Source organism: Odontesthes bonariensis, chromosome 23, assembly GCF_027942865.1.
Source record: "Odontesthes bonariensis isolate fOdoBon6 chromosome 23, fOdoBon6.hap1, whole genome shotgun sequence".
NCBI lineage: Eukaryota > Metazoa > Chordata > Actinopteri > Atheriniformes > Atherinopsidae > Odontesthes > Odontesthes bonariensis.
This window is the reverse complement of record NC_134528.1, coordinates 5,968,794-6,022,343: the sequence shown is the minus strand read 5'-3', so window position 1 is coordinate 6,022,343 and position 53,550 is coordinate 5,968,794. Positions and strand designations below refer to the sequence as shown.

At 42.3% G+C, this 53,550-nt stretch overlaps 1 protein-coding gene across 12 annotated transcripts; it reads right to left on the bottom strand.

Moving 5' to 3' along the window:
* Nucleotides 1-5,129: 5,129 nt before the first annotated feature.
* Nucleotides 5,130-47,086, bottom strand: LOC142373687 (calcium/calmodulin-dependent protein kinase type II subunit gamma). 12 transcript variants are annotated; one of them, XM_075457050.1, is made up of 23 exons: nucleotides 46,870-47,085; nucleotides 44,500-44,594; nucleotides 34,346-34,405; nucleotides 28,471-28,525; nucleotides 28,268-28,333; nucleotides 26,021-26,093; nucleotides 24,696-24,798; nucleotides 24,171-24,254; nucleotides 23,651-23,745; nucleotides 23,019-23,141; nucleotides 22,248-22,331; nucleotides 20,845-20,887; nucleotides 20,012-20,074; nucleotides 17,364-17,404; nucleotides 16,640-16,723; nucleotides 15,360-15,404; nucleotides 15,186-15,240; nucleotides 14,890-14,970; nucleotides 13,028-13,168; nucleotides 10,259-10,334; nucleotides 10,054-10,148; nucleotides 8,931-9,167; nucleotides 5,130-7,800 (listed from the first exon to the last, which is right to left on the bottom strand). In XM_075457050.1, exons 1-22 carry the CDS (start codon nucleotides 46,932-46,934, stop codon nucleotides 8,935-8,937), a joined length of 1,860 nt encoding a protein of 619 aa, XP_075313165.1. In that variant the 5' UTR covers nucleotides 46,935-47,085; the 3' UTR covers nucleotides 5,130-7,800; nucleotides 8,931-8,934. The 12 variants fall into 12 exon arrangements, with proteins under 12 accessions (XP_075313165.1, XP_075313166.1, XP_075313168.1 ...); XM_075457051.1 differs by having other exon boundaries at nucleotides 15,195-15,240; XM_075457053.1 differs by lacking the exon at nucleotides 16,640-16,723 and having other exon boundaries at nucleotides 46,870-47,086.
* Between the last annotated feature and the right edge of the window lie 6,464 nt (nucleotides 47,087-53,550).

Genomic DNA, 53,550 nt, shown 5'->3' with positions numbered 1-53,550 from the left:
CAGAGATGGTTATAAAGCCAACGCCTTCATCCGTCTTCCTCCACACGTGCAAACCGTGGGCCAGGATGCTTGTGGACTATGAGGAAGGAGAGGTTTAGTTTGATGATGCAGAGTGCGAGGCTCGCGTCTGCTCATTCATTACCTCCATCTTAACCCTAAACCCCTACCTGTACTTACACTGCTGCATCGACAAGAGCGCTCCGTCGATCCTCACACCTGCACACCCCGCAGGCCAAGATATGCAGGTGTCACCGAATCTCATTAAGAGTGCACCAGACTTTCTAAATCTGGCTTTAACTCTCAGTCTCAAGCTGATTAGTTGAAGTCGGTATTATTAAAGGCAGGAGTCTTTAAAAACACATCAAGCTGCTGGTACTTGTACTTCCATCGTTATTTCATTTATAAATATACATATTACTGTGGTCACCACTATGATTGAATGCATTGTGCATCGTTTCTGTCAAAAATATCGTCCTCGTCTCCTTGTTTCAAGCCGTTTTGTGTGAGCTACAATTGGCCTGTGTGGCAAACGACTGGCTTTTCCGGTTTTCCTCATGAATATCCGCGACGTGACAATAAGGCACCTCTGATTGGTTTCTAAAAAAAAAAAAAAACGTCACGGGGCACACCCCCTGGACCTCCAGCTGAGCTGTGCCACTGCCAGCCTGCAGCGCGCTATGTTTGAACTGTGCCCGGAAAGTTGGCAGATAAAATCATGTCTTCGGAGATACAACCCTACATTTACGACCCTGAATCGGACGAAGACGAAGAAGACGACGAGCAACACCAACAACAGCAGTCTCCTCGTTTGTCAATGACCGTATCCCAATGGTAATTAATTGATCTCTCCCCTAAACTCTCCATCATTATCGTGCATGAAATTGCAATTAACGTTGACAACGATATTAGCAATGATCCTATCTTCATGCTGTCAGTCACTGTAGTCTGGCAGATTGCTGTCAGATTGCTGAATTAGCATTATAATGCGAATTCATAGGGTTAACATTCAGCTAAATATGTGTCCACCAACAGTGCTTAGGCTACTAATCTCATTCTCATCAGTCAGATAACGTTAATTTATCTTTCACACACCGCGCTCTTCCTTATTGTTGGTGCGTCTCTGAAGTAATCAAACAAGTAGGGAATGGATCGCACTCAAGTTTCTTCTCTCTTTTCTTTTTTATTCACTCATTGCAGAGTCAGACAGACGTTTCAGCTGTAGCCGGAACGTCCGTCTGACCCTGTGAGTGAATAAAAAGATAACGTTAACTTACCATCATTACCATCCGTCACAGTATGAGGCTGGTTGTGACCCAAAGATAAATCCCAGCAATTTCTTCTTCAGGTCTTCATCCTTGGGCAAGTGGTACATCGAAGATGTTTTACCTCCACAAATAAAACACGAGCGTGCTTGTTCTGCCATGGTTTCTTCTTCGCTAAGTTGTTAGCCTCTGGTAGCTAGAAATCTCTCAGCTGGCTTTCTCAAGTTCTTGTTGGCCGTTGTGGGCGGGTACGAGCCAGTGGGCGGAGATTAGCTGGGGCCATGCCATACAAGGCTGTGGGCGAGGCTTACGAACGAGTGACGAATCAAAGTTTCGCCTTCTCTCACGCGCTCATTTGTCTGTGTCTCTAAGTGGGTTGACCCTTCAATGACCAGTGCAGCCCAAGCAGATCGAATTACACTTTGGCGCGGCGCATACTCATATGACTTGTTGTGACCTACCACATTTTAAAATGAGTGACACAAAAGTGGTTTCCAGCGAAAGTTGGCCTTTAAGCGGAGAAACAGGTCTCACATTTTAGCTAGGATGTTTTTAGCATCACAAAGATGCACGTTACTTTTCCTAAGATATCCTTCGCAGCTTTGCCCTCACGTGTCACTCAAACTTTCAGATAATTTGTCTGTAATTACACAAAACATCAGAAAAAGTGCAGCCAGTGAGAATTCAACTGTGGCAAACATGCTCTGATAAACGGTTATTTAGATCTGGGTGCAAACCGGCCTGTTTTCTCACACTGTGAAACCCTCAGACTTTAGAGTTGAGTGCTGCTAATAAATGGATTATATGCAGACTCATGGGCTTCTGTCTCAACACTGACCGAGGACACAACCACATCAATTAACCACATGGTGGAACAAAAGTTATTCCTCACAACACTAATTTTTATGCCTTATTCAAACTTGCTGCTGAAGCTGTGGTCAGCTCCATAACAGGTTGAACTAATACAGATAATAATGTTTGTTCTTATGCAACTCCTTTGCAAATACCTGCCTAATTAGGTACTTTATGGTAATTTATCATGCCATGCAAAAAACTAAACTTTCTTGTTAAAAATATACTTAAACAATTTCTCTCAATACACTTTTTTCAGGACGATGCTCTGCACTGTTATTGTTTAATTTTGGATTTGCTTCAGTTAATTATCCAGTGTTTCGAAACAGTAACATTTAAAGCAATATTTGAATTTGTGAAAGCCGCGTTCCTCAAGGCTCAACCCTGGGGCCCCCTTTTCTTTCTTTTATATGGATATTTTTTGTTCTGTAACTGGGATTTGCGTTTATCTTTATGCTGATGAAACTATTTTATATGGCAGCGCAGAGGATATTTGTACACCTGTTGCATCGCTGCATTAAAAACAGACACGACCTGTCATGGAAATCATTGTCAAGCGTCCATCCTGCTAGTCATCAGTTCTTTGCTCAAAATCCCTGCGGTGCATTAGTGTATATGGGGCTGGCAACGTGCACATCTGAAAAGGCACGGCTGAAAGGTATGACTTTAAAGCAACATGTTCTCTAGACTCCAAGTAGATGATGTCTTTTTCAGGAAAGGCCTTGCATACTTCTACGAGACAATGTTAAAACATACTGCATCTATTCCAACAGTCCAGGTGCTGGACTGACCTGCCCGCAGTCCAGACCTTTCACTCTCTGCAAACATCGTGACACTTGGTCAGCTAGAATCCTGAATCAGGCAAGAATGGGACATCATTCCTCTCCCGAAGGTCCAGCAGCTGGTTTCCTCAGTTCCCAGATGTTTACAAACAGATGTCAAAGGAAGAAGGGATGCTGCACAGTGGTAAACATGGATTTGTCCCAACTTTACTAAGACTAGTTGCTACCATCAAATTTATGGTGAGACATTCTTTATCAAATAGCAAATATGTCCAACTTTTAACTTTTGATTTGTTTGTTTTATGCTTTACTGTGAATAAAATATTGGTTTATGATATTCACAAATCTTTGCTGTCTGTTTTAATCTACATTTTTTGGATTTGGGGTTGTACATGCATATAGACTTGTCGCTGAAGGAAAAGCATATGTGGCTTCATCCCTCTTAGGAGAGGTTAATTAATGGCTCGAGTGGATGAATTTCAAAAGCAGAATAATTGGAAACACAACAGCACGTCAAGAGCCTTTATTTTGAGAAACCATGCACAGCTACTCAGTGGCTGCAAAATGAGGACAGTTTGTTGGACAAGCCAATCCATTCTGTTCCTGCTGTTGCAGCCGAAAGATGTGAAATGATCAGATAAAAGACTACTGTGAGCTTTTCTAAAATAGAACAGAATTACGGTAAATTTGATGAGGAAGTGAACTTTGCATCACTGCAGACGTTTGGATGAGCTCTGAGACGACAGACGGGGAAGTTTCTTTAAAAAAAAAAAAAAAAAACCTCAGCAAAGTCAAAAGTAATTTAAATTCAGGAGGCTCGTTCCGGCTTTTCTCCTAATTTCTTTGACACTAAAGAGTCAGAGGTCAGAGAGAGCTAACAAGACACATTCCCCTGCGAGTTTCTCTCTTCCATGTCTTTGATAAAGTAAGTGCGAGTGTCAAAGTTAACCAACGACTGAGCTCTCCCCATTACTCAGAGAAAGCAGAGGAACCAGGGGGAGCTGCCCTACATCCAAGACACACACACACACACCCTTAAAATAACTAGGACCATCATAAATAACGGCACAAAACCTTTTCAAACAAGCCCGAAACATTACTCAACACTTCACTGTGCTCAGTGCAGCTAAAACGGGAGCACTGGAGGACAAAGGAGGAGACAGGACGATGCGCAAACTGTCCAAACAGACAGCACTGATGGTTTCCTCCTGTATGTTAATGTCCCGAAGGCTACGCATGTTATTCAGGGCTTAATTTGACTTTGTTACGTGATGACAGACGAGTATGGAGGGCAAATATTGTGCCAGCTGTTGGTGTTTCGAGCATCAAGCTTACCACAGGCACACAATCGAGAGCTGTTTTGTTCAAGTAGAGTGCCCTCTTGCTGAAAGTCACATGAAACAAACTTACAAAAAAAATAAAGAATCGGGAAGCAGATATTCAGCATGACTAATCAATGTGGCGGAGTTACACGATCTGTTAAAGGTGTGCCATGTGGTAAAAATGATTAAAACATCCAAAGTTCACCATCTATCAACCAAATTTGACAAAATAAAAACAAACATCAAGCTACGATGTTAAATTCATTCATTGGAACTCCTCTTTGTACCATTTCTGCACTAATCATATACGTTCTTTAGATTTTTATCAGTTGTTAAAATGCATTTCAAAGTTCTGGTTCTGGCTTTGATTCACTCCTTCAAACAAATATCAAATCAGATTCATACCGCACGCAAGTATTGTTACGTTTGTGGTTCCTCTGAGAGTGTTCAGGTTGATGACGGGGTCCAAACACTCCGGCAATGAATTCAATTTTCATGATCGTTTAGAATAAAGACAAACTTTTCTACATTACATCAGGAAGTAACAGAGAAATCAATCTTGAACAGGAGTGGAAAAATTCCTCTCATTTGGGAAATCGATTTGGAACGACCAAAGCTAAAAAAAAAAAAATCCACCTTTAAGTTGGTTTCCTCTGTCTGTTCGGTCCTTCTTGGGTGATTTCACGTTGAGTTTGCTTGTGCAAAATGCTCGATTCTAGGCAAAACAAACAAAAGAACTGCAGGAAAAAGGCTCATTTGTGGAGAATCACTGAAGAAACATTGCATCAGAAAGTACCAGAACAGCCGTTTCAGCAGGTCCGGAGAGCAATGACACGCCTCTTATCATGAAATGTGTGATGTGAAGAAGGGATGACAAACCTGAAGCAATGAACGACTCCGGAGAGACAAACCAGTGCTGAAATAGTATTTTTATTAAATACTTTCAAGATCCAAGTTTGAGGAATAACAAAGCTATGATGAAGACCAACTAACACTCAGACAAACACTTGATAGTTGTCAATTCATGGTTGTATTTCATTGTACATCATGATCATGCAAAAAAAATCCAGCATCCACGTGAAGGCTGGGGGAGAAAGCGCAGCCCAATAGTATATCATTACAACGCAGGGAAAACGCGAACATCGAGGGCCTCATACCAAGCTACGGCTCCTGAATCCTTTTTTTTTTTTGTTGCTTTTTTCAATTTTCTTTTTTTTAAATATATTTTCATGTCACCTATTCAACATTCTGGACGGAGAAAAAAATTCATATTTCAAAAGATGCAAATATCATATATTAACACTAGCTCCATCCTTAATCAGGTAGGTACATGGTAGAAATGTGTAACTGAAACATGCATATAACTAGGTGTCCCGCTCCGGTTCACAACAGCGTGGGTCACACAAACCTGCACGCACTCACGTCAACTCTTACTCTCGGGCTCTCAACTGAGCAGGCACAATTTAAAACCACCAAGGGTAGATTACATTGATAAATAATTTAGTCCTGATCAATATCTTTAATTTCGTGTTGTCTTTACTTCCTCCCTCTTTTCCCTTTTTTTCCTCTTGTCTTTCCTTCTTCTCCTTCCTGTCTGCGAGGGAGAGTGCAGAACTCCAGCTTGGCAGATCGGCAAATTACCAAACGACAAAAGTTAACAGCAACAGCGACGACAACAAAGAAACTCAAAACCAGTAACACGGGAACAACAGATAGGTACAAATAAACATCTCAAGTGCAGGGGCGCGATCGAACACGAGGGGGTGGGGCGGAGATACTGGAGGGAGGGGGTCTGAGGATGCGACTGTCTGCCGATGGAGACGATTAAGCAGCACAAGGAGGGTGGCGCCGGTCACACAGCAGCGATGCAGATATGTTACAAAGCCTAAACACACTGCCAGGAGTGTGTGGGTGCATATGATATGAAAAGGCGGCTCACAGCATTGTGGGATCAGGAGTTAAGGACACTATTATGAAGGTACTTATGTTTAATAACACATCTGTTGGGCTGTGGGGGGGTGAAACTACTTGCATCATGTTTGTTTTCTTCCCCATCTTCAGAAACAGTCGTACGGCCATGGGACTAGAGATGGTCGCCTACAGAAGTGTGTATTCACGTCAGCCATGAATGATTAAGAGCTACCGATATCTTAAGGAAGTGTTTTAAGGTGGAGAATTGAAATATTGAGGAAACTGTTTCTCTTAAACTAGAGTGGGAGTCACAGAGGCCATGGGGTGGTTTCCCCCAAATGCACAGAATGAGTGTCTCTTAGATACATGTACATATATTACACTTTTCTACATATATCTATACATACACTGTATTTACACAGTGATTATAAACAAACCAGGCTCTTGCAGAAAGCAGAGAAACAGAGTGAGAGGAAAGGTTAAAAGAGAAAATGCTAAAAGAGAGGGTGGGGAAGGGGGGGATTAATGAGGGAGAGGCAGTGGGCAAACATGCAAAACGCAGACACCCTTCCCGGCCCACCCTCTCCCTCCACTGCATATACACAAAACAACAGGACGAGTTAGCTTTAAATTTGCACGATAAAATCCCTCTTTTTTTAAAAACTGAGCTGCTTTAAAAAGGAGCCTTGATTATAGACCTAGTCAGAGCAAAAAATAAAATAAAATAAAAAAAAGTGTTTGTTTTTTAAAAAAAAAGACAAAAAAAAAAAAAACCCGACAAAGAAACAAACAACAACCCGCCTAAAAAAAAAACCTATCAAGGCTCCGTTTTTTTTTTGTTTTTTGTTTTTCACAGGAACGCAAACAGATCAGGTCACTAAAAACACAACAAAACATGTAACCTCAAGTCAGACGCGTCCCGCCCACCGGCCCGATCCCACCAAAACATAACTTCCGTTCTGTTGGAAAACAAGCACACAAACAAAAACACGAACACATAAAAAGCCTAAAGTTCTACACTTTGGTGCTTCATGTTTTTGATATCAAGTTTCTCTCATCATCAAGTTCTCTGACTGAGCAAACTTGACTGTTTTTCCCTCTTAAATTCAGTTGAGGAAAATCTCCCTTCATCTTAACATCCAGGTAGCGAGCGCAACACTTCCTACCCGGTAATCCCTAAATGTGTCCGAAATCTCAGCTGCTAACTCCACTCTCCTCTCAGCTCCTCCCTTATTAAATAGTGATAAATGCTTGGTTGGGTTTTGGTGGTTTCTGGTACATCTAGTCATAATTTACACAGTATATTCATAACTCATACTCATAAACTGTCACAAGTTCAACTGTAAATCCTCTCCTCCCCCAGGACGTCTCATCTCGCGCGGGCAGAAAAAAGATGGCTGCCAGGGGAGGGACAGAGGGCAAAGATGCGCCCTCCAATCAGGCGCCAGATGCATGCATCATCCTATGGGGGCGGGTTCTTGTGTTCAGCCGGCCCCCAGCAGGTCAAAGGAGGGACAGGATTGGTTGGTAACGTGGAGAGGGATGCGATCTCGCCCGGCCGGGCTCCTGGCACTAGCCAATCCACGCAGAGGACGCACCTCTTAAACACGCTCGCTGAAAAAAGACTGCCCCCCAAAACACACACTCCAGTAGACTGGAGGCTCAGGACCACTGAGGGAGGAGAGGAGGAGCAACACATTAAAGTTTTGCTGGTGCAATGCCTGAAACTTTCTCAATAATGAAAACAGTTGTACAAATAACCTGAACTGGACCAAATGTAATACTTTTGACCATTGTTACATGTCTGTACGCAATTCTTAAAGCGGAATTTGGCAATTTGAGTAAGAAAAACTTTGTCATTCTTCTTCCATGACAGCCACCTCTACAGGGAGGGGTGTGGGGAGGCAGAGCTGAAGCACAGCAGAGAGGGAATCTGCACACAGTTATCGTTTACAGTTTCAAAATCAAGTCCTCTTTTGTCTGGAGGCTGCCAAGTTCTGCTTTAAGACGTGCGTTTACTGCCATCGGATGGGGCAGAAACATGAGCAGTCAGATGATCAGGGGCATTTAGGGGTCTCATTTGGGGGGATTTCAGACTTGGGGAGCAGAGAATTGGCAGGAAGTGAGGAAATAAAAAAAAAGGGGGGGGGATAATAGCAAAACAACTCCCCAGCTGGATGTAACCTCTTTGAACTGCATGACCAACAAGCTGACTTCGAGTTCATCAAATTTATTCAGGGGAGTAATTTTGAGGACGAACAATGAAGTTCCCCAAACTGTCCAAGGTGCTCAGCTGTCACGTTTACAGAGTTATTTTAACACAAAACCCGTCTGATCATCTCAGGGCTCATTTTTCTCTCATCACAAGTGACAGAACAAAAGGCCAGAGCTATAAAAATGAGACTAACGTTGGGATAAATTGCTGTTTTTCTCCACAACTGTAAGCTGCAATGGACCCTCCCCATGTATTAGGATTTAAATCTATATATTCATGTGCACTTAACTACAAATATGAGATTTTATTATTAAATTTGTTCTCAAACTTCAAATCTAAAACTTCCACAAATGTGATCAAAAATGACAGAATCAATGTTTAAACAGTCAAATGGGATGTGCTTTGATGAAGGTCACCGTATCTGAAGCTGATGCAACAGATAACGGTGCCCGCTTTAATCCGAAGCCAGCCAATTATTCAGATAAACCAAGGTGTGTTCAGCTCAGATTGGTGTCTGATGCAAAGTCTTCAGGGAGCAAAGTCTGGACTAGTAGAGGCCCATTTTCCACGTGTATGAAATGAATACCTGATCACTGAAGTGGTGCAGCAGGCGCGCCGGAGCAGTGGAAGTGAACATTAAGCCACTTTCCATCGCGACGATGCCAAACCCTGGTCTCCTCTGATTGGCTGGAGCGAGGGCGGCCCGTGGAATCCACAAACTGCGTGAGCCGGATGTAGGCGATGCACGCGGCGTCCTCGCCGATCAGGTGCACGTGGGGGTTGAGCAGGGTGGTGTGCACGGGCTTGCTGTTCTTGCTCAGCACTGGATGTCAAATTAAATGTGTTCAAAGTTACTGTTTTATAACAAAGAGACGGAAGGCTTTTCAAACGTCCGTTTAAATTAAACCGAGGAAACACTTCATCACAAGAGCCGTTGTTTCCGCGTGACATTTTGACAACTTTAAGCAACGAACAGAAAGTGCTGCAGCATCGCCGTTTTATAGCTGAGGCGCAGCGTTTTTACAGATGAATAATTCAGCAATGTTAAACCTTGCCAGTTTAGTTCACAGACATTGTTCAAACTCATCAGTTTCTGGTAAATCTCTGTGTCTGTGGGAATATTCCTGAGCCGGCGCATCGGTTGCGATGCGTTTCAGGCCTTCCAGAGTTTATGAAAGACGGAACGGGGGGATAAAGAAGAAATAGACCACAGCAACAGGGATGATTTATGGCAAAGAAAGAGAAAAAAAAGATGTTTTGATGCCCAGTGTAAAGATATATATTAAAAAAAAAAGCATTTCATGGTGGGTTTGTGGTCTATAAAAATCAAACTGATGAATACAAGGTTACATGTGTTGTACACACTAACCAACAATGGTTTTTGTTTCTTTAATGCAGCTTTACAAAATAAAACAATGAAGGTATCAATTGAAAGTTTTAAAAGAATCTGGCAAAAAGTTTATGCTCACAGTCTTTCTAAAAGTATGTGTTGGTAGTAAGCTAAACATATCATTGATGTTTGGCAGAATGATCGATAATGTAAGTCGGCAGGTGCAGCCAAACGTAAAGTGTGACTCTGGAGTTTACTCCTAAAGAAAAATATTCTTGGTGTCAATCTGCTCTTTGTGTCATATACCACACTGTAGATGGTTCAGCAGTTATAGCAAATAGTACCGCAGCATATTCTGCGTCTACAGGAGGAGACTCACAGTTTTCAAAGTAGAACTTGTGGAAGTCCATGCCCTCCACCAGATTTCCCAGGGCCTCCGGTTCAAAAGAGGTGAGTCCAGGATCACAAATCCTCCTGAAGAACAGCGAAGAAGAAAAGGAGAAAACAAAAAAGTGAACTTCAAAGACAACTAACAGACCTCGTTTGAATATCACCAATAGTTCACGTCCTGCAGGTGGACTCACGTGTAGGCTTCGAAATCTCCATTGTTGATTGCTTCGATCAGCTGCTCCGTTATCTTAATAATCTCCTGTTTACGAGCTGCAGAAACAACGTGAGAAAGAAAGAAAGAAAAAAAAAAAGAGAAGTTGAGAAGTGAGAAGCCAGAGGAGACAACTGTTAACTGACATTTTCTCTCATCGCTGCAGCTCCTGCCTTCCTTCACACTCTCCGACTCAACACTGTTGTTTAACCTCATCGCTCAGTCAAAAGCAGCTTCGGCGCTGCAGCTCGACTTCATCTTCTCACCTTCTGTGTGACAACAACTGACACTACTCTCTGCTGTGAACCACCAAACCACAAACACTTCTGCCTGTAGATACCACAGGCAAAAAAAAAAAGGCCAACTTAACAGCTTTCTTCCAACAGCAACTGAAAAAAAGCGACGAATGAGAAGGACATGATGATAACAGATTTTGATCATGTAGCCACATCTACCCACTGTGGAAGACCACAGGGTCAGACTGAAAGCCCTGTTGACCCTGAGATAAGATCAATTCATAATTTTGCATCCATTTCAGGTAACTAATTTTCTTCAAGTCCCTTTAAAGTTTAAAAGGCATATTTATATCGTGTTAACTTCTTCTTTTTTTTTTTTTTTTTTACCTCCCACCAGGCTTACTAATACCTCAAAATAACTAGCAGCATTTTAAATAACGTGCAACTGTACCGTTTTAAGCCTGTGCTTTAAACGTGCTGTGTCAGTATTAGTCATCTTCTGATGAATGAGATATTCAGGTAACCTTTCCACGTTTTCCAGCATCAATAAAAACTAATAATGAGAAGTTTCAGCGCCATTTATCTGTCCCTTCCACAAAAAGCCAGCCGAAGGCCGATTTAGGCATCCGACGTGTAACATTAATCAATCTGAAGGTGAGAACATCCTGCCAGTGAGGGCGTCATGCCTCACAGCTTCATTCAGACACCTCTTCCCAGTGTTTAAGCTCATCCACCAGGTTGAGGAATAAAGCTCAGATCTCCTCCTCTCAAAGGTTTTATCAAATAAATAAAATATCACACATGTTGATTTCACTTGGGTTTCACCACCATATCCTTCTGTGTGCAAGGAAGTAACGGCGGCTTTTTCAAGTTAGTTTGTCTGATGCTGTGGGGGTAAAAAAAAAAAAAAAAAAAAAAAAAAAAAAAAAAAAAAAGGAAATGCTTAGATGCTGGACCTAATAACCTTAAGAGAAAAGAGATAAGATAGTTTGGACAATACTTCTTTACTGAAGGGACTTTACTTATACTGCATTGAAAGAGGTAAATGTCTTAGCACTGTTATGGAAAAGTGACCAGGCTGCTCATTCAGACATGAAGTTCAATTTAGGAGCCCATTAGCTATATCATGACTGTGCCTCTTGGGGACAATATTTTCAGGCTTCTAGTGTATACAGATAAAAGGTAAGTGATATCCAGGCTCTTACTTCCTGTTCTGTGGGTCGGTCAGTGTTTGAATTCTGATCAATTTGAAAATAAAAAGCTCTATTGTCACAATATGATAGCTGATGGCTTTGAGATCCTATTTCAGCCAATGCCTTTGCTTTCAAATGTGCATTCAACCAAAGCCTGGAAAACACAACCGCAGAGCTGAAGTCCAGATCCCATTTATCTTGAGAACTGGTTGATTCTCCACTGCAGAGATATGTCATTACATCACTTCCTCGAACATCCCTCTGATGTATTCTGAAATTCTGTAGCGGACCACAGAGCACAGAGATAGTTTGTCTACTCCATGGATCACAGTGTCCTTCTCATTTTCCTTGCAAATTGACGTCTTCACTAGTTTCTCCAAAAAAAATTACTGGCATTTCTGAACCCCATTTATGTTTACGAGGGTCATTTCAAATGTTCCTCAGCACCAGTGTTGAAAATGAGGACTGTGAATGTCGCTCCATGCATCATATCAGGCAGTATTTACAAACACCGAATGGCAGTAAAAACCTTAAACGGAAAGAAAAAGAAGAACGATGACCATGTGGGCTCACACTCCTGCTTTGATTTGATATCTGTGCTGGTGTAAAGTTTTAAACTGAGATTCCTTGGATTAGGCGGACTAGATGCTCTTCACAAAGTTGGACTGTGTATAGTTGGTCACTATGACATTGCCCCCAGACCTCCTTTTGCTCCAGACCAGCAAAGAATTAGTGAAATAGTGTCAGCATCCGTTATCCTGACTGTTGAAACACAAAGAACTGGTAAGTACTGGCTCCGACTTGCCTTGGTTGAAAAAGCTATCTTGGAAGGCAGCTGGACTCTCACAAGATCAGAAGCCAGAATTTGTGTCAATACACACAAGAACTGATCCATTTGTGTCAAAGTGTGGCAGATGGCAGCTTCTATTCATTGACTGGATCCACTTCTTTGTTCTAATTGGCTTAGGTCTGCGCTCACCAGCCTGCGACAGACCGATGCTTCACCCAGTCACATGACAGCATTTTCCTAAAGCGCATGCCCTTTTTCAAACTGTCTGCGGAGGGCTTCACAAACTTCTGCTGAATCAGGTCAGAATTCGTAAACAATGAACACCATATACCAAACCCCAGTATCCTCCGTGAAGTCTTTTCTCTCACCTATAACTGTGTAAAGACACAGCTGTAAAACATTCGACTCAAGAATGTCATGATCCAACGTATAGAAATACCACTTAAGAGATGAAAGGTTGTGCTGATCAACAGCTGCAGTGAGTAGAAGGCAGGGAAAGCAGAGTTAGGCGGTTAGTGCAGATGTGCTCTTACTCGGCTTAGTGTTGCTTTTAGCAGCGACAGTGTTGCTCCCTAGTGGAGCGGCAGGAATGGAGGACTGTGAGTGGTCAGAGTCGGGGCAGGAGCTGTTGCCTGTGCTGTTCCATGCCATGCGCTTTACGTCATGCGGTGGAACTGAAACACACAACGGATGGTCAACAAACATATGGATGGACAGCAGGAAAGACGACAGATGAGCCACACGCAACATGCACACAGTTCATGCGGTAAAACAAAGCTGATGTGGGTTAGTGTTCAGGAGGAATTAGTAGGAAATAAATCCCACAGATGATGTTGGCTCATGGCACACATGCAGATGGGTAAGATGAGGGCATGACGATAGCTGAAAGCAGGATCCGTGCAGGGCTGATCGCGATGATGTAAAACTCATCTCCCTGTCTGTTCTGCTCATATCTCCCCCACTATTAATGCTTTTCATAGATTAAAAAAAAAAGCTTTCTATGATGAACTGCAGCATCAAGCACAAAAAAAAAAGAAAGAAAAAAGAAATCGAAGCCACTGCTTGTAATGAGCTCATGTTATGCCTGTGGGGAATCTTTGCGTGTTCGGGAAGGAAGGTAGGAGTGGAAAACAGGAAAGGAGTGAAGAGGAGGAGAATTTACTGTCCTTTGGTGCAGGTGTGTCTGTCAACAGCAGGAAGATGACGATTAAGGAGAGATTTAGAGTACAGAGGAGGGAACGGTTGTGAGGGGAGGGAACAATGGTCTACCATAAAGAATAAGAGATTAGAAAGAAGATTAAGGAAAGTCAAGAAAATAACAGAACAAGGCTTTGGAGGAGGAAGGAAGAGAAATGTGAGGACAAGGAGAAACGCAATGTTTCTATGGTGTGCAGGGTTCCAGGAAAGTCAAGATGAGCAGCAGGGCCTGCCAGACCGGAAGGCCGGTTTAGGACACTCGGCTGCAAGGTAAGCAAGGCTTCCTCCAGCTGGAGCCTTCACATCAGGAGGACAAGGGGATATATGCAGTGGTCACAGGAAAAAAAAAAACAACACCCACACACACGCACGCGAATGCACACGGATTTCAGAGTTCCCACAGTGGCCCTGAGGAAAAAATGCTACAACGTTTTTTTTTTTACTTTCCTGAATTAGGTCTGTGCCCTGAAAAATCCCTGAAGCTGATGTCTGGTGCTACTCTCAACTAGTAGGGGACTACATGATGCATAACATAACAGATAAGTACATACAGTACACATGTAGCAAGTGATCCTCTTGAGTTAACATGCTAAATTAAAAACAAGATACCAAAGAGCATCCAATTTATTACAGGTTTAGTTTGTGCTTATTAGTTATAACACAAAACAACTGCTTCGATCTAGAAAAAAGGTGTCTAAGCTACAGTCAAGTCCAACGAGACTACAAAACTAACTAAATGAAGAAAATGCTGACTCAGTTACCCGAGCACAAAACAAAAAAACAACAAAAAAAAGACCCTCGAGTATTACTGCCTCTCCTAACCTGTTTTATAGAGCGGAGTAAATGCGATCTAAGCTGTGACAAACTCAAATCATTCTTAAAAATTGATCGGGATCAAATTCTATGATGTTTCCTGAGTTTCGGGATTTTCCTCAATCAGGAACAGAAAGTGAAAAACTAAAACATAAGAGATAAATCAATATTCCATAAATTTGAAACCAGTGGGAACCCTCAAAAAAAAAAAAAAAAAAAAAAAAAAAGGCTTGGTGGATCAGAGTGAAAGGGGAGCTCAAAGATGTAAAAATTCATTGGCAGTGACTACAAGAAGCCAGGGTGGGAGTGGGAAGTGGGTGGGTGGGGGTGTTAGGTCCTTGCCAGGGGCGACCTTATAGCTTCCGGTTGCCATGGATAAACTTACTGGCAGGTGAGCTTTGAGGTGAGGGCAGAAGTGGGGGCATCTCCTCGGCGGCGCTGCTCTGACTCAGCGCCGAACTGTCCGCTAGAACACACACACAAAATGCAGCCAGACACACAATAAATACAAAACGCACAAACACACACGCGACAGGCACACAGTCAAGAGTGTGAGAGACACAGGTCGCATCTCAGCCCACCTGCCAATCACTACAGTCAAATACACTCACTTCACTAGATGGGAGACAGAAAGAAGAGTGCGGATAAGAGCAGGAAAATGGGAATAAAACACTTGAATACCTTTCCTACCTTTCATTTCTTCCTCATCGTTGGTGGCGTTGCTCTCTGTTGATCCCTAAGGTGTAGAGGGAAGAACAGATATATACTGAAACAAACAGGACAGGATTCGGGATCAAGTCCATCAGTGTGATGTTCTGCGTCAGACTTTCAGACCAAACCAAACGCGAATCTCACCTTGACTCCATCTGGAGGGTTGTGCACCACTGTGCTCTGAGATTCCTGCAATGCAGAACAGGACGGTTAGTCTGAGGTATCTTAGCTCTGAAACTGTGCTTCTCAACTGGCCCATTTATTTTACCTCAGCTAAAACATGACATGAAATGGTCTTAGCTGCAGTTGTGTCCCCTTGAGAGCGGCTCGGTTGGGGCAGAGAGATTAATCAATGTTTTGATTTATGGCTGTGACTAATTCTTATTTTCATTATCCAATAACGTCCTGTGTATTTCCCTGATTAGTAGATTTTTAGTCTACTCTATTAAGTTAAGAAATTAGTTCAATGCTCATCCTAATTTCTCCAAAGCGAAGGTTACATTTTAAAATGCTTATTTAGACTTTTTTTTTGTCTTTTTCCACTGACCAACAGCCCCAATACCCAAAGATCCATTTTTTCCACATGAAAGGGGGACACAGTCGGTTTTGGTATTCCACATATAGTCATACACAAAGCCTAATTTGGGGGACCTACATCACCAGTTGAGAAGCACTCCAAAGCAAATCCAACCACAGCACAACAAAATGTAATTCAATGCATGCTAGAAAGCACCGTAAAACCAAAACATGCTAAATAGGATGAAAGGGCATGATTAAGTTTGGCAGTATGGTCAGGATGTCAGTGGGGATGTTAATGAAGATAAACAGGTTAGCGCGAGAGAGAAAAAAAAATGCTGGATGGGCTAAAAACTTCAGATGACAACGAAAGATGTTAGGATGGATGGTTGCAAGATGGTAAAAGGATAAAAGCAGAGCTGGTTAGGTATATGGCGTGAAGGATTATATGCAGATATAAAAACAGGGGTCATTACAGTATAAGACCGAATGCTGCTTGATACCAACAATTTTAGTTCTCTGAAGAACTTTACAGCTGCCTGTGCCAGACATATAATCCTAACTGGCAGGATCATGCTCCTTAAATATCTACGCAGGTGCACATGTACAGCCTGAGATTCAAAGTAATGACAATGAATTTGAATAATGTGAAAAAGTATCCGAAGTACTGAATGAATAACCAACTCAGGAACACATGTGCACCTTGGGAGGGGTAAAATGTCGAGAGGATGGGACTGCCGGTAAGGGGAATGGCAGTGCAACACCTCCTTGATGGTAGATGAATGATGAAAAGCAGCTATGATGATGGAGAATGAGGCACATCGGGCTACTATGCAATAACTTGGAGGGGAGGGGAGGGGGGGGGGGGGTTAAGAGGCAGGAACTGACACTGCGGCGGCCTACTGTACCATCTGGGCGTTGGTTGCCATGTTGGTGTCTTTCAGGGCATTGATGGCGCTCACTATACTGTTCTTACTGTTGTTGGTAGAAGGCTGGGACGAGAACGCAAACACTCAAAGTGAACACAAAAGCGACACAAACATACACACAGATGCATTCGAATTACACGCCTTTTTCGGGAATGGGGCTAATGTTGGTCGAGGCTCCCGGGGTGTTGAGAGCTAACAGGATAAATGGGAGGGTGAGTGCCACAGAATGGCCTCAAGATCATCCTTTTTACTGCCTCACTAACTCTCTATGCCTGTGCCACTTAACTGCACAGAGAGACCCCTGGGGCAGAGAAGACAGACAGGGAGGCGGGGGGGGGGGGGGGGAGGAGAGAGCAGAGGCTGATGGGATACTGCTCGGAAAGTGAGCAGCAGATGTCTGACTGACACGGATGTAAGTCCAAAGAACAGAAACCACTGCAGATGAACTGACCGGAATTGGAAAAAAAGTTTGTTAAAACAGGAGTTTCTCCATTTTGTGGAGGGATTACAAGAACTCTGGAATCTAAAAACAAGCCGCAGATAGTTGAGAAACCTTGAGGTTAGGCACAGAGGTAAACAGGGAACCGGACATAATTAAGAATGAAAAAAATATTACTTGAAATAAAAGGAAGAGAAAGTGAGCTAAACAGAGCTGATGAGAGATAGAGTGGTAGAAAAAAAAAAGGTGACAGGATAACCTTACCTTAGCAGAATCCGACTTCTTGTTGAGTAAACTTTTGCATGCTGTGAAAATACAGGGGATAGAAGGACAGAAACGGGTACAAAACTGAGTTTTACTGTTGACAACAGCCTCCATACCATCCTACCCAGCTCTTAGCTTCTATTGAAACCTGGATCTACAATTTATTATATCTATGAAACCCCATTAACTCTGCCTTAAATAAGCAGAGATGTTTCCAGAGAAGAACATGCATTTAATGGATTTCTTGTGCAATTTTCCCTTGACTGAACAGGTTGCTACACTCTGCAAAACCCATTCACATTTTAATCCGTTCAATGCCTTCTGGGGATAAAAGAGAAACCTGAGAGCAAAGTAAACTTCCTCAATCCATTTCCTGTCTGGAAGACCCCAGCAGATCTAGAAAGAGCGTGATGGTCAGACTCAAACTGCCGCCAGGATTGGCGGTGATGAGCTAGGTTAATGTAAATCATTGATTTCCTTTAAGGGCTCCAGTCAGTTTCCTCGAAGTCTAAAGCTCTCAACTCTCTCTTGCTTCCTTTACTCGTTTTCTACTGACACACACACAGGTTCCAAAAATCTTATCTTGTGTTTCTTACCTTTCAAAATGAAATGGGAGAGGGGAAGAGGGGGTAGAGGGGGAGGGTTGTAAGAGAGGCCTTAGAATTTCACTACAAGAGGGTAGAGATAAGGGGCACAGCATTTACAGAAGCAAACAATACACAAGTGACAACTCATGCTCCTAAATCTTGGCTGATATGCAGCTTCTATCTTAGCCTGGCCATGCAGCATCCAAAGAGAGAAATATACATGATAAAAAGAAAAGTTTTCATTCCATAACCCGGGAAAGTAGAGCTGATTGGTCACAGAGCAAACATCCGCTTTTGATTTGCCTACATCTTCTACTATACAGCCATCAGGATCTGTGACATTCTCGTTCGTATGCTCTCTAAATAAGGCCTCCCAATGGTTGAAGTCAAAATGTACGACTGTAGGAAGGCTGCACCACGCAAGCAACATACCAGCGTGGTGATGAACAGGGGAGATTGTAATTAGAGAGCATCTGAAGGCGCATCTACTGAGAACATTTCGTAGGATTTAAACCACACAGGACACCCACATGCGAAAGGCAGCAAGGCAAACGACTCTAGAAACAAAACAAACGCACACACCTGTCGGAGTGTAACAGAAACAAGTCATTCAAGGAAACATCATGAGCAAACTGCCAAACCTCGACTCGGCCATACTTTACAAAGAAATGCAAGGAAGCAGTCATAGTAAAAGAGAGCTTGGATTTTGCGGTGATGAGTAACATCATCAAAGGGCCAAAAGAGGGCAAATTAAAAAAATAATAAAAAAGATCTAGGTGATTTAAAAGAAGGAGAGATGAGGAGTCCAATCTGGAGTGATGATGTCACACATTATTTGAACAGAAACTTACAAACCGGCAACTTGGTCCAGTCTCAGTGAGGAAGCCCGCTTTCGGTGGGCTTTAGCTGACAATCAAAGCACCACAAACATCCCAAATCTCAGCACACCAATCACACACACTAAGGATAACGCCTGACTCCCTGCAGGTTTCTTCATGTTAACAGTTGACCTTTCTTCTGCCTACACACTGATCCTATGGAGAAACATATGCACACTGTAGAGCAGAGGAGATTCTCTCGTCTGAAAGTGTGAGAGAATCCAGTCTGCTCTACACTGTCTTCTTCTAATGTATTCAATCCATGGAGCCACCATTGGAATCGCCAACCTTCACCATCCGTCTCCACCCAGCAGGATGAGAGAAGAGCCTGATTTTAGTACTTTCAAGACTGAGGACATCAAGCTGGCTTGCCGCATCCCTTGTCTCCAGTAGAAACTTTTGTGAAAGTACTAAAACAGGCTCCAAGAGGGGGAGATGAGACATGGGATGCCTTTATTTTCAAGAGATTAATGAGCGAGGCTGTGTAACAGTGATTGTTTCAACAATTGGCTTGCGTAGCATCACTGACAAACAGCTTTCTCATCCTCTGTCTCTGCCTCTGTGCAAACCTCTCCCCCCTCCTCAACATCTGCCTCCATTCTCTTCCCCACCAGACCCAGGTCTGACGATGGCAGCACGCCAACCCAGCTCTTGCCAGCCCCCTGCAGTGTCAGTTCCCGCCCCCAGGAAACATTCCCCTCCTCATCCCCTGCCCCAGCCTGCCCTGCGCCCAGCCTTGCAACTGGCTGGGAGTGAGCACAGGGGCTTAGGGGGTCAGCTGGAATTCAGGATGGAGCTCGCTCGAAGTGACAACTTAACTAGTTTGGAGGATGTGATGGGGGTTATGAGGTGACGGCTGAGTGGTGGTGAGGTGTGAATGTAAGAAGCACTTTGGAGTGCAAGCTGAACTAAATTAATTAACATTTAGTAATGCTGATATTCATGACAGCACTCGGAACATCTGATGTCTTTGCAAAACAGCAAAAACACATCCATGTTACCCTGAATAAGCAAAACCTGTGTGAGTATGCATGCATATATGTGTGTGAATGTTGATGAGGATGCTGGCAAAGGTTGCATGCAGGAGTTGAGGGATGGTGATGAGGGCCCACCCTGCACTATGGACCAAAGATGTAGCTGTGTGTGAAGAGAGGAAGTGGATGGGCGTGTCTCTGGGACGTACCTTCCTGAGCCAGTGAGGCCGTGGAGGAGGCGGCAGCAGCAGAGTTGGTATGCTGCCGGCCCACTATTGGACAGAAATGCTACAGTTGGGAGGGGCTATACAAAATAGGCAGGTCTATCTCGTGACGTTCAGTCGTGGGCCTAGAAAGCTACTGGTTGTGCTGGCTACAGCCCACATACACCCAACACTTTTCTCGAAATGGGCTAAAGCAAAGATGTGCACCCCTGTCGGTTTCTAGGACCAGGACTGAAGTCATTAGCTATCGGCTGACCAATTACTTTGAGGCTGAGAATAAGGCTTCAGCGAAATCAAGTCACTCTCAGCAGACTGAGAGAAAAAGACTTAGTTGGCACCTGTTTATCATACCACACTTGCCCAAAAACATAAAAAATCTAATAAAAGCCTAGGCTTCCTTCTCTCAAACATGCAAACGCTCCGTGGGCAGCAGAAAAGAAGGACACATATGCACACACAGACACACACACAGACACAAGGAGAGATACATTAGCATTGACAAGGACGTAACTGGCACTCACATGTAAGAATAAAACATTGTGGCCTGCTAACATACATCAGGATGCAGTGCACTTGTAATGATTCATAAATACATTATTTGTACTGTAACACAAATAAACTTTAAGTTTCAATTCTGTTCAATGTAAGCAAGCAATCTCCTGTGCACGCACAAAAATATATTGTTATTTTGAGGACGAGTGGGTGAGTGTGCATGTAGTGGGGGGGTTAAAAGAGGTGCAGAGGACTCTATCCACTCTCCTTCCTCCTCTCCCTCAGCATGTGCTGCGTGGGAGGCTGAGGGCGAAGGGCACACCCACCTGAGAAGTTTCTGGACACCAGCATGGTGGTGAGAATGGCTCCCTAGGGTAGGAGAGAAAGGAGGAAAGAGATGTGAAGGCGGAAGAAGAAGTTTTGTCTTATTTAACAGGATTTCAGTTTTTCTTGTGAACCATTTGGTGTTAATCTCAAACAGAACAACAGCATCTTTATCTTTCTGCATTTTCATCAGCCGAAAAGGCTTTTCCAAACAGTTAAATTCCAATGAGATTGAATGTTTCTCTTCTGTCAAACACAAATCATGTTGCAAATCATTAGAAACAAAGTTGAACGCAACTGTATTACATCTCCAAGTCCTGTTACATATTCCTCAATGCAAATTCATTTAAATGATGTGAAGAAACAGAACGGTTGCTACTAGATAGTAACATTAGTTTGCATGTACAGCAGTGAATGCAAACTACAGCTGATTGTCATATTAAATGTTTTAATACTACTCCCCACAGAGGAAGAAATTGAGCTTCTCCCCCTATAACTCCCTGTTATTTTAGGCTAAAATAGGTAGAATTTGAATCTAAATCAGGAGACAAAAGACCAGATGCCAGCTTCTCTTTGCAGAACTTGTTTTTCTATTCTTTTCTTTAAAAGTTTTCCACTGAATTCATGTCAGATGGCATCATTTGCCATCTCATGGTTAATTCTTCTTATCAAACTATGCGTCGTGGATTGTTATCATTCTGGAATATTCCAGATCTCTGACTCTGTCAGTCTTCTGCAGACAGGGAGTCATCTTGCCAGTCGTTATTACGGTTTATCCATCGCCACTCGTCTACAAATGTCATCTCCCTGACAACTTTTGCCGTCACTCTTTTGCATCATCGCACTCGTGCACATCATGTCTATGGACTCATCATGGACTATGCTTTCATTGTGGTCAAGAGAATTCACGCCAAACGTGATGGACCCTAACTGAGCAGCACAAAACTAGTATGTACTCATCAGTGCAAAGTACGTGCTCACAACATTCCAAAGATAAAAAGGTTTTGATGAGGCAAAATAAAGGAAATAGAGGTTGATATTATGTAATTTACTTCACACTGAACTGTCACTGATTCAGCTCATGTATTCACACTTCTTGCATTGAGTTTCTGGAACATGGCCTCCATTTTTAATACAGAAGATAAGCATTTCTTCGATTTTTCATTCTAAGAAACACTCTGTTAGTCTAAGAAATAATGCAGTCATTCAGAGGTAAAACATCTTTTAAATCATATGACATTTAAGTGGTAAGGCACGGGGAAGCACTCAACTCTGCTGTATAGTGTAAAAAGGCAAAATCATCCCTGAGATTTACCAAATACAAATACTTTGGATGTGAGTGAAAAGTGAAGCCTCACATAAACAAGGAAGATTTTCAAGACAAATCAAAATGTAGGATGGCTACCTTGAGTTTTCGGCGAGCGTTGAACTTGCGGAGGCATTCGACAGTTTCCTGTCTGTGCATCATGGATGCCACTGTAGAACGGTGCTGTAGGAAGAGAGAACCACAACCCGTTAATAAACATCACGACACAATACAAATATGTATTCAACCTTCAACAAGTAGACCCTGCAAACTTTTTATCTTAAAGCGGCGCTATGCAACTTTCAGTAATACGGGGTTTGTTTACCATGCAATACACACCCCAAAGCTGTAGGGGGAGCTCCGTAGAAAATAAGGCGACAGTCTAGCCAGACTAAACCCACCAGAGGCAATTTACGGTTTATTTTTCAAGACACTGGCAGAGAGTTGGAGAGCCGTCGACAGCCAATGGAGAGGGGGCGTGTCTTATCAGGCTACCTGGCTCGGCTCAGAGCCCTTTACGACCTGCCGTGAAGCAGTAGTTCTCGGCTCTCGTGTGTCGCGAGACTTCCAGAGGTAAACAAAGCACGCGGCGCCACAGGCAAAGTTGCAAGCGCTGTTTCGGGCTAGGGCCACCAGATGGAGATGGAAATGTCACCGTTTTCATCAGAACGGGTCAGCCAAGCAATCTGATGATTGCCAAGCAATTTTATGACCATGAAAAAGTTGCATTGTGCCGCTTTAACAAATATTCTAAGGTCATAATCTGGTCATTTAGAGGTTGAGCTGTGAGAGAAATATTTTGTGTTCAGATGCATTTCACCATAATGTTAGATGCCAGGTGTTCTCTGAGCTGAGAGGGTGAATACTTACGCAGACCCATGGGTGTTTGAGGGCTTGTTCAGCAGTGATTCTCTTGGCTGGGTTGATGGTCAACATCTGGTTGATCAGGTTCTTTGCTTCTGGAGTCACTGTGTCCCACTCCGGGGATGGGAACTGAGGTGAATGAAGTAACAAGAAGGCAGGGATGGAGGGAAAGGATTAGGGCAAATCCTTCTAAAACAAAGGACATGGGAGTCTGTACTTGTGGGTTTCTACCCAGTCCTCGTCATCTGGGCACCAGGTCTTGAGTTAACTTTGTCAACGTTGGGTTGATATTTATTTTAGATTTAACAAGAACAAATGTAAAATATATTTTACAATATAATCTACAGAGCACATGTTTATGTTACAGGTGCAGAAGAAATTAAAATTCCCACAAACAGGCTGCTATGTGACTTGATTAAGAAGCGACTGCGAGAGGAGCGTACACCTTCTCATTCTCTCTCCATCTCACACACACCCCTCTGCAATGCGTCAGAAAGGCCCTGATAGGATCAATAGCTTTGGAACAGATCTCAATTGGACACTATTAAACATTCAAAAACTGCTTAGCAAACCCCTGCACTGCACCCGTCACAAATATATACCACACATGCACACACACACACAAAAAGCGCACTTACATCGTATGCCCCAGCTTTGATCTGCTGATAGAGTTTGTGTTGATCCTCATCCCAGAAAGGAGGATATCCAACTAACAAGATATAGAGAATAACACCTGGCAGAAAACAAAGTGGGAAGAGAGGGATCGTGTTACAAACCTGTCTCATGTGCTTTACAATGTAGAGCATTCAGCAACAAGTGATATGAGCCAAAGCCAAACATCATACAAATGAAACAATAAGAACTATGTGAGCTTAGTTAGTCCAACACTTTTAGCAAGATGCTGTTTGTTTTAGGCAGAAGTCAGCTCTTTAAAATTGGCTGCAAGGTTTTCAAAATCATCCCAATTACATCACTATTTGGCAGAAAATAATTGATACTTGTTGTTTTAGGCTGTAAAATGGGTTCAAATGAGCACAAACAAACAGTGACAGTGTCTGGTGTTTGTCCCCCAAGGTTAGATGATATAAATAATGCAATAAATAGATAAACCAGCTGGTTGCAACAGGTTAACTGCCCAGATGTGAAGCGCCAACTCACCACAAGCCCATATGTCCACAGGCTTGCCATAGGGATCCTTCCTCAAGACCTCAGGAGAGAGATAACCAGGAGTGCCCGCAAACCCTGCCCAAGAAATAATTCAGAGGTGGTGGGTTTTATAAAAATCCAGATAAAAGCTTCTTTTGTGCAGTTACATGAATGCTTCAAATGATAGTGACCTGTTGGAGTATTATGCAAGACCAGATTATGATAGTGCAGAGCCACAAGCAACTGTCCATAAATCCTCTCATCTCTGTTGGAGAGTCAGCCAAATACTGGCAGCTCAGCTCTTAGCCGAGACAAAAATGAGCTAAGCATGAACCAGAAAGTGGCGGTGAGTCTTTTAAGCAAGACCCTCCACAAATATTCTTTTGGCTTCTATGTGGCAGCAGGTGTGTTTCTTTGCAGACTTGTTGTGTGAGAGAAGTGTATTCCAGTGCATGGCCCAACACTCAGATAGAATGTCAGATCCGGTAATTGTCCCACACATTTGATATGAGTGTGTCACTGCATGTGTTTTCTTACCAAACCAAGCCTGCTGGTCTCCTTGCACCTCAATAGCGAGACCAAAGTCTGCCAGCTTCACTGCGGCTCCCTTCATCTTACTGGCCAACAACAGGTTCTCAGGCTGACACACACACACACACAAACACACAAATTGTGACGCAGAATGTAGGACAAGAGATCAAGACAGTGAGAGACAGATAATTACGACCCTCTTCAGTAACGCTCTTTCTTAGAAACATTTATTTTTGATGTCTTTGACACAGCTTGTGTGGGGGTGGGGTAAAGGTGTGAGAAAGCAATGGAAGAGAGAGAGGAGGTAGGTAGAGGATGGTTAGTTGAGAATCTCCACAACACCTTATATGGACATGGGTTTGTAACCATAGAAACCACTCGGGAGTCATTTAGGCAGTGCTGTAGACTGCATGCTAAATGGAAACTGTACTTAGTGAGAGGCGGGGTGTGTGGTTGTGTTCTAAATGGCAGTTGTTTGGGCAGCGGGACATAAAGGGACGCAGTAAAAAGCCCACTCAGGATAAAAGGCCAACAAATCAGACGGGCAGTGCTCGGGGTAATAGCGTTATTCTGCAACACAGAGCACGCAGACACATACAAGAGCCGCCCACACGTCTCAGACATCCCTTGAGATTGTCCTCACACAGTGCAGTTTCTACATGAAATTGTATAATTTAGTACACATTATCATTATTGTCCCTCCTTCCAGGATGACGATCATCACCTTTAACTTGGTTAAGTAGAAAACTGGGTGTCGCACTGATACTCTCTTCCTGTACTCTTTGCATCTGAGCCAATCAGCAATTCAGGACAAGTAAAGCCCCTCCCATGTAGCTTGACGGGTGGTGTGATGTCACATGGGTTGTCCTGGCAACTCCTGTGGCTATACCATCACAAAAGCCCCCCCCTCACATTTGTACAATGTGTGTGTGTGTGTGTGTGTGTGTTAATGTATGTTTGTGTTGTGCGAGTCCTTGTCTTTTCCTTGCCATAGGTGAGAGACAAACGCCCTTCCACGTGATCATGACTCAACATCTCTTTGCTCATGAACACACATGAATGCGTGTGCATGTGCATATACACAGAGGTGCCGCACACAGAGTTCTGGTCAAGGACAGACAGGATGACAGATGTGACAACAGATAGAGGAACACAGGGGGGAGTAAACGATAGAGGGATGCCGAGGAGAAAAAAAAGAAAAGAAATGGAAGCAAAACTGCAGAGAGGAAGAGAAACTGAGACGAGGCAACTGAGAGCCATCTGTGTGTTGCCATGGCCACGAGCAGAGGTGTGCGAGAGTGTGGTTGTTACGGTAACGGGCAGCCACTCACCTTGAGGTCTCTGTGCACAATATCATGCTGGTGGATATGATTGACACTCTCCAAGATCTGACTAATGCAGTGACTGCAGAGAGGAAAAGAGGACAAACCGAGAGATGTGTCAGCCACTGACCTTCACTGCAAAAACATCACATACTCTGCACATGATTTGTCTGTCATGTGTTTCATAAAGCCTGTGGGATTATGGGGTGAATACAAAACTGATGCATTTCATTACAACACTGTTTAGAAACCAAAGAGAAAAAACAAAAACCTGATATCAGTTGTGATCGCCATAAAGTTAAAACTACAGCACTTCTACATGTGAGAGTTAGTTAGTTAGTTAAAGGTTTCATATTTTTGAGACACTGAAGTAAGATGTTTAGATGATTTGTGTTTGGGGGAGGTCTCTGAAGTTAGGAATGTAAAGATTAAGCATTCAGCGAATTGAAAGCACTATTCTGGTAGCTGTCATACTTTAAATGTTTTCCTGTTAAATGTGCAAATTTTGCCCAGCGTGCAATTTAAATGTTGGGTTTTTTGTATGCAAAGCCAGTGGGTGTTTAAGTTAAAAAAAATGACAGTGTACTATCTATGTACTGTAGCAGGGTTTCTGATGCCAAGCACAAGAAGAATTTAATGGAGCACCTCAACCAAATGAACACAAAAAGGGAAAAATTTATCATTTAATTTTATAGTTCTCCATTACTTTTAAGAGAGCATGGGCCCGAATAACAGGGGAGCGGACTACCCACCCGTATCTTAAAATATTGGTTATGAATCATGAGTCTTTAAACGTTCAGCAGCAGAAACAGTGTTTAACACAGCCCACATTTAACCTGAAGGAGTGCTCCCGCTCTGCGTTTTGTTGTCAAAGAGGACATATTCATGATGAGGATGTAAAAAAATGGGCTTTTCCCAGATGATGAGCTCAGACAAAAAAAACTCTATGAGAAAAACCCGATGGAAACCCTTCACTTGCAGCTCTATAGTCCTTCACAAACCTAAGGACAGTTCTGTGTAGGGCTGTTGCAGGAAAGGAATTTACTCAGCTTGTGTAACACACCCCGCTCAGTCGCAGACAAAAGCTTGCTGTGTTGAATGCAGTAGACGAAAAAGAGAGAAAGGAGGCGGTTGACACATGCGTACTTTCAGAGACACTGCACTGAACCGATGGGAGACCTACAGAGTGTGGACTGGAGTCTTGGGAGAGATCATTACCGGCGTTTCTTAAGTACAGCCCAGCAAGCTACCTTTGCCACTGATTTTCAATCTCAAAACTAAATCATACTGTTTTTATTGAGCATGATCAAGCATTCATTGCAAGCAAAATGAAACGGGTAACTCTGGTTTTGAGACTGTGTTTTGTATGCAGTTTGCCAATCAAGAACAGTGCTGTGAAACCGAGTTCGCACCTACAGAGCAGACTTCCTTTAAGGCTAAAGTTACTGAACAATAGCCAACTGGTGCTGGCTAAACAGTTTGATGAGAGTCATTTCCTGTGTACAGACAGCTAAACTTTAAAAATCGTACAGTGCATAGACACTTAATGACTCAGTTCAGCCTTAATTTTACATTCATAGATCAGATATATGCTGCTCTCATGCTCAATGTAGCGAGTTTCACTGACTATTTAGAAAGCATAATAAGGCCTCTGCAAGAGCAGTCAGTCCAAATAAAATACATATTCAACACGGCATGAGTGACGATCAAATTACATCTAATCTTTATCATGAACACAAATCCCCACACAGTTGGGAAACACGAGCTGTACCTACTGCGAGCAACCACAAAGGTAGCTTGTAACAATAAATGCTTTAAACCAATTTTTTTTACTCTGAATAGAAAAAAAATTGAAGTAATTCTGTTTGTTTCTTTTGTTTTTTCTCAAAGTGAAACTTTAATGGCATGCCACTTTGGTGGCTACTAACATCATTAGCCAGTATTTTATACATTTTTCAGACTAGTCTAATAAACAGGCTGGCTCATTTTTTAGACTTTTTGTAATAACAACAGGCAGGAGAACAGAGCGTGCTAAATAGGAGCTGAGAGACAAGTATATCACTGCACTTGTTGACAGGAGGATGCATTTCCTGACAAGAATACAAACAGATCAATTATGAGTGTGAGCACATAAGGACTCGGTAGTCCAAATAGGATGAGTGTGAGTATACACATATTCGATGGGATTAGACTGCATGTTTGCAACAATGTGTGCGCGCATGTTTTTGATGGAGCAGATCCACAGGAGACGCTTACCTGGCATCGGCCTCACTGTAGTACTCCCTGGCTACAATGTCCTCAAAAAGCTCTCCGCCTGTCACACTGGGAGGGGGAGAGAGGAAGGGGCAAGAAAGAGATGGGGGAGGCAAAAAGAGAGAAGTTGTTAGCATACACAAACAAACAGCAGTCACATGCATGGATAAAATGTCACCATGTGTGCGTGTATAGAATATACTCACAGGTCAAAGACTAGGTAATGAAAGCCTTCCTCTGAAATGCTGTCATGCAGTCGCACTGCAAGAGAGGGGGTGGGAAGTGAGGCCAAGGCATAAAGACAGCAGCTGGATAAAAGCAGTACGTTTTTCAGCATTGTTTGACAGTTAAATCTTTTATTATTATTAAAATTATGAAAAAAAAACAAGAAGAGGAAAAATAAATATCAACTACAATTGTGTAGTTTTTCCTTTCTTTACAATCGCAGAGATAGGGGAGCATGCGACGGCTGAGCATTTAGCCATTTAATTCAGCAACACACTCCTTACAACAACTGAAACTCACATTTTGGCTTCATCGTGCATGAAATGGGTGTATTTTTTTACACACTCCACCAGCAGCACACATAAAGCACAGGGTTGAGTGAGGTCAAACGAAACGGGAAACCTTCGTTTTAAGATTGTGTTTTTTATGCAGTTTCTGTATCAAGAACAGTGCTGTGAAACCGAGTTCGCACCTAGCGCAGACTTCCTTAAGGCTAAAGTTACTGAACAATCGCCAACTGGTACTGGCAAAACAGTTTGATGAGAGTCATTTCCTCTTTACAGGCAGCTAAACTTAAAAAAAAAAAAAAGAAGAAATCCTACAGTGCACAGACACTTAATGACTCAGTTCTGTGTAAAGGCACTGTACACCTTGAAAATATAAATAGCAGACTGGCCTATTTTTACATTCAAAGAACAGATACATTCTGCTCTCATGCTCATTGTAGCGAGTTTTACAGTCTATTGTGGAAGCATAATAAAGCTGCTGCGATAGCAGTCCACATACAATACATATTCAACACGGCGTGAGTGACATTCAAATTACATGTAATCTTTATAATTAACACAAATCTTCACACGGTTGGGATACATGAGCCGTACCTACTGCGAGCAACCACAAAGGTAGCTTGTGACAACGCGTGTTTTAAACCTATGTGACGTTTGGCGGTTTGATGTCATCCAAATGATCACATTCACACCTTCATTACAATTAAGTTGGAAGGCTTCTTCCTTCTTCACAGTAAATGGTTTGTGCCTTTTTTAACCTTTTCTAGGTTCTACGAAGCGCTTTACACAGCATTTCATAACATATATATGCACTCTATATACAGAATGCAGCACTTTTTCCTCTACAATCACACAAAGACATGAACCCATCAGAGACAATGTGGGGTTCAGTGTCTTGCCTGAGGACACTCCAACACGTGGATATACTGGGCATCGAAACGCAGACGTTCTGGTTGGAGGACAGCCACCCTGCCAGCAGAGCCCCGACTGCACCAGTCATCCTAACAATATTTCAAGTATACGTGGTAGTGATGCTCCGATCGATCGGCTGCCGATCATGATCGGCCGATAATGCCCAAAATAGCCTGATTGGCGATCGGAAAAATATGCCGATCAAAAAACCGATCACGTGACGTAAATTACTAGCTTTTTTTTTTTTTTTTTGACGTAAATTACTAGCGACCACTTTCTAATGTGGTACGCGACGTGTGTACAGAACCGAACAGGCAAAACCTCTACAGTGCATCTCGACAACATGACCTCTCTTGTCTGGAATTTCTCCAAAGTGTGTCAGAAAGATGTGAAACTTACTGCGGTCACGCCATCTGCGCTTCGGAGCGGCACGGTCACGCTAGCTACACTTGAAAATCGAGTGCCCGTTCACATCGCGTCGTACGGTAAAGCGTGTGAACGGATTTATGGTGCATTCAAGTGCACCCCGTAAACTCAGAAATCTATATCGAAGTTATATTTTTCATTTGTTGGAATACATACACCTGTCATTACTTGGTTGTTTTTTTTACTACATTCTTTTTAATGATTAAAACAAAATGATAGAACAAAATTATTGAAGCATATTCAGAATCAAACTCATTTCTGCATAGTCAGATTTGAAAACTTAATTTAGAACCAAATCAAAATGTTCTCTGCCGACTCCACCAGATTCTTGTTCTACATGTCCCCAGCTACCTCTGTGGTGATTTTCAAGTCATTTCACTGCATCATTGTTTAATAATATGATGTTGAAATCATACCCAATGAATGGTGTATATGGGCAGATTAAAATATTAATAGAAAATAAAAAAAAACAATTGTTTTCTGCAAACTTCACGAGATTCATGTTCTACATGTCCCCAGCTACCTCTGGTGGTTTAATTTCTATAAATGGTGCACTCTCTGCTAGATGAAAAGCATGGAAATGTCAGATTCCTTCCGTGATCGGCAGTGATCGGCAATCGGGCAGATCATGATTTTGGTGATCGGTGATCGGTCCAAAAAATGCTGATCGGAGCATCACTAATACGTGGAGATAAAATTGACTCAAGTCACCTTTTGATTTCGATTTGATAGTCGACTTTAGACAGGAATCATACTAAGGGAGGGAGAATGGTCTGACATGCAACAAAAAGGTTTACAGCAATTGGAGAATAAGGATATGCGTTTACATGATTTGTGCCACATCCACATGTTGGAATTTTGCCTTAACCAGACAGTGGTTGGCATCGTTTTATTTAGAAGCAGACACATCACTACATGTATGAGACTTGGAAAAAAAACAAGTATATGTTTCCCGAATTAGTGATATGGAGGTAAGTGAGAGCTTGGTAAAGAGGAGAGCTGGTGAATACAGTAATGAGCTCATACTGCCATGATACTGCGGTAACCACCCCAACCCTCCTGTCAACTTAACTAAACAGCAGCAGAATGACAAAGCAAGATGCAGGCAGCAGCAGCCAGGCGTCGGGTATGGGTCTGAGATACAGTTCAGGTCTAGTGACAGCAGAGAAACAGTTATCGTTATGTAAAGTGAATATCAGTTGTATAATAAGATGGAGTAGGATGCCCCTGCAGCAAGAAACAAGAGCGACTGCTCTTTCCTCCTACTCCCATCTTTTCGCTCTCTCTCCATCTGTCTTCTACTCCTCCTGCTTTCGTCTCTCCATCTGTCCCTTTTTGTGCCCTTTTTTGTCCAAAGTTTGAATTCAGACGATGCCAAGATATGGCAAAAAGAGCAGAAAGGACAAGACAGGGAGGAAAATCTATAAAGAAACTGGAAGATAACAGGAAGATCGGGCAAGGGGGCGAATGTGTGCCTGAGGTGCTGCAAGAAAACTAGGACATGAGGAAAAAAAGAAATGAAGAGAGCGGTGGGAAACTGGCTTTGTCATTTCACCCTCTCTGGACACCTTTATTAAAGCTCCATATTGCATTTAAGTTTCTATCTTTGCAGTTTTATTAAAAAGCTAAAGAAAAATTTAAAAAAAAGCAGACGCCTTAAGAAGCAGAAAAGAGATGTGCTGTCGACACAGACACAAAGAAGAGGTCTTAAGATGCGTTTTAACAGAAAACTGTCAGCACGGCAAACAGACTCAGCAGATTCAAACAAGCCTGTATCATTATTATTAGTAATAATAATTACAATAAATACACCAAAAGAACAACAAATCACTCTCTTGCTCACTTACTACCCTATACCATAATCAAAATCTGTTTCATTACCGTCGGGTGCGGAGTTGCTCTAGCGTAATTTTCACATCGACCCATTGCATTGTGGGAATGCAATCAGGAAGCACAACGCATGGCATGGATAAAGCCTTTTCTGAGAGCGTGTGGAGATGAATGCATTTCCACTTTCCTCTTGAAACACGGTAAGTAAAAATTTGTAAAAAAATGTAGTATAAAGCAAATTGTTATTTCAGACAAAGCCAACGACTAACAAAATTCACAAGGTCTCAGTTACAGCAAATTATCACAAAATGAAGGCTTACAACCAACCGATGCCAGTCCATGGTGTCCAACAAACACCACAACATTTCTTTGCCCTTTGGGGTAACAGCAGTAACTATAAACAACCTGCTTGTTGAACATATTATTGGAAAATGAAGCCACCATTTTAATAGAGTTTGGACATGTGCAAAGGTACTGCAGCACATGTGGACTGTCTATAAATCAGTGGACTTACTCTGCTAACCACAATTCATTTTGCACTCAGTGTTTCATACATTGCCTCATAAAGCCAGTCTATCATATTAAAACCATAATCAATTGTTGGTACAACTCCATATTAATTGAAAGAACCTTCCAAGTAGGACTCTTAAGACAGAGTGTTCACAAAGGATTTTCTTTCTCCAATGAGGAGAGATCGTGTGTGGCTGCCTGAAGAAAAATAATGTGCTCCTAGTATGTTTTTTTGTGTTACCTGTCTGAACATTTCTAGCAGAAAAATATGAGAACTTTTATAAGAAGGTGCTGGTGTTTGCTCTGTCACTCCTTTTCAGACAATTATGCAAAATGGCCACCCTGTTAATCAAGACCACACATTTGGTTTTTCTGATCTGTAGTCTTATGATACATTAGGACAGAAATGATTCCAACAGGGATAGAAAAACCAGGACGCTGAGTTTTCTATCTGTTATTCATCTTTGTCAACTCCGATTTGACTGTGGAAATGCAATTTGATGAGGCACTGTGATAAAGTGGCCAAAGTAGCCAACTTTGTGGATATTAAATCTTTCTAAATGAATTGAAAACCAAACATTGTTGCTGGACTGCCACAGCTAGTCGTGGGATTGATTCTGATAATCAGATTGTCTCGTATCTAATACAGACTTCCTTTATGTTAAAATGCTTGTAGCTGAATAGGAAAGTCAGCAGTAGATAACCTGCCAGGTGATGTCAGAGCCAGATATGTTGTACAGGCCTCCTTTTTTAATCCCCATTTACGATTAAAATTCAGGTTCTTGGCATCCTCGTGAGTCTCTTAATAATATCTGCACTGATAGTTCCAATCTCTGTGTCTACATGCTCCATTTTACTGTTAGAAATAAGAGATACATCCTAATAGGCAGCAGCATGTAGAACATCAAAATCATCCGTTATAATGAGGTCAAATTTTCTGAATTAACCACAAGGTCACACAAGTTTAAGCTGCTGCTGGAAGGGAACATTTGGAGGGGCTGTCAGGAACATTTGGAGCTCTCGTCTCTTCAGTGTGTAACACACCATCTTCACTGTCAGACCCAATCATTCTTACATTATTCTCAGTATATTCAGCATGTTGAATCAGCGTCTGGTCCATCAGTAAGAAACATAATTCTGACGGCTGTTCAGCTCAGATGGAGAAGCCATGATTTCACCTACTTAGAGCAGGTACTCCTTCATTTTTGTCACTGCTATTTTCTATCTGCTTCCACAGCTGATATGGTATAGATGATACACCCTGTGTGTTCAAGTGCAGTTGTTTTCCTCAGACACTGGTGAAGTAAGGACATCCAGCTGGACGCCATTTTGTTGCTGCTGGTTCTTAACATCAGTTTGGCGTTCAAGAGCCCGAAGGCCGCGTACACGCGTTCTGTTTCCAGAAGCTGAGTGGGACTCGACACACCTGCATATGCTTCTATTCAGATCCATCTTTTGGGTAATCTGTGCCAGTGCTTCCAGTGCATTGGCTAACAGACGCGTATCAGTCAAGAGTAGAGGTGTGAATAAGAGCTAACCATGCTCCTAATAGTTTTTTTTTACATTTGCCCCACCCCTAAGTAGATATTGATCCAGGCTCATACTTAGCTGGCACACACGATGCAAAGTGAAATATATTTGGGCTGCATGCGGCTGGTAACAGAAGGAACTGGTAGACCCTTTCAGACTGGTCCAGCGGATGAAGTGTTTGTCACAATCGGACAACAGAACCATGAACTGCCATGAAGAATCAGGAACTGGGGTTTCTTTTTAAGCATCCTAATCCAATAGCATATTAGCAGTTTCAGGATGAATTCTCTGTCGAACACACTCAGTAAAAGAATGAGCAAAATCACACGACACACAACTGGTCAGGAGCACAGAAACTCACCGATATTGGGATGCTTCAGGAGACGGCAGATTCGGGCCTCTCTCTCAAGCTTCTGATGGTCTGAGCAGAAAACACAAAGAGAAATCACAGTTTAGATGAGTTGCATATTAATGTGGCTTAACTGATAATAATAATATTATACTACGGAATTAAGTGGATGTAGGTGATGATAACCTTTCTATTTTTCATTTGAGGTAGTTTGTAAATATGTTAATGTACAGGAAAAAAGAAAAGAGAAACACTTAATAACTCAGCATTACTGTAGGATAGGTATACATAAGAAGTTAAGCACTAAAATTGGTGATGTACACCAATCTCACAGTTTGATGAGTGACAACAGGAACAGGAAACAGGAAAGTACAGTCTAGTTTCTCACAAAGTGTGCACCAAAACATATTTTTCTGTCAGAGAAGAAGGGTCACCTGTCACTAAACAACACCTTTACGGAGCCTTCAGTGCGGTATGATGTGTCCCATCAGCCAATTATTGGCAATTAGTGTGACAGGGCACATATTTGAAACCAACAGATACATTTACAGGAAAAAAAAAAAACTTAAATGTCTATTTTAAAAGAAAAAAAAAAAAAAAAACACTTCTTATGGCTACCTGAATTCTTTTTTAGAAATAAATGTGCTCGTTTTTTTGCACAGTAGACCATTACCTGTGATGTGTAACCAGTGAGACAAAGCTTTGGGTGATACAGATCAAAGTGCCACAACCACAGAGTGGTAATTAGATGGAAGCCATTTTAACACATAAACACCAGATAATGTTTGGACTTTGTCTGCAGTTGCCCTTTCACACGTACGTCGCACAGCAGGAGCTTCACTGCGCTGGATGTGTTTTCACAACTCCTAGGTGGCGCCTACCAAAGCACGGAGGAGGCAGGATATGATGCATACATCTGTGGGAATCGCAGTGTTTTGTTTAAAGAACATTGTGGACGGTAGACGAGGCTTCTTACTTATCCCTAACGAGGATAGTTTTTGCGTTAATGTTGATACAAAATGAATGGGTATTCACATTATCAATGGAAACGCACTTTTTTTTTTTTTATGAAGCAGTACCCACGATCAGCATTCAACTCATTCGATCTGAACTCTCTGGGATTTACCCGTCCTATTCACGCAGAGATTTTTCTGGTGTTAATTCTGTTTATGCTCGGTTTGAAGTAAACCAAATAGGAGAGAAGCAGTCACAGAAAGCACATCTAGAATAAGGCTGGATTAAAAAAAAAAAAACAGTTTCATTCTTGGACCTAGATTTGATTGTTATCAATCACTTCAAGAGTGCTGCATTTGCCTCTAAACTGTAACCTGAGTAGAGTTTCCTTAAGCATTCATGTAATGATGTGCTAAAGTGTACTGAGTACTCATAGGTTGGAACGTCAACATGCATCATGTTTGCGAGCACAGTTGAAGTAAAGTTCGACCGGCCCATTCAACTGAACCACCGTACTTGTGCCAGTATGCATGCACGGGGGGTGTAATCGAGTTACTGGCTTAAATATGGCCAAACACCACAAGCTGTGGACAATGTGAAAAAAACGTTCAAGACATTCTGCTGCTTATAACTTTCTCTGTGGGAGATCATCATACATGTAAGTATAGCTGCACAGATGCCATCTTTACATTACTTGACCAACTTAATTCGTTGCAAAAATCAGGATTTTATTAGAGCAGAGCGACACCCTGGAAACGCTTTAGGTGACAGCGAGTTGACACAAAGTCAAAATGGGTGGAGAATGTGCGGGTACGCCTTGGCCCATTTAAGTTGAGTGTGTAAATACTACTTGTATTTAAGTTGAGTGTGTAAATACTACTTGTATTTAAGTTGAGTGTGTAAATACTACTTGTATTTAAGTGGAGTGTGTTAATACTACTTGTATTTACACACTCAACTTAAATTTGATCCTTGATTGCATATGCGAGTGCGTTAATACAAGTTTGAGACCCTCAATTTCATCCGATTTTGGTTGGAGTATAATTTTTTTTTTGCTATTTTCTAGTGTCATATAAAGACATGTTCATAAAGACTAGCATCTTGGCTGGTGGGATCTCATTACAAGATGGTCTGTTGTGGAAACTATTGATTCTGTGTGTAGTAATAGGTGCAAGCATTTGCACACGGATGCATGTATGTGCTTGCAAAGAAGTTTGTGTGAAGCCGGGTAACAAAACACTGCAGTGTTTACACTGCAGACTAGGAGGAGATGCTCACAGGAACACAAAACCGCCACACAGCCAAACCAACATCCTTATTTGAGGATTCTACCGAATCCTGTTGTGACACTGACTCTGTGTGCTTGTCAGAGATGTGGGCGCATAAGCCACCTAACATTTTTAAATGATCTGATCAGTGCGTGATGCAGTAGCCACAAAAATATCCCGCAGTCATGCATGCAGCTATGTGGCGTAACCGTAAAAAAAAGCTCCAGCATGACTCAGTCTGTGTACATGTGTACATGTGTCTGTGTTGTTAATGCCACAGCTCTGTGGCGATTACATGATCCAGTGCCAAGCTGGCTAAGATTTGCATTCATTTCCCCAAAGCAGCAACAACCAAGATAAAATTCACATGCTGTTCCTGAGCCAACAACTATCACCTTATCAAACTGATCTTTTTCAGCCAGTACAGGCATAACACCAACAGCACATTATTATTATCACAATAAGAGTATCCCTCCCCGTATGTTACTAGACTGTCTCTGGCAGTCACATCTACCCTTTCCTGGGCACGTTCTCTTTAACTTGTTGGTGATCTGGGTGAGTTTTAAAGCTGCACACAAGTGTTTTGAAGCAGGGTCCCTTCCTCTAACCTCCCTGCTGTGTTCCTACAGGTGTAGTTTTCACTCATCTGAGATAAAGCGAGTGAATACGAGAGAGACCTGAACCTCCTTCTAATTACACTGGTGACGCAGGATGGAGGGACAGTCAGAGACGGCGGGAGGATTACATGGAACGTCCATTTGCTAGAAGAGGATCACAGCTCCCCTGTGCGTGTGTGTGTGCATGTGTTTTTGTACAACTGCCTACCCTGGTGCAGTGTCACTGCAGCACTCACTAATTCATTCAATCTCCTTATTTGTTGGTGTGAGTGTGTGTGGTAGTGGAAGACAGGAAAGAGAAGGCTGGAGGGTAATTACTGGCACTTCCTGCTGCTCTCTAATTGGCCATCTGCTTTGCCATGGGGCGGGCCTACAGCCATCTTACATCAGCTGAGAAGGATGGAGAGTACCCGACACACAAAAAAAACACATACACACACCTCTATCTGCCACACAAAGCTGACACCCTAACTGAAGACTATCAGGTCAATCTGTTTCAGGCAAGTTTACAATCTCAACTGAGAGGACCGATGAAATCAGCCAGAGTATGTCAATACTGACAATGTATTTTAGGGATGATGCTTGGCATTTGAAGGCTGACTTTAACTGAAGATCCTAATAAAGGTTCTCCTGTAGTGCCACTTTAATATTGGTTACTTTTTTCTTGTACATGTACCTAAAGATACCGATCAGATGAGTCATATTGAGGAAGACAATATTGTTTTGTTAAGATAAGGAAGTACCAACAACTGTTTACCAAACATTTCATTGTTCCAAACAATGAATGCTCTTATAAGATGAAATGCAGCCTTTCTATTTAACTATACAAACAACAAAACCTTTCACCTTTGAGTCATACAGAAAAACTGCTTCATACATTTGTTACTTCAAGATTGAACTACTGTAATTCTTTATTATTGGGTTGTCCCAAAAATTCTCTGAAAAGCATGCATCTGATCCAAAATGCTGCAGCCAGAGTTTTAATAAGAACTAGCAGGAGAGATCAGACTTTTACAGTTTTAGCTTCTCTTCATTGGCTCCCTGTTAAATTCAGAACAGAATTTAAAAAAATCTTCTCCTCACATATAAAGCTCTTAATCACCGAGTTTCTAAAAGTAAAATGGGAGGCAGAGCCTTCAGTTATCAGGCCCCTCTCTTGTGCAACCAGCTGCAAGTTTGAGTTCAGGAAGCAGACACCGTCTCTACCTTTAAGATTAGGCTTAAAACCTTCCTTTTTGATTAAGCTTATAGTTACGGGGGGCTCAGGTGACCCCAAAACATCTCTTAGTTTTGCTACTATAGGCCTCGATTGCAGGGGGACTTCCCATGATGCACCTTACCTCACTCTGCTCTTTTTACTCTCCATGTACATATGACATTATTGTTGTCATTAACTTGTGTTTATCTTCCTCAGCAGGTATCCCTGGCCTGGTGTCATGGTTCATGTTGTCCCCTCTTTCCTGTCCTCTCAACCCCCAACCAGTCGAGGCAGATGGCCGCCCTTCCTGGTTCTACTGGAAGTTACTTCCTGTTAAAAAGGGAGGTTTTTTTTCTTTCCGCCGATTGGATCAAAAAGACGTTTCTATGCTAGGCAACTTTCTTCAGTTGGCTCTGTATTAATTGGACTAATTTGGATTTGAATGAATTTGAATTATGATCGTATTACAATTAACTGGATTATAATAGTCTTGAATGGGACTGCACCTTTGAAGTGCCTTAAGATGGCATTTGCTGTGATTTGGTTTTATATAAATTGACTGAATTTTCTTCTCCTTGCACCAAGCAATACTTTTTTTGTTCAATCTCAGCAAAGATTCAAAGTAAGTCCCACTGAGATCACACAGTGATGTGGAAACACTAGAGACGGCTGATTGGTCAGAGAGGATCTTCACCTGTGGGCTTGAACAACACGCTCTGCAGCAGCAGGCCCTGCTCTTTTTAAATCAAGTCCTTTAAGTCTGGCACACATTTGAAAACAAATCACATATCTAATTTGAGCAAACAGATTCCATACTGTGTGCGTTACCAATGACTAATGAATCCAGGAATGTGTTTATCATGGATCGTTGAGCTCTTTAGTGCTCAATCATTAGGATCAACCTAAAAGTTATCCCAACCCTTTTGTATTAAATCCCTGCTGCAACTTAATTAATTGTAATAACCACTCTGTACTCCTGACTTGTATTTGATTTGGATAAAAGCATCAGTTTAATCAGTGTAATGTCATAAATTCGCACTGAAGTCTTCTCGTCTCTGTATTGCTGCAACTTTGCACACAATGATAAAAAGCTGATTCATGTCCAGGGGATACCATCAGTAGCGGAAAATAACGCAGGGGACAATCGTGCCGTGCTGATTTAATGGGAAAACTGCAACAAACAATGTGTTATTTTAGGGCGTCTTTGTCATGAGTATATATTGCAATCTTTTTGTTTTCAGTTTCCACTGCATTTGTAAAAAGCTTGACAGTTGTGACTCCAGCATTCCTAATATTCACTGTCGAATATTTCCCAAAATGAGAATTCCTAGTTTGGATACGGTGACGATAGAGCCTACCACTCAGCTACTGCTATCAAGCTAGTAATAGAAAAACAAAATGAACAAAAGATCAATAACAGATCATATTTAAGCTATGTAATGACATGCCACACACACACACACACGATCAATCTCGCACCTAACGCCATATCAGTTGTTTTTCCTCCTTCAGTTAGCCAATCATGCTACAGACCCAGGTAAGGCATCTTCAGAACAAAAAGCTCAGCTGCATTACGTTGCTACAATCTGCCTCCTCAAATCAGAACTGAAATTTTTGCGGTGATGTGAATGCACAAGTGATAGTCGGTTTAGTTGCCATGGTAACCGCAACACACAATATCAACGTCAGCGGCCTGTCGGAGAGCGACTTTGAACATCGTTCATGTCGGCATGAAAGCATTATAGCAACAAAAAAAGGTTGCTCTGTTTATCTTTTTTTATGAATTAATTGCAACTTAGCTTACAACAACTTGCAAAGCTGCATTCATCTCACAGCAATTTTGTAACCATTTTTCTTTCACAGCTTTTCGTGGCTACGGCAACACTGCTCTGTAAATAGCTGCAAAGGAAGATGAATGCTGCGACAACGCCGAGTGGTCTCTTGAACTGGAGAAAATGACAAAAGGAACACTACACCAGCACTATTCACATAGACATGTGGGCACTGATTCAGAGGCTTGGAACTAGGCTGCATGCAGTGCTTTGCTGCTAATATTAATAACAGTAATATAAAGCCTTTGGCTACGGGAGGTGAATAGTTAACCAACCCGATTGAGGTGTAAATGTGAGAAACTGCTGAGCAATAAGCACAACTGAACTGATTTTCAATGAGGCCATTATTCAGTCTAAAAGCAGTAACTGTAGGACACCAACAAAAAGTATTGAAGTAGTGCATTAAAGTGGATGGTCTATCTCACTCCGACTCTCGCAAACAAACGCACACACACCCACCCACATGTACACATACACACACGGTGTTGCAGCAGACAATGCAGCAGCCCTCCAGTTTCCAGTGTCACTTCAACAAGAAAACAGAGCATTCATTCTGCACCGATAACCTCAAATTACTCCTACGCAGCATTTTATGCACTGCCATGTAAAACTAATATGGTGTGTATGCATGTACATGACATATTAAGACATCCCCTACTGATGGTGATGAGCCAACGTAGGTAGAAATCTGCATAATGCCTGCAGCTCCAGACTCTCAATCCTAAGACCCTCCCACGAGATGAACAGGGACATATGCACAGGCTTCATACACTGAATTAGCCAAAGCCTCAGCCTTTGGTCATAGTTAACAACAGGTTTAACTATCAAGAACATCCAAAGCCCCTCATCTAGTTTCATGCTATCTTCTTATACAACCTAAGAAACCACTTGGATTGTCCTGAACAGCGTCAGCATCTTATTGTAACCTTCACCTTCCATGGCAAAAGTGAACATTAAGCAAAGACCATGTCTACGCTGTAATTTTGAGAGATAGAACAGATTCTTGATTTTTCCTCTACCACAGTGCGCAGCCTTTGTCTGAGAAAAACCAACTACGACAACAGCAACACACATGTGCAAACAAGTCACTCGTCTTGGCATTGCTTGCTCCTCGCCGTCATGACAACACAAAAAGGCAAGAGAAGACATATTCACTTTTAGGATCTTCTGCAGGATTTTCGGGAATTAAATTACGGTAGGCTTTTCAATATCTGAAAGGTTGTACAGAGGCATCTGCATTTGTGGAACAGCCGCATTTATACCTGTGAGAAGTACGTCTGCGGTCATCTGCAGTTACTGCCCCAAGGAAATAGTTTTCATAGTTGGCATTACAGCTTTGAACAATACAAATAGACCAAAAAAAAAGGTTACTGTATGCTACCCCGGCTCAATGATATGTGGAGAGATAATAAACGTTTAGCCACCGTAACTTTTACTGTACTTGTTAGGAGGGGATGATCACTGAACGTCTAAACTCACACCATGAGTACGTCGTAGAAAGGCCGTGCTGACCGCAGCATGTCCGGGGTTCTGTATCCTTTACTGGAACATGCTAAAGTGTCCTTCTTCCATCATCGATTCATATTCCACTGATTCACTAATATATGTGGAAAATACATGCCGAGTCTATATTAACATATATATATATATATACACACACAACAATGGTATGCCGAGAAGTGTCTTCAATAACGTAATTTGTATTGATATGCTAATTACCCTACACTAAACAACTGCTGTGGCCAATGTAAAAAACACAGATCAGGAGATGAGGTGTTATCAGTGATACCAATAAAAAAAAATGCCTTGATCAGGGCCCTGAACTGTTACTCGACATCAGACCAGGAGATCTTCATATTTGTATATTTTCCCAAGCTGCTTATATTCAAGCTAAGAAATATGCAGTGCAAACACATGCCACATGGACCTACCACAACTGCTGAGGTATGTGCTGGAGTAAAAATGCATTACATTTCTGGGGCGGGTACATCAGGCTGCAGGGAAGTCAGGCGTCAGCCATGATGTACAGTGTACACTTAATTCTGTACGCTATGCAACGATCTGACCTTTTAGCAAAAACTGCCTTTAAAGAAAACTGATTGGCTAAAGTCTAATCAGGTGCCTGATTTTTTTTCTCCTATGATGTCAAACAAATTACAGCTCTCTTTTTAAAGATACTTTGATTGAATTAGCTTGTTCTTGGGGTAATTTTAGTTTTCAACTGTCGTTCTTGTCTTTCACCAAACGAAGAAGCCCCTAACATATTATTTCAGCCTCGACTTCCTGAACTGAGAATCTGATGGATGCTTTTTTTTATGTTCCATTTATCCATTTCTTATCCAAGCGCCTACTGTGCATTTTGCTGCCCACTTGCATACCACGTCCAAGTGACTATACTGAGGCAAAATGCCTACATCTATCCAACATCATATCCTCCCTCATATCCTTCCTTCTTTGGTTTCCTTACTTCCTTCCTTTCCCCTCCCCCCTCCTCAGATTACTGCAGTGTTTACCAGAGCTTTGAGAGACTTACCCACCAGGCCACGCGTGAGGCCACACTCACCCCGTCAGGCTAAAAAAAAACCTACCCAAATCCTACCGGGCAGGCTGCCTGCTCACGCAGTGGCCGCCTAGTGTAGATGGTGTGTTTTAGTTTGCATGTTGGTGCATGGTTCGTCAGCAAAGCTGCATTTTGCCTTTTTTTTTTTCTTCCTGGCACAAAATTCCCTCCTTCCTTTCCTCTATAGTGTCCCGTTCCGTCTCATTTCACCTCACTTCCCAGGGCGTCACTGTGCTCCTTGCAAGACTATACTGCTCAACATCATCATCCTCTCATGGCAAGCACACATATATACACATGCATACACTGTTCTTTCTGCCTCTGCAAAGAGCCCACAGCTTTCTGCTGAGCACTTACTTTTCCTCGATGGGACATTAATACTAGAAGCTGCCCTATGTGGACACTTGATGGCAGGGATTGAACAATAATAGCATTACAACACACTCGCACAAAACAGACATGCTCTATTAGTAATACTCCCTGCTCCCTCTGTCTCTCTTTCACACACACACAAATGCCATCAGACAGACAACAACAGGGCAAACAGGGAGGCGCCTATGGAATCTGTGGGGTCTTAGTGGTTGATGAGATACATTTAGCATAAGTGGATTAGCCTCAATACAAACCAATCCCCCTTCACAGAAAAACGAGAGACGGGCAATGAGGGAGCGAGGCGCAAAGGTAACAGGAGGGTGGAGGAAAGGAGAACAAAGGAAGACAGGTGCGTGTGAACTCCAGAAAGCACGTCTAATTTGCCAGGTACAGAGAGGAGAAAGCAATTAAGAGTGCCAGTCTAAGCCAAGGGAGGTCCTGACACAAAGACACGGACTCACGTCATTGTTACAACAAGTCACACCAGGCATGTAGACGTCAGTGCTGACCTCTGCATGGCAGCGCACGAGCAAAGCAATGAATTAAATTCGGCGCTGAGCAGCAGCAATACAACATATTCAGAGGAAAAAAAAAAAAAGAAAGAAAATCTTTCATGTGTCCTTTAACCTCCTAAACTTTAATTTTATTTTAATTTCTCCTGGCTAGATGGGATGAGCAGGACCTGCTAAGTATAAAACCAAAGCAATGTCTTTGAATAGTAGGTACTTTTTAATGAAAACAACAAAAAAAGCCCCCATATGGGAACCATGAGTCTCTTATGAGACCCTGCCTCATTATACGCTGGATGTTAATTGTACAGCGGCTGACCAACCACACCACGGAGCAGCGACTGAGAATTTTTCTGTAAAATTATAAAGAAGTTGCTGATAAGAACTGTCAACAGACCCAAAAACTTGAAAAATCTTCTCTACTATTGGACTTATGGGAATTCTGTCCGTGTGGACAGTTTATTTAAAAAGTTGGCGAATCAAAGGATATATGTGGTATAACGATTTGGACCAGTGGACATTTTGCTAAGCAATAGCTATAACTTAGCTATTTCTCCCTGGACATGAAAGGCAGAGTTGAAAATCAATGAGTTAAACTGCTTTGCAGCAATATTCAATTCCCAGGATTTGGCCATTTGTAAGATGAGGTTTTTAATCACTAAAGTAGCCACAAAACTGCTGTTACGCATCTTATTTTCAACAATAAATTACTTACTTAATTAAGTCATGAATTAATTACTGAATAATATCCAGAAACTCAAATGTCGGCCAAAGTAAAGAAATATTAATATTTACCGCAAACAGAGCAAGCATGCTTGGAAAAGTGTCCGTGTTAGTGTGCGTGGTGTTACCATACCTCTTGCAGACAGCTTCTTAGTGTTGATAATTTTTGCAGCATATTCCTGTCCTGATGACTTCTTTACACACCTACGCACCACTGAAAAAGCTCCCCTAAGAAGAAACAACCAAAAATCAGTTCCATTTCACATGCTTTATATCTCAGATGCAGAAAGTGTGACATTTGCTGCTGCAATCCACTCATGTGGCGGTTGCCTGTTTGTGTATGCATGCCAATAACTCAGCTCCGTCTCCCTCGCACCTTTTTTTGGGGGGGTACCATAACAGCATCGATATAGACGCTATGAAAAGGCGAGGCAATCGAGCAGTAGCAACATAACATCGGCGAAGATCTTGGATTCAAATTATTGCTAAGCTGTAATGTGCACACAGTACAATGCAACCTATCGGCACAGAGAAAATTCAATGTGCAAAAACCCAGCTCAAAGACTGGGCTGAATCGGTGAAGAGTTTCACATTGATCTATATCAACACTATACTGCTAATGTTCAATTTTGAGCATTCCACAAGAAGTAATCATACTTTATTTTTGCAGTAGCCTGTACACCCAGCAAATTTCTAGTTCTACAGTTTTTCTGACAGAGGAAGGCTGCTTTCTACTGCTCCCAATGATACACAGAGCACTGCTGCACTCTGGTCCTAGTTTCAATTATTCAACAGAAACGAGAGGTGACAGGTGACACAAGTACAAGCCGGTGCCGAGACATTAATAACCTATGACGGCGCAAAACGCGCTAACACACGGATGCAGAAACAAAAGCGACGGTAAGTGCTACGTCTCGGGAAGAATCAGGGGCAGTGGAGGCCAGATCCACTTTGGAGGATGTGTAGGTGTGTACATGTGTGTGGGCACACTGGCTGTGCAATCAGTGCCATCGATTACTGTCAATTATAAGGGACAGAGTGGAAATGGCAGCTGGAAATTAAGGCCAGTGTATCTTTATAGGACCGATGGCGCCCTGCTGCTGATGATTTGGGTACAAGAAAGGGAGGAAAAAAGCTTTCAGAGGCCAAGAGCTGCAGATGATGCTGCTGCTGAAGCAGAGGAGGCGGTGGTCTGGTTCACTTGACGCTGGGACTGATCAGATTTTAGGGCCTGATAAGGATTTTCAGTTATACAAAAATTAAACCTTTTGCATAGTATTTACATAGGTCCACTGATTCTTATACCTGTGATCTATGGATATCCTGCTTGGATTGTTTTCTTTAAAAATTAAGCACAGAAAAATGGTGTCTAGATGCTGTCAAGGGAGCTGTTAGTGCTATGCAGGCGGCCATTAAAGCCTCAGTTATAACACCTTTTAACATTTGTGATTGTCTCTGTAATATATAAATATTATTTTACATTTTTCTGTGAACAGCTCTATTTGTTTTCTTTGGTTGAAGCCTGTAATTATGTATGCAACACAACATGATTAAACATTTACTCAGTGGCAATAAAACTACAAAAAATATACTTAGTCACAGAATTTGGAGTTACAGTCATCTTAACGTGGAGAAAACCAGCCCCTCCCTCCCTCCTACACAGTAAAAGCTACATGTAATAACAACTGCCAGCAACTGACGATCACCTTTGCGTAAGATCCATAACAAGAAAGCACTTATTGATAACTTGACGGTGGGGACAGCTGGTGTGTGTGGGGCGTATCGGCGTTACAGTGCAAACCATAAACCAGGGCAGCCACGACCGAATAACTTCCTCATTAAGTGATCTAGGGGTACGTAGCGTTGCTCAACACGGTTACACAAATCATCTGCAGCTGCTAGGGGAAAAAAGTGGTCGGCCTAGTTAGCTAGCGACCACAGCCGCAGGTATACCGAGCCCGCCCGGAGCTGTCAGACCCGTGGGCCGGTGAAATGTCAGAGGGCTAAGTCTCCGGTGTCTCTCGGGGCCCCGCTGACGGGTCCAACAGACCAGAAAACACCGGTTGTCAAACACGGAAGGGCGAACAGCTATTGAACCAACCTCTGTGCAATTTATTCATCACCACTCGCGACTAAAAGGCGCAGTGGTAGTGTGCTAACTCGGCTAGTTTATCAATATCAGCATGGTAGCTCGTTGGCTAGTAACTGAACGTTATTGCGCCTTCTCCCGTTATTGCGGGAGCAGCTAGTTAGCCAATAGCAGCGGTTATTTAGCCTGACTGCAGCACGACTACAACTGCTCCAGTTGATATATATACACACACATTTATATATTTATTTATTTATACACTGATAAATCACTAAAGTAGTCAACATGACTAGTCAATAAGCAATTTGGGCTAAATATCACCTGCTAGCTGGCTAAGCAGAAATAATGGGAGGCGAGGTTGCGGGGGTGGGGGACAAAAACGACAAGACAAACACGATGCACACTGCTGCTTACTTCCCGAGCTCTTCGTACAGCTGGTACTCGTCGGTAAACCGGGTGGAAGTAACGGTGGTTGCCATGGTTGGAGCCGTGAGAGGGGAGCCCGAGCCTTAGGGTACGACGGCGGCTGGCTCTCGTTCGGGGTCCGAGAGGGGGGTAGCCTAGCCTCCAACACTGGAGCACCTTTCTGACAGGCAAACAAGACTGAAGAGGAGAGAGTCGAGCTGAGACGGAAAGGGAGGGGCTGGGGAGACGAGGAGGAGTGATGATGGTGGTGTGTGTGTGTGTAACCCGTGGATGTGTGCGCGTGTGGATGTGTGTGTAGTTACGGCGAGAAACCTCGCGAGAATTGGCTCGTGCAGCATGAGACCTGTCCCCTCAGTTCAGTGAAGTCATTGAAAATGTGGAGAGATGAAGCTGCTGAATGATTTTCCCCGTTTAGACGAAATCAGCCATCTTTTGGAGGACAATAGATCTGCGTGAAATGACAGCACGACTCCGTGGTGGTGCAGATGACTGGCTGAGAAACAGCGTTTGCACCAAGCTCCTGTCTCTTCTCAGACAGTCATGTGATAAAGTACACACTCTTCACATTTTAAGGTTTTACATATCCATACATAATGATGAAGCATCCAGTCGATACCACATCCTGAAATTAGATAAATTAAACCTCAGAACAACAATGACAATACAAAGTGCATCCTTACAGCCTCCATAGGAACATTAAAGAAGCAAATGTTTCTCCACATCAATCTGGGAAGGGTTAAAAGGCCATTTCCAAAGATTTTTCACAAGTGGAAAAACATTCGAGACAGTTGTCAATCTTGCAAGAAGTGGACGTCCCAGCAAGTTCACCCCAAGGTCAGACCGTGCAATGCTCAGAGAAACTGTAAAAAAAAAAACTAAAAAAAAAACAAGAGCTACATCTCAGACTCTACAGGCCTCAGTTTGCATGTTAAATGTTAAAATTCATGAATTTACAATTAGAAAAAGACCGAACAAGTATGGGTTGTTTGAAAGGGTCACAGGAGAAAACATGCTCTCTCTGAAAAAGAACATAGCAGCATGGCTTAGTTTTGTAAAGTTACATTTAAACAAAATGACACCCTGGAAAAAATGTCCTTTCAACAGACCAAACCAAACTGGGGATGTCTGGTCATAATGCACTATGCTATACTGGACAAAACAAGCAAGGCACATTAGCACAAACACCCCAGGCATCTGTCTGGTAAAGCAGCTAATTTACAACAGAAAGGCTGAAGACAGAAAAAACATGTTGCAGTGGTCCAGTCAAAGTCCAGACCTCAGTCTGATTAAAATTCTGCAGTGGGACCTGAAGAGAGCTGTGCATAAATTAATCCTGCAAACCCCAATGAACTGATGCAACGCTGTGAAAAAGAATGGGCCAAAATTACTCCACAATGATGTGGGAGACTGATAAGGTCAGACAGAAAATGATTACTTTAAGTTTAGCTGCTAAATGTGGTTCTACAAGCTGCTGAATCATGGGGTGGACTTTCACGTTCTGCTGTATTTTGGCTCTGATTTGGTTCAGTAGCTATGGACATAGTGCAATATATGATGTGTAACTGTTAATCTGAGGTAAGATTGATCTAATCACAAGACCTGGTGTGGAGTTTTATATATATATATATAATTTCCACATACATAAAACCTCAGAACTGGAAGAGGATATACTTAATTTTTTATATGACTCTATCTGTGTGAAGTTGGCACCCCATATGTTGAAAATATGAATAAAAGCATTTTGGTTCGTTTGTGCATCGTTTGTGCACGATTGTGCAGGCAAAATCAGCGTTTGTGCTTGAAGATATTTAACTTTTAAGAGGTTGGTGACCTTAGGTCACTCAGCACCCCATTAACATCCAAATGACTCGAAAATGGTTGGAATCGTTTGTGCATCGTTTGTGCACGTTTGTGCAGGCAAAATTAATGTTTGTGCACAAATAGTTTTGCACAAACGATGCACAAACGAACCAAAATGCTTTTATTCATATTTTCAACATATGGGGTGCCAACTTCACACAGGTCTCTATCTTTCAAATATTGCAGGGAACATCCCAGCAGCATTTTACTGCACTGCTTGGGATACACCCAACCTCTGGGTCACAGTACACTGCAGCAGAGGCGAAGTCACAGACTGATTATGAAACAACAGGCTCCTGGGCAGAGAGGAGCACAAAAGCCCCCGCTTGTCCTTCATAGAAGTAAAACACCCAAACTAAAAGAGACATATACCACAGACAGCACAGAAATGATTCAGCAATGATTCGTTTTTTTATTTGATGGATCTTTTTTTTTTTGGGTGCTTCCTCCCACTGTCCAAAAACATGCATGTCAGGTTAATTGGTGCCTCTAAAATTGTCTTTAGGAGTGAGTGTGAGCGTGTGTGTGTGTGTGTGTGTGGTTGTTTGTCTGGTTTGTCTCTGTGTGGCCCTGAATGGACTGGCGGCCTGTCCTGGGTGTACCCTGCCTCTCGCCCGATGACCGCTGGGATAGGCTCCAGCCCCCCCGCGACCCGACCGACGGATTCAGCGGTATAGAAAATGGATGGATGGGTTTACTTTGTTTATAATGAGGAATCTGACATCTATTCATGGTCATTTTATCCTCATTTCGTGTTCAATTTTGGTCATTTTGTGCAATCGTTCTGTGTCTTTTAAGGGTTGTTTTAAGTTGAAACTTTATTGTTATGTAGAAATACACGAAGTTTCTCCTCTGCATTTAACCCATCCAGGTTGGCACCTGTTGAACACACACATGCACATGCACAGGGTCCCACACTCATAGAGACAGATGCCATATTCACTGGAGCGGTGGGCAGCCATTCACAGCGCCCGGCGAGCAGATGTTGGGGGGGTACGGTGCTTTGCTCAAGGGCACATCGGCCTTGGCAAGGAGGTGGACTGCCATCTCTGAGCAGTGAGAGCGGGAATCGAACTGCCAACCTTCAGGTTACTTCTTTTGTTCCCATTTGATCTCTTTGCTTCTCTTTGTGGGGACACAGTTATTTTGCATCTCTTCATGTTTTTTCAGGTCTCATTTTAGTTGTTTTACATCTCTGGGCTCATTTGTACAACAACTTGTCTCATTTTGGAAATTCTGTGGCAATACTGGATCAAATATTAAATTGTTTTGTATCTTTTGTTTTGCATCTTTTGGGGCATTTTTTGAAAATCTTCAAAGCAATTCTTTTTGTTTCGGGTTATTGTGCATCTCTTTACGATAGTTTTGTCTCATTTTGGTTGCTTTACATCTGTTTGTGGTCTGTTTCAGATATTGAGCAGTTTGCATCTCATTCTTGTCTCACTCAAGCCCTTTTACAACAACTTGCTTTAATTATCTTTGTTTAAGTTTCTTATTTATTTAATTTAGTTCATTTTGTTTTTCTTTTTTGAGATGTATTATATTTCTGGACTGACATCTGGGGCGGCCTGACTCCTTGAGCTTATGTGTTCAGTATTTTCATCATGCACAGACTATAACAAACACAGACACAGTGCATAAGTAAATACATATTGACATACACTCTGGGTATCTGTTGACCAATGCTGGTCTTACTCTCATCACAGGCTTCTCTGAACAAATGATTTATTCTTATAATTGACTACATGCACTTTTTTGTGCATAAGAGACATGGGGATAGGTAGTGGGAATAGTGTGACTGCTATCACGTTTCTACTGAAGAGTATGCACCTATATGTTTTTCCACAGTGTGAGGGCTGTTAGCTTGGCGGCGCTAAAAGATGGTGTCACACAGCTCCAGAGTGCCTCACTAAATGTTTAATGTGCCATGAGTGGGAGGCCATCAGAGGACAGGCGGGTGGGGCTGCAGGGAGCTACAGAGCTTGAGAGACAGTTAGAGGCCCTGTGTGTGTGTGTGTGTGTGTGTGTGTGTGTGTGTGTGTGTGTGTGTGTGTGTGTGTGTGCGCAGCTGCCTGCTCAGCACTCCAGCTCACGGGTGGGACAGCAAACAGCACTGACAAAAAGAAAGAGAGCAAAATTGTGATTTCACTTGAAAATCTTAATGCGTGGTTGTCAGCGTGGGAAGGCAGAACACTGAAAAGTTCAAATATTACGAGGCCATATCTGCAAGGGCAGCCTGCTGAATCTGATGGAGAGCAGGGAAAGGAGGCCAGCATGTGCGTGTGTGCATGCTCGTGTGTTATGTGCAAGACAAACGAGCACTGCAACGCAGTATACTGGCAGGATACTGGCTCTCTCCTGCCCTCCTTTTCCTACGTGCTAACCCTACTGCCTCTCCTCCTCTTCCTCCACCTCCTCAGCCTCCACTGGAGTTACATAATGGTGAACTCCTCAGCCTTTGTTATCTCACACCAACCACACACTTCGCCTTGCCCACTTCATAAGAGACAGAAGAGCAAAGGAGGGAAGAGGAGTGAGAGGACGTAGGATGAATTTAGTTGCAATCAACACTTGAAGAAAAGAAAGTCTGTGATTTTTCAGATTTCAGTATTCTTATGGTCACATTATTACTGACAGACCTATTACTATCCTCATCTCTTGAGGAATTCATGGTCATTACACTGCACGCTATCACACAGTGATGTCAAACCACCAGCTTGACCGAGGCTTCCCTCTCGATTTTGTAATGGAAAAGGTGACATGCTTATGTTGCCATCACTTACTGTTCCCAAGACACCTTGCAATCAAAAACAAAACAGTTGTTTGTAAAATGTCACAGTTTCGTTGATGTCCCAAGCTCAGAGAAAAAGCGAACCAGGATACCTGACGACTAGATAAATATGCTCATATGCATTTCTGTCATGTTTAATGTAAGCAGTGATTGAATTGGCATGTTGTGCAATCGGGTGCATGCTTTACACTATCAAGATCAATTCAGACTTCTAAAAGTGAATCTAGAGCAGGAAGTTGATATTTTTGTCTTTTTTTGCAAAAAGTGCAGATCCAAAATATCTCATCTCTGTTTGCCACAGACTCTGTTTACATCAAGAATAGATAAACAGTGCAATTGGAGCTTCAGTAGCTTTGATACGTTTCGGCCTGACTTTTCCTTTGTTGTGACTAATGAGGTTGAATACGCCATCTGTTACATCATCACAACAGAGAGGGCGGACGGGGCCAAGAGCTGAGTCATGACACTCCCATTCTCCAGTGCTTTGGAGAAATGATCTGACTTGGGGGGGAAGTGAATGAGTAACACTTTTTCTTCCTCCAGCTCATACTGTCATGATGCCCAGGAACAACAAGCCTCTGACCCCCAGCTGCTGAGCTAGTTTGACGTTGACGGTCGGGGCTTTCTGGCGCAGCACTTGGGTGTCTGTGTGTGTAGTGACTTGGACAAAAAAGAAGGCTGTCACTGATTAAATGTCAGTGTGCTCAGCCAGCTCGGACATAATAAATAAATAATGCTACTTTTTTTTTAACATCAGCAGAAATCACATTTACTTAGCTCCTGTTCTTAATGAGTTTGCAGTTCCTCCATTCTAGCAGCACCGCTTGAAGGTTCACATCTTAATCAAGTTGAAGCTCACATCTGATTACTCTAATTCGACCATACCGAAATCTGCTTAATCTAAGTCTAAACCCATCTCTTACAGACTTGTTGATAACAATGCTTTTGAACTGGCTGAAAAACCTCCTTCGTGGTCCAAACTTTACATTTTTTAGGTAATGACAACATCATGTAATACATTTGCATAATATCTTTCTGTTGACTTTTCTGGGAAACAACCAACAAAGCTGGCAAATAAGAGAAGATTGGACCTCTTAAAGGGACAGGAAATAAGATGGAGCATTTTTATCGTGGTGAAAATAGATGCTGCAGTAATTTACACCATGAAAAGAATTGTATGTGTCTCTCTAGTCCAGTGCAAAATGTATTAATGGACATTATAAAACAAATGACATAAACAAATGTCAGGTACTCATACATACACTAAAGTGGTATATGATTCCATCTGTTCATACTTAATGTAATAAATACTTATTCAAAGTTAGTGATGGATGACTGGAAACTCCAAATAGAAACAAAAATACAAAAACAAATGCTGAATCTCCTGTTTTATGGTAATATTCCTCAGTTTTTGCACAATGTGAAAGATATTGTGTGGAAGAGGGAGGAGGGAATTTCTCACTAGAATTACATTAACATGAAAGAATACACTCACTTCTCAGAGCAAAAATATTAACCTCGGATAAATCTGAAAATATTTCTTTGCACCGAACAAAAATCACAACTTACACAGCTATTTGACATTTTTAATGACAGCTATGGGAAAAAGCATGTTCATCCCCTGAAAAGGATTGACTTTTTGGACATATTTGATTGAAACAGGGCCTACAGATGAGAGGGATGCTCCTGAACACAATCACAGCGTTTCCAGTGATGTGTTGAACAAAAAATATAAATGGAAGGAAAATTCCAATCTAGCTTCTGAGGCTGGCTCTGTTTAGCAGAACTAACTTCTTGTAGGTGTTTTATCTATTTGTCCGTCACTCTCTTACAGGGGCTTGCTGAAACTTTTTGACCACTCTCCATGCAAGATTCCTCCAGCTGTGAGATGTTTCTTGCTTGTATTGCCTGTCTCAAATTCCCCCGAACAGGATGGATATGTGGACTTTGACTTTGCCATTCCATAACCAATTTATTTTTCTGAATTCATAGAGAATTTGCTTGCACGGTTGGGATCA

Excerpts from the sequence above, each read along its gene's own strand:
- LOC142373687 (XM_075457050.1), bottom strand. The coding sequence starts at position 46,934 with ATGGCAACCACCGTTACTTCCACCCGGTTTACCGACGAGTACCAGCTG. Across the intron at positions 10,335-13,027 it reads TAAAAGCAACACTAAGCCGA|CTCGTAAACAGGAGATTATT; the intron begins GTAAGAGCACAT and ends TTGTTTCTGCAG. Across the intron at positions 9,168-10,053 it reads CAAGTTCTACTTTGAAAACT|TGCTGAGCAAGAACAGCAAG; the intron begins GTGAGTCTCCTC and ends TTTGACATCCAG.